Source organism: Impatiens glandulifera, chromosome 7, assembly GCF_907164915.1.
Source record: "Impatiens glandulifera chromosome 7, dImpGla2.1, whole genome shotgun sequence".
Lineage (NCBI taxonomy): Eukaryota > Viridiplantae > Streptophyta > Magnoliopsida > Ericales > Balsaminaceae > Impatiens > Impatiens glandulifera.
In genome coordinates, this window is record NC_061868.1 from 20,253,521 (window position 1) to 20,325,609 (window position 72,089).

Here is a 72,089-nt window from a genome sequence, read left to right on the forward strand (position 1 = left end):
TTGTGGAGTAAGAAAAACGTCTAACTACGTGCTGATTAGACTGATCAAGGACAACTGTCCCACGTTGAGAGCTATTTATTTTTCCCGCTCAAAATATCAAACAGTCATCTCTTACCAACATGAAGACACGTGTCTTTCAAGTTTAGAGAAAATGACTGATATACCCTCACTTTTTAATGATGACTCCTTGAAAAAGGACGTCTAACATTTATTGATGGGCCATACCCTTAAGAAGAGACAGTTATTCTGTATCTCTCTTTTCTGTCTATATAAGGACATTAGTGCATGAGTTTGAAAGTTTTCAATCTCTCAAAATCTCTAAGAACCCTAGTTTTCTTTGCATTTCTCTCTCTAAATCTCTCTGAAATCTTGTGTCGGTTCATATTCTTTCGAAAATAGTGAACAATAAAATCACTTTGGGTCATTGTACTTTGTAGGTGGATTTTCCATCGGTATAAACTTTCGATCAACCGGAGGTGGTGGAGATGTTTAGAACCCTAGAGTATTCTGGGCTGAGGAAGTATCTTGGTGGTCCGTTCATATTCTATGAGAAAGAAGTTCGCGAGTTCTTCAAATCTGCAACTATGGTGGGTGAATCCATCGTAGCAACCGTCAAGGCGTGGAGTTCTCCTTCGATGAAACTGTTTATGCGGAGTTCTTTGAACTACCAACGGAGGGGCACACTTCCGATCTGATTCTTTCATCGGAAGTCATGCAAAAGATGAAGAAGACTTTATCTGCTGATGATTCGTTGATCCATGTTAATGGAAACAAGAAGGCCCTTAAACCTCATTTCATTCTGCTGAACGACGTGGTGGCAAAAGCACTTCAAGGGAAGTCTGACTCTTTCCATCTCTATAGTTAAAATCGTTTTGACTATATGTGCGTTATTTCAAAGGGAATCTAGGTAAACTGGGCATCTACCCTTTTCTAGAACCTATGCTTTTCGATTTGTCAATCAAACAAGGAGAGCATAACGTATGCGGCTCAACTGAGTCGTCTGATGGAGCATTTGGGGGTTCCTGTTGGAGAACCAGAGCAGATCAACTTTCCAAGAGTATTAACTGCCCTTACAGTCGCTAGTACACTGATAAATATGAAGAACAACGTAGAATGTGCCTCTGGTGCATCTAGTTATCAGACAGGTGGAAAGCCTTCTACCCGATCCAAGCAACCGCCTGCTTCTGTCATGTCAACAGTGGCAAAAAGTTCAAAAACAATGAATGAATCTGAGGCCAGTTCCTCCAGTCTGAAAAGTTCAAACAAGAAGGACTTTGAATCAGTCGATTCAAGGTTAAGGCAAGGTCTAGGCGTACTTGATGCAACTCCGATGTCCTCTCTATCTACTCCGTCAACTATTTTGAGAAAGTCGTCGAGATCTAGTGTCTCAAAGTAAAAGAAGACGAAGGCGCCCCGCGCGTCTAAATCATTAATGGTAACCTCCTTTAAATCTTTGGCCGCTGTGCCTAAGTTTGATGTTCTTGTTGTGGAACAAGATGAATCCATTTTTTCTCCCTTAAGAGAATCTGCTGAAGGGCCTGCTGTTGAGTCAGCTGGTCCAAATGATGAAAATATTAACAGGAATGTGTCTCCTATTGTTCAACCTGATCTAGTAGCCGCCGGTGCTACAAAGTTATCTCAACTAGAACAAGGTGCTGTTCTTACCCTTGTTGCTGGTGAATCTACTGAACAAGAATCTTTTGTTCCCGCTCCTAAAGATTCTATGGCAGCCGGGAAGGTTATTCGTGTAGAGCTCCCTTGTGAGCTATGTAAGAAACCCCAATCTGTGTTCGAGTTGATGCGTTCTGCAAGAATGTCGAGTGGAATTGTGATCAATGAACCCAGACCTACTCCAAAACCCGTAAAGGTTGTTGGAAAAGGTAAAGATATTGTGACTCCAGTTCCTGAAGAAGTATCGGAGGCAACAAGCATTGTTGGCCTCATTTTAGATCAAGTTAAAGCCATTACGGCTGAAAAATTGAAGATTTTTGAATCATGGTTCCTGGAGAAACTGTCGTCCAAGTACAATGATACTTTGTCAAATTCTGTGATAACCCGAGAGTGGAAGAAGCGGGTAGCCAATGAGAACAAAGTTCTCAAGTGGGCTAAAACTTCAGAGGTAGCTGAGGCTCTGAAGAGAAAAGATCTCGTTGAAGCTTGCCTATATGGAAAAGCCCTTTTCCCAATTCTTGAAGCCAGAAAAGCTAACTTCAATCCTGTTGAGAGAGGATCTGAAATTGAAGTGAAAGTGCTAAAGAGGCTGAATGACATCATGGATAGTTACGTCTCAGTTGTTTCTCGATACGTCCATGGCACTAATTGCTCTGGTGCAAAGCCATTTGATGATGATGAACCGATGGACATTCTTGATGCTGACAACGATCTTGATGAGCTAGATGCTGCTCTTGATCGAATTCGGGAATCTTTCTGCTGAAGAGGGACACATTCTGGATCAACTTATTCAAGAGAATCCAAATGAAGAAGAAGTAATTATTCAAGAGCCTGAATAATCCCTTGAAACGAATGATTAAGAAGTTCATGTAGAAGATGTGATGGAGGAGGCTGATCAAGCTCCTCTTGAAGAAGATGTTGTGATATCCTCTGTTGTGAGAACAGAGGAAGCCCAAAAGAAAGTGGCCGAGGTAACTCAGCCAGAAATTATCAGATCTGAGGGGGAACCCTCCAAAGATAAGAATGTTGAAGAAGAAAACTCCTCATCTGAGGAGGAACAGGATCAACACGCAACCTATAAAAAGCCCCGTCTATTTCCCGACACCATTGTGGGAAATGTTCACAAAAATATCAACATTCCTCTTCACTACTCTGGAAATTTATATGAGAGATTTTAGAGAGCTGAAGATGAACTGTTAGAAGAAAAGCATAATGAAGCTGCTAAGAAAGCCGAGAAGAATCAACCGGAGCAATCCTTGCAGATTCATAGAAACTTTGAGCCAATTCAGAGCATAACAGTAGAGTCTAAAGAGATTTCATCAAATGAAGAATTCTCTGCCTAAGGAAATAAGATGTTAAAGTCTATGAAGTCTATGCTCTCATCTCTTTAGAAGAGCATGATAAAGGCCATGAACACGAAGGAAGAAGAAAGAAAGGGTTTTGGCGAGATTATCAAGGTCCTTACTGAATTGGATAACACCCTGAAAAAGAATACATATGAGACTCATGTCTCAAATTTAAACTTCTCCAAGTTTGAAAAGCAACTCTTCAATCGTCAAACTGAATTGTTGGACATTGAAAAGCAAATCAATGATGAACGTCATAAGAAGACTTTAGAAGAATTCAGTCTGGTGAAGAATCAGATGGTGGAAATTCAGGGTTGTTTGAGTAGAAATGATAGTGAACGACATGATTTTGCTGACTCCATTGCAAGGAAGTTTCAAGCAAATGAGAACGCAAAGGCTAAGGCTGAAAGAGTTCAACCTCGAATCACCCAAGGAGAATCAAGTAGAAGAAGTGACGGTGTGTCAACCGACACTAGATCTAGACGAGCTCCAAGCAACGATGAAATCCTAGGCCAACCAAGAGAGGTGGAGGTCGAAGCGATGGTGATCGTGGAGGCAGAAACAGCGGTGGTGGCCGTAGTAGGCTATCCAATGTTGATCAAGGAGGTCTTGCCAGTGGTGGTGATCGTGGTGGTAGATCAAGTGGAAGCGGTCGTGGTGGTCGTAATTATCCTCCTTTTCTCAACATGCTTACCGGCCAAGACATGAGCCCAACCGATCTTCGAGTTAAAAGGGAAGAACAATAATTTCTTTTCTTCTACTCTATCTAAGTCCTTCAAACAATGTTTCTTTGATGGTTTTCTGAATATTGGTTTTGGAAGTTTGATGTAAGTGAACAATGGTTTGTTTTATTTATATGATGAATGCATATTTTGGTATATGTATGCAGGTTTTAAATTTCTTCATCAAAAATGGGGAAATTGTTGGGTCAAATTATTTTGACTAAGTGTTGAAATAATTTAACTATTGAGATTTTGATGATGAAATGACTTATGAGTTTTGATGCAGGTGTATTGAATTCATATTTCATAAGACTTGGCTCTAATGAGGATCATTAGACCGATTTTGGCATTAGATGCATATAATTAGATGTGCAGTCTAACTCAACAGAGTTAGACGTGCAGTCTAATGAATGCATAGAATTAGACGTGCAGTCTAACTCAACGGAGTTAGACGTGCAGTCTAATGAATGCATAGAATTAGACGTGCAGTCTAACTCAACGAAGTTAGACGTGCGTCTAATGAATTCTCGAATTAGACATATGGTCTAATAGATATTCGGAATTAGATGTGCAGTCTAACTCAGCGGAGTTAGACATGTAGTCTAATATATTTGGAATTAGATGGACAGTCTAATATATTCGGAATTAGACGTGCAGTCTAACTCAGCGGAGTTAGACGTGTAGTATAATATATGTGCGGAATTTGACGTGCAGTATAACTCAGTGGAGTTAGATGTGCAGTCTAATAGATTTTGAAAGTTAGACGTGAGTCTAACTCCTTCAGACAAGTCTAAGGTAGAACCGGAATAAGAAGTGCAGTCTAACTCAGTGGAGTTAGACGTGCAATCTAATGGTTATTGGATAATTAGACGTCTAGTCTAATTAAGTGAAAGTTTGACGTGAGTCTAACTCCTTCAAACAAGTCTGAGGTAGAACCGGAATTAGACGTGCAGTCTTACTCAGTAGAGTTAGACGTGCTGTCTAATGGCTATTGGATAATTAGACGTGTAGTCTAATTAAGTGACAGTTAGACGTGAGTCTAACTCCTTCAGACAAGTCTGAGGTAGAACCGGAATTAGTCGTGCAGTCTAACTTAGTGGAATTAGACGTGCAGTCTAATGGTTATTGGATAATTAGACGTGCAGTCTTATTAAGTGAAAGTGAGACGTAAGTCTAACTCCTTCAAACAAGTCTGAGGTAGAACCGAAATTAGACGTGCAATCCAACTCAGTGGAGTTAGACGTGCAGTCTAATGGTTATTGTAATTAGACGTAAGTCTAATTCTATTAGACTAGGCAGTCTAATAGACTCTGTTATTAGAAGGGGATGTTTGATTTCATTAGACTGATTTTCACAATCCGTCTAACTGAAATACGTCTAATGCTCAGCTTAAGAAGTATGTTTGAAGCTAGCACCCGCCTACCCACGTGCTATAGCTGTACCCTACTCCTGCTCCACTTTCTAGTGAAGATCAGTACAACAACTATATGCAACCAACCAACGAATGCCACGTAAGAGAATTTTCCTCATATTACTTGTTTTGCAAGTACATCTCTGATGGAATATTCGGCGCACTACTAGTGGTGTACGACCACGATCCTTGTGCTCAGAATCTGTTGTGTACTATGAAGGCTTTCCAATGGAAGAGTGCCACATATCATTCTAAAAGATTCGACCATTAGGTCTTGTTCAGTATTTAACAAATCTCAAGGTTAACGGACAATCTGCTGAAACGAACTGCCTCATGAACTGCCAATCTCTCGATCATCTTGCTTACTGAAATTACAAAGAATTCAAGCCTTTGAATATTTATACTGTGAAGTTGCTTTCTGATTGTACTGTGTGTGAATCAAGAGAGAGCTAGAATCAAAAACACCTTTAGCTGAGTGATATTCTTCATCTTGTAATTGAACAGAAAGTGTTCTATTCAATAGTGAGTTAAGTGTGTGTAAACTGTATTTGATTCGAATCATATTATAGTGAATACTTCCGGTGGTTGGAAGAAGGGGTGATGTAGGAGAGTTTCTCCGAACATCCATAAACAAACTGTTGTGTTCTTTCATTTCTGTCATCTTTTCATATTTAATCTTGAGCTTCAAACCCAAGTAAACAATTCCGCATTGAATCTGTTTCAAGTGTTTACAAGTATTTGCGTAGAATAGAAAACAAATTAAATCTCTAACATGATTTCTTTCAAACCGTTTTTCATAAGCCTTCATCCATAGCCAGACCCCCGTCTCTATCGATTAAATCAATCCTTATATAGTCTTAATAGATCTACTTGTGCCAGGCTTGACATTTCTCTATCTGCCTTTGACTACCTCATTATGTCGCGGTGGTGATCTTTGATGAATCCTATTTGATTGCCTATCATATTCTTCTCTCAGGATGAAGCCATCTTGATGTGTCGGTTGGTCCTATATATGTTTTTTCCTTTGCCAGTTTTGAATCGTGACTTGCTTCAATGTCGGTTGATGTACTCTTGGCGGTTGGAAGACTTAGACTTATCTGGATTGCAGTTGTCATAGCCTAGACCAAATTTGCAGTTATATGGTCTTTGAATACACGTCATCTAGCTCACAACATCTTCAGATCTCTTCTATGAGGTCATCACGTATTTAGTTAATTCATTCTCTTCTGTCAACGATTGAATTGTCTCCTTGAGTTTCTTATTCTCAGAGGATTGTTCAATCGGTCCACCGGTCTAAATTTCACTCGGTTCACCGATTTGAAAATTTAGTCGGGTTGGTACGAGATTTGACAAGTTCTTATACTCAATGACCATGTCATTTAGTGTAGTAATCAAGTCTTCTCGGGTGAATTCCTCAGAGGCAAAGTCAAATATCTCTTCTTCATTTGCCATAGGACAGTTGATTCCTTCATCATCGCTGTCCGAATCGGTATGTGCCCACTGACTTCCACCATCATCGGCTATCAAGGCCTTTTGGATCTCCTTGCCTTGACTGTTTGACTGGTGTCCTTACCTTTAATTCCGATCATTCGGTTTTCTGTTGTCTCTTAGTGGTTTCTGGCACTCCGACCTGTAATGACCTAGAGCATCACAATTATAACAACGAACATTAACCTTATTACCATTAGAGTAGTTGTATGAGTTGGTTGGTTGGTTCTTCTTCATGAACTTTCCGAACTTCCTAGCTAGCATGACCATAGAAACTTCCTTGAACTATTCACCCGATTTGACAGGTATAGGAGCTGCCAGTTCCACTAATGTCACTAGAGACATGGTAGCGGTTGATGTTGAAGCTTCATCTTCATTTCTGGATTTTATTTCGAACTCATATGCTCTTAGTTCTTCAAAGACATCGTGAAACTTCATCTTATCAAGACTATTTGATTCTCTCATCACCATGGTTTAAATGTCCTAAGTTCTGGGGAGTGATCTTAAAGCCTTGACAATTGTTTCTTTATTGTCATATTTCTTTTCAAGGAGTGAGAGTTCATTCACCACACAAGTGAAACGGTCACCAAATTCCTTCATAGTCTTACCGGGACGCATCTTAATATTCTCAAACTTTTGAGTAGCCACCAGTATTTTATTTTCTTTGGTTCTCTCGTTCCTTTCGTGGAGTTGAATGATTGTCTCCCATACTTATTTTTCGGTAAAAAATTCTTCGATCTTAGCGAACGTGTTTCTATCCAATGTTTTGTAAATAAAACTCCTGTAGATATTATCCAGGTTGTTCTTCCTCCGGTCATCCGCTGTCCATTCGCTTTTTTCCTTGTCAATCTTTATTGGACCATCAAAGAGGATGAACATCATTTCATCATCCATGGTGGTTAGATGCAGGTACATACGAATCTTCCAATCAACAAATTCTTCTCTTTCGAGCATTAAAGGTTTTTCGCTGTAAGGCATGCTTGCATCGGGTTGCTTGAGTATAGAGACTAGCTTCTCTGATACCAATTGTTAGAATCGGGATCACCGAAGGAGACTGGGGGGTCTACCTAAGACGAATGCTTATACAACACGCCAATTGATATTAACTCGATTAGAAGTTAATATGCGTCTCAATACTATACAAGTTGTCACAAACTCTTGAACCGAGTTCAAGTGCGGAATAGTTCATTTCAACTTGAAGCAACACACACACGGATTGGACAGCAATAAAGATGTATGAGGTAGAGAAGGAACACAATACGAAATTTATGGATGTTCGGAGATAAAGCTCCTATGTCACCCCTTCTTCTCAAACATTGAGAAGGATATTCTCTAAGAATATTCAACACACTTTATAATACGTCGAATAACCGAGGCTTATTTACTGCTCATTATCGATTTACATCGCTCACTTCTTACACAAAATGAATGAGATTGTAATATACTTAACACTTTAGACAGTACATAAATAGGATAGTTTGAAGCTTTTTGGATTCGGTTGTATCTTTCTATCTATTGTGTTCTTTATATGTTGTATATTAGTTGTTATCAATCTTGTTCTTCAAGCTTCTTAAATAGTGAGATATGACAACGTTCATATATCTCATTCAACGGATACTTCGATGGTAGCCTTTTGATCTCATTCAACGGATACTTCTTTCTACATATTCCCAAAGTATTCTAAATTGCACAAAAATGGAAATTTCCATCCGTTTCTAGTTTAAATCTGTCTTAGCACAAAACTGGTTCCATATCTTAAATCTGATTGGTCAACCTACTGGTCGTTTTATGGATTCTCTGAATAGAAGCTTAGAATTATACCGGTTGCACCGTCTTTTCAATATTGGTCGACTGATCACACTGAGGAAGAATAGGAACCGATTTCTCTTCGAGGTATGGATTATAGGTTTACCAATCATACAATTGAGCAGTAAAGCCGTTTTTCACTTCCGAGTCGATCCTCTACTTGCTTAGTTATAAAGATAGCCGAATAGAGAGCTTGATCAAACGATCTCGGTTTGTGCCGCCTTTTTTATGTCGGTCGATTGGGCTAGAGTGATGAAGCTGATTTGAAGATATGACCGATCCCTGCATTCTCCTACACAAATGGTGGATTTGGTTAAGTTCTTTAGATAGTTAATTACTTACTAATTAACTATTTATATATCTAACATATTTTAATAATATTTTTTTTCTTTCAAATAATTTTGTTGATGTTCTTATTTTCTTCGGAAATTATATTCTCTGAGTTTTATTTTCAATTATTGATTTATCCTAGTAGTCAATTCCCATATTTGTATTGGTTTTAATCTAATAATATGTGGTTATTTAGTCAACACATTGCCATTCTTTCGTTAGGATGAGTTTTTCAAGTTTTGTTTCACCCCAGCATTCTATGTCCATGGGATTCTATCTTATTCACTAGTTTCTTTTATGCAACACACTGCAATTCCATCGTTGGATGCATCTTGAGACTCACGAGTAACTTCGGAGTTCATTCGATTGTTGTTTCACCCCAGTATTCAATGCCCATGGTATTCTATCTCTTCTCTAATTTATAAGTCAACACACTGTCATCTTATAACTGGATGGAGCTCATGAGAATTTGAAGTTTGAAGAATACATCATCAACATTTCAACATCTCGTTTTCAACCTTAAGTTGTTCAACAATTTTTCATCATGAGTTTTATGAGGGATGTTATAATATAAGATACTATATATGTAAGATATTATCACAGTATTATAAATTGTGATAATATCATTATTATATTATATTATTATATTAGTTTCTTTATAAGCTCAATCTAATATCTATATAATATACTTAAGTTATGTACCTTTACATATATCATTCTAATATAATATTCTCTTCATTCTAACACCAAAGATGTGGTGGCATCAAACGGTTTTGAGAATGGTGATCCCTTATAATTTATTGAAATAATCCTCTAACGACATGAATGGCTTGTTCGTTTATGTTGAAGAAGAAAGATGATGGAGGTGAGCCCGCACGATCCCTCCCTTCTCCTTTCATCCATCCTTCATCAACCCCTAATTAAATTCCAACATCAATAATTACATATTATTGTCCTTGGGTGGGGCCCTCCAATCACTTAAGTCTCGTTTAATTGTAGTTTTCCGCTTGGTTGACTAGGTCCTTGACCTGGTTCACTAGGTGCTTTAATATTTTTTTTAAGTTCTTGAAAAATAAATAAATCAATATTATTACGAAAATATATATTTTTAAATTTATTTATTTGGTTTGATTTATTTAATTTTTCCAATTATTTATCTCTTTTATATTTTATTTAAATAGTTCGTAATCTATTAATTTTAAAATTCGGTTGATAGACATTGTTTTCTAAATTAATTATTTATTTTAATCTTGTTCAATGAGCCCGTATAGAAATTTAAAAAATAATTTCAATGACTTGGGATTATTTAAAATTATAGATCGAGAATAAAAAATGAGTATCTACAATGGTATATATGGGTGCACATTTTAATGAAGTATATGTGTTTGAGTCAAAAATGTGATGATGGTACATGTAGGGTGTTGGTGCAAATTTGAGGGTGTTATTTGAGAAAAATATAAAGATTTAAATTTCTAGTTTTGTTGGTTTACATTTGACAAAAATTTTAACATATTAATAAAGAGAGAAATGTTAACTGTCAATTTTATAATTTTTTATTATATTTTATTAGCTTATAAAATATATATATATATATATATAATATATACAATAGTATAAATAAAATTCAACAATCATAAGTGGGTTAATGATTAAAATAACATTTTCTACACTCAAAATTAGAGTTTGAATCTTTGTAAATTCAAATTTGAGTTAATTATATGTTTGAGGGGATAGTATAATGGTGGTATATGTGTGTGCAAATTTAAATGAATTGTATGTGTTTGAGTAGATAATGTGATGATGGTATGTGTGGGTGAAAATTTGAATAAATTATTTGCGTTTGAGAGTTAGGATTATGATATTTGTAGGTGTAAATTTGAATTAATTATATGTGTTTGAGAAAATAGTGTAATGGTCGTACATGTAAGGTGTGGGTGCAAATTTGATGTGTTATTTGAGAAATTAAAAAAATTAAATTAGTACTGATGTTGGTTCGCATTTTGAGTGAACGTTTTTAATAAAGAGAAAAATGTTATCTATTAATTTTATAAAAAAAATCAAAATTTTGATATTTTATTAGTTTACAAAATATATATATGCATACTTAGAATTATAAATAAAATTAAACAATCACTAGTCTAATATTTAAAGTGATCATCTACTATATTAAGACTAGAGTTCGAATTATAGTGGTATATTTGTGTACATATTTGAATGAATTTTATGTATTACGGGATAGTGGATGGTGGTATATGCGTATAAAAATTTGAATGAATTATATGTACTTAAGGGAATAATGTGGGAGTGAATATGTGGGTTCAAATTTGAATATATATATATATATATATATATATTTAAGGGATAGTGTGATGGATACATGTAGGGTGTGAGCGCAAATTTTAGGGTGTTTGAGAAATTATAAAGTTTTAAATTAGTAGTGATGTTTATGCAAATTTGAGTGAACTTGTAACATAATAATAAAGAACGAAATATTATCTATAATTTTATAAAAACAAATTTTAAATTTTGATATTTTATTAGCTTACAAACTATACCATAAGTGATCTAATATTTAAATTGATCATATTTTACACTCGAGACTAGAGTTTGAATCTTTGCAAATACAAATTTTATCAAATTATATGTTTGAGGGGATAATATTATGGTGATATATATGGGTAGAAATTTGAATGAATTATATGTGTTTGAGTAGATATTAGGATGGTGGTATATGTGGATGCAAATTTGAAATGTGATAGGGGTATATATGTGAGTCAACATTTGAATAATTATATGTATTTAAGAGGATAGTGTGACAATGGTATATGTAGTGTGTGTGCAAATTTCAGAGTGTTGGTGTTCATTTTAAATCACACACGTTTTGTATGAATTAAATCAAATGGTCTATTATTGTTTCAACATTTGAAAATGAAGATCTGGTTAATTTCGCTTCAACACAAATTTTGCACTTGTGTTTCTTATTTATTTCGAATGTAGGTATAGTCTTCAATTTTATTAATCGATGCATCGAATCATAATTAAAATGGAAGAATCTAAAAAAAAAAAAAATTATTCTTTTCATTCATACTTGGCTTAACTGCCATTACATTAAGCTTAAAAAGCCCACCAGTAACATAAAGACCTACAAACCATGCTTACTTAAAAGAGAACCGAATATCAATTTTTTTCGGATCTCTAGAATATACAACACATTAGTCAAAGTTAAATATTTATTTGAAGACAATCTTAACACCACTTTTCTTTCATCTTGTATGTCGGAGGTGGCAAAATTTCCCATGAACACCTTTTTACCATTCATCACTTCTTTGAGTCTTGAAAATACTTTTTCGTTGGAGCAAACATGTCTTGTAGATCAAGTGTCAATCCACCATTCTCGTGGATTAGACCCCACTATGTTAACCTCATATCTCATCGCACATAGATCCATGCTCGACAATCCTTAAGTTAAGTTAGTCTCTCGAACGATTTTTGGCTTATTGCAATCGGAAGATCTATGGCCCATGCCATTGTAATTGAAACACTTTCCCATAAACTTCTTAGAAATTTCGCTTTAAGGATTAAGATTTCGGTTTTTGACAATAGATTAGTGTTTCTTGTTGTCTTTACCATGTTCCACTACATTTACTTTAGCCACATGTTGACTAAAGTACTTCTTTGAGGCAATTTTATTTTCCTCTTTATTGCGTAGATGGATAACCAATTCTTCTATGTTCATCTCCTTTATCTTGTGCTTAAGGTAGTTCTTGAAATCGTCCAAGACGATGACAACTTCCCAATAATAGTTTCCACTTGGAATGTTTCTCCCAAATTCATTCCCTCAGCATTAATTTCATGCAAAATAACTTGGATCTCTTGAACTTGTTTAATGACTGGTTATGAATCTACCATTTTGTAATCCAAAAATTGACCAGCCATAAACTTTTTTGTACCCTCATCTTCAGTTTTATATTTATGTTCAAGATATTGGCATAGTTCTTTGAGCGTATTCTTTTCACTATATACATTGTACAATGAATCTTACTATTAGAATCTTACCATGTAATTGAGTGCAGTAATCAAGTATTCTTGAGTGAACTCCTCAGAGGCAAAGTCGAATACCTCTTTCTCATTTTCCATAAGACATTTGATTCCTTCATCATCATTTTCTGAGTCGCTATGTGCTCACTGGAGTCCACCATCATCAGCTAATAATACCTTTTAGATCTCCTTCGCTTGACTATTTGACTAGTGATCTTCCCTTTGATTTTGTTTGGTTGGCTTTTGGTCGTCCCTTTTTGGCTTCCGGCATTCCGACCTTTAGTGACCCAATGCATCACAATTAAAATAGCGAACATTAACTTTGTTACCATTAGAATAGTTGTAGTTGTATGAGTTGGTGGGTTGGTTCTTCTTCATGAACTTTCTTAACTTCCTAACAAGCATGGTCATCGCATCATTGCTGAACAGTTCAACCGATTTGACAGGTATAGGAGTTGCCGGTTCCTCGGAGGTCACTAGAGCTCTTGTAGCTGTTGATGCTGAGGCTTCATTTTCATTTCATGAGTTCATCTCGAACTCATAAACTTTCAGATCCTCAAATACATTATGCAACTTCATCTTATGAAGACCTCTTGATTCCCTCATCACCATGGTTTTGACATCCCAGACGCTAGGAAGCGATCTTAGAGCTTTGACAATTGTTTCTTTGTTGTCGTATTTCTTTCCAAGAAGCGAGAGTTCATTCACAACACTTGTGAAACGGTCACCAAATTCCTTTATCGTTTCTCTAGGGCGCATCTTGATGTTTTCAAAATTTTGAGTAGCCACCATGCTCTTGTTTTCCTTGGTTCGCTCATTTTCTTCATGAAGCTGGATGACTGTCTCCCATACTTCTTTTGCAGTAGTACATCCTATGATTTTTGAGAACGTATACTTGTCCAATGTCTTGTGAATGATATCTCTACCAAGACTGTCAGGTTGTTCATTCTTCTGTCCTCAGTTGTCCATTCACTCCTTTCTTTGTCAATCGTTATTGGACCATCAGAGATGACAAACATCATTTCATCATCTATAGTGGTAAGGTGAACTTGCATGCGTAGCTTCTAGTCAATGAAGTCTTCGCTTTCAAGGAGTGGGGCCTTGATGATGTTCAACATGCTTATGTCTGGTTGCTTGAGTATAAAGACTAGCTACTTTGATATCACTTGTTATGATCGGGATTGCCTAAGGAGATTAGGGTCTCGCTAGGGTGAACGCTTACACACACGCCGATTAATACTAACCCTATTAGAGGTTAATATCGTTCTCTATTCTACGTAAGTTGTCACAAACCGAGTTCAAGCGCAGAAATATTTGTTTCAACTTTAAGCAACACAAACACAGTTTAGACAATAATAAGAAGACACAAAGTGGAAGAGAAACACAATACATGGTTTATGGATGTTCGGAGATAAAGCTCCTACGTCACCTCTTCCTCTCAAACTTTGAGAAGGATATTCACTCAGAATATTCAAAACAGTTTACAGTGTTTACGTCGAACACCCGAGGTTTATTTACTGCTCATTTTCGACTTCTTACTAAGCTCATTCTGTTGAATAAAAACAGATTCTATCAAATTACAACACTCACCACTCACACAGAATAGATGAACTTGTAATATACGTGAAATTCTAACACACACTGGTTTGAAAGCTTGAACAAAAGTTATTGCGAAGGTGGTTCGAAAGTTTTAGCAAAGTTGGCAGTGTAGAATGTATTCAAAGGTTCAGATAGGTAGTTCATCCGGTAGAGCATTCATCTCTTAAATAGAAAATATGACAACATTATATTTCTTCTTCTTCAATGGATATATTTCCTTGATAGTACTTCGTTCCTTGAATCTAATTGGTTGAGGATCGTTGAGGTACAACTTTGGGATATTCTCTAATCTTGTTTGATAATAAGTCAACATGACATTAATTGGATTAATGATTTCCAAGGAGCAAATCATCACGCGGATTTGTCTTCTAATGATTTGCCTATCTAGAATAGTGTGACAAATATCTGCTCCAAGTAGACTGTATTAGACTTATACCAAAATGGTAATCTGATCTTCTTTAGCAGACTTCTACTTCCTAAAAGGTTTCATCAGACTTGTATTAAAATGACAATAATATAGTCTGATCATGTGAATGCTCCCTTCTGTAATTACCGAAATTGTTCTGTTTTGCACTAAAAGGGAAACTGGCGGCTGCTCATAGTGTAAAATTGTCTTAGCATAAAACCGGTTCTGCTTCTTAATTCTGACCGGTCAAACTACCGATCATATTACCGAATTCTCCCTTTGTAAATAATCGGTCAGGTTACCGTTGCATGGATACTACCAGTTCTGCTTCTTGGGATAAAAGTCGGACAAATTACCGATTCCGTGTCATGTGTAAGAACCGAAGATTTTACCGAATAAACTACCGGACAGACTACCAGTTGCGCCGTCTTTATAAAACCGAAGATATTACTAGTCATACTGCTGGTCGGTTTACCGATTCTGCTTCTTAACACATAACTGATAAGTTTACCGATCATGTTGCTGAGCGGTAAATTGTTTTCCACTACCAAACCGATTCGCTACTAGTTCCGATTCTTTGACATATTACCGATAATTTTACCGAACAACTTGTTGAGCGGTAAAGCCGATTTCAATTATCAAAAATAAAACCGATCAGATAATACCGATTTACGCTGGCTTTATAACACCAGTCAATCAAGCTGAGCCATAAAACCGATTTGGAAATCCGAACCGAGCATATAACCGGTTACTCCTCTTTGGTAGATAACCGAATATAATTCTGATTTGTATAACCGAAGTAGTAAAGAACCGAAGGGGTAAGGTAGCTGTTGTGGTTTTACCGATTTCTGTATTTCCGGTTTTGATAGAGACCGAACTTCTTGGCTTTTCCGGTTTATTTTTATCCTGCACAAATGATGAATTTTGTTGAGTTCTTTAGATAATTAATTATTTACTAATTAATTATCTAATTTATCTAACACTTACAAACGATTCAATACATAATTTCTACACAATAAATTTGAATGGTGCAAAGCATTAACGTCTGAAGTCGCTTGCACATCAACTTTTAGATGCACGTTTGTATCCGATGATGAAGTCACTTTTGGCTCATCAATCTTAGAAGTGTGAGGATCGAGGAAACGTGCGAGACTCAAGGTCGTGAGATAGAAGAAAATTTTCAGCTGACATCTTTTAATGTTTAAGCCATCTAACTTTTCTGATTTTTCCAAATGGTTAACGGGAATAGGCATCCACATATTGGAAGTAGGTGTTTCAGTAGTCATTTTTGAAACAAAACCAAAAATGTGCAAAAATCCGAGATAAGTAATATTACGATTGCTTTAAGATTGTTGGAAATCTTATGTCGTAACAATTACACATACCTAGTATATGAATACATCAAAATGATAATAAAAGATATACAATAGATTGTTGAATAAAATAAAGAAAAATCTCCGAGTTTGCTCTATGGCCTGTGAAAATCACAATTCCCTTAAAATAATTTCACCATCTCCCATTAGTGTTTGAGAGTTTCGTCGGTGGCTACTTCATAGTGTACAACGAAACTTGCAATGATTTAGCACAGAAAACCCACTACAACAATGAACTAGAAAAAATATCTGAATCACAATCACCGAGTTTCAAGAGAACTAGTAGAGGTAAGAACTCAAAGAACGCTCACAAAGAACTCTCGCACAGATAAGGAAGAACTTTTTAAATTCTAGAGTGAGAAATAAGATGATGATGTGTTGAAAGGAATACAAGGTGAAGGGATATATACAGTTGAAAATTAAACCCTAAAACTATTAATCAATTCTTTAATCCAACAGCCACTAATCCATCATCCATCCATCCAATAGTTATCCTGCTTGTTTTTTCATTAATAAGTATTTTGTAGTTAGAATAGCAATTAACAACATTTGTTAATTGTCTCATTCAAAACATTAATGTTAATTGTAACAATTAAAAAATTCATTTTAATTTGGATTAAATTTTATTTTAATTCACATTGAATTTGGTGTGAATTTCATTTGGATTAACTTTACCTTAATTTATATTTGAATTTGGTGTGAATTTCATTTGTATTAATTTCACCTTAATTCCAATTTGAATTTGGTGCATTTCATTTGAATTAAATTTTACCATTAATTCACATTTGAATTTGGTATGAATTTTATTTAGATTAAATTTCACCACTTATTCACATTTGATTTTTTTTTGTAAATTTCATTTGTCCAAATATCATTTCTATTTAAATAGTGGAATTCATTTAATTCCAACAAACTTGACATTGATCGAGTCAGGGCATAAATGTATTTTGTAGTAATATATATTGTTCCAAATCTTATTGAAAGAATTCGTGTAGGGTTGACATTAAACTCCCAACTATCGACAAACTATTGTATATTATTAAGAATGACATTATTTATTACAAAGATGGAATATGGATATCGTGTATCGATTCCTTACGAAAAGAGTTATTGATTGCAGTTCATATAGTTCATACTCCATTCTGATAGGATCGACGTAATCGATAGAGACGGGGTCTGGCTATTGATGACGGCTTAGAAAAAACGATTTGATAGAAATTCTGTTAAGGATTTAAATCACTTTCTATTCTGCACAAACCCTTGCAAAATCTTGAACGATTCATGTGCGGAAACGTTTGCTTAGGTTTGAAGCTAAGAACCAAGAATGAAAAGATGATAGAGAGAAAACACACGGCAGTTTGTTTATGGATGTTCGGAGCTAACTCTCTTACGTCACCCCTTCTTCCAACCACCGGAAGGATTTACTATACTTTCGAATCAAATACAGTTGCACGAATAGCTTAATGTTTAATAGAACAGACTCTGTTCAACTTACAATATGATGAAGAATATCACACAGTTAAAACAATGCTTTGATTCTAACTCTCTCATGATTGAACACTCAGTAATAGCAAGAAAGCAGCTCGTTTATATGCGTAGATTGAATACCCTGTAATTCTAGCAGTGTTCAACAAATTCTCTATTGTGGCAATTCTTCCGTTGTCCTTCAGAATCTTTAAATAATGAGCAGGTACCAACGGTCGAATCTTTCATAATGACACGTGGTGAGCTTCCATTGGAGCGCCTCCATAGTACACAGCAGACATTGAGCACTAGGATCGTGGCCGTACCAAACTGGTAGTGCGTCAAATATTCTTCTAGGATATTCCTGCAAAAACGAGTAGTGGGAATAATATTTGTTTACGTGGCATTGATCAATTGGTTGCAACTGGCTGTCGTACTGATCTTCACTAGAAAGTGGAGCAGGAGTAGCGTACATCTAGTTGATCATGGGTAGACGGGTGCTAGCTTCAAGCAACTGCTTAAGCATAGCATTAGACGTATTTCACTTAGAGGACCTCGTCTAATGAAATTAAACGCCCCCGTCTAATAGCAGGATCCATTAGACCACCTTGTCTAATGGGATTAGACAACACGTCTAATAACACATCCCTTAAGACTAATCTGAAGGAGTTAGACTGCACGTCTAACTTCCATTAGTTATACTGCATGTCTAACTATACATCCCTTCAGACTAATCTGAAGGAGTTAGACTGCACGTCTAACTCTCATTAGTTAGATTGCATGTCTAACTCCGTGTGTTAGACTGTACGTCTAACTCCGTGTGTTAGACTGCACGTATAACTCCGTGTGTTAGACTACACATCTAACTACGTCTGTTAAACTGCACGTCTAACTCCGTGTGTTATACTGCACGTCTAACTACGTCTATTAGACTGCACGTCTAACTACGTCTGTTAGACTGCACGTTTAACTACGTCTGTTAGACTACACGTCTTACTCCGTGTGTTAAACTACACGTCTATCTACGTCTGTTAGACTGCACGTCTAAATCCGTGTGTTAGACTGCACATCTAACTACGTTTGTTAGACTGCACGTCTAACTATGTATATTAGAATGCACGTCTAACTCCGTGTGTTAGACTGCACGTATAACTACGTATATTAGAATGCACGTCTAACTACGTCTGTTAGACTGCACGTCTAACTACGTCTGTTAGACTGCACGACTAACTATGTCTGTTAGACTGCACGTCTAACTACGTTTGTTAGACTGCACGACTAACTACGTCTGTTAGACTACACGTCTAACTCCGTGTAACTCAATGCATCTAATGCCCAATCAGTCTAATGAACCTCAATAATACCAAGTCATATATCGCCTATTTTCAATATACATGCACCAAAAAGATTAGACGACATAAATTGAGTTTTATATAAATTCATCATCAAAATTTCAATAGTCAAACTACTTTGACAATCAGGAAAAATAATTTGACCCAACAATTTCACTCTTTTTGATGATGATGTTAAAAATTTGAATAGGTAACAAATTAAACACCCATCATATAAAATGCAGAGTTAAACTTGTTCATCCATCTTACATAAACACTTTCCAGAACTAATATTCAGAAACATAATTCAAGAAACAGAGTTCATAAACTAATAGGGGAGGAGAAAGGAGATTATAGTTCTTCCCTTTTTACGCGTGGATCAATTGGGAAACGAGATCCTTCATAGCTGAGTTCTTCACCACTCATCTCTTGACTAGTTAGCAGATTGCGAAATGGAGGAAGAGGGCGACTGCCACGACCAGTTTCGTCACTTCTGCCACCACGAGCGGCTCCATCACTTCGGCCACCACGAGTGCCGCTAGTGCTTCTGCCACTGCGATCACTACTGCAACCTCCGCCTCTTTTAGTCGGTCTGCCGCTATCATCACTGGTTTGCTTTCGCTTGGATCTGGTGCCGGTTGAAACACCATCACCTCTTCTAACTCTATCGCCTTGACCTTGAGAAATCAGATTCTTTTCTTTCTTAGCAACTGCCTTGGCGTCTTCTTCTGCCTGAAACTTCCTTGCAACAGAATCAACATACTCTAATCTTTCAGCATCTACTCTTCTCATGTTGCCTTGAACTTCAATCATCTGATTTTGAATCAAGTTTATTCCTTCCATAACCTCACGTTGAAGATCAACATTGACGACTCTTTCAACGTCATGCAAATCGGATTGTCGCTTAAAGAGGTTCTTTTCAAATTTGGAATATGTCTTGTTGATCATATGAACATTATACATGTTTTTCTTCAGAGTTATCTCCATTTCTTTGTGGGATTTAAGAAGATCAGTGAATTCCTTCTTGTCCTCTTTTTGAGTCTTCATGATTTTCACCATATTAGAATTCATTTCTTCCACATTCTTCTGAAGAGTTTGCATCAAAGCAATCATGAACTTTATGAGCTTTGTACTTTCAAACGAGGATCCTTCATTGGAAGATATTTCTTGCAAATTTGCTCGAATGGTCTGAATAGGATTGATTTGAGTATGAACTTGCATGGACTGCTCGGGTTCATTCTTCTCTGATTCACTCTCATGTTTTTCTTCTTCTTCTTCCAAAATGTCTTCACGGGCCTTGTGAACTATATCGGACAGTTTTCCTGAATCATGAAACGGATTGAGAATATTTTCATGAATGTTTGCAGCATTGATATTAGGAAACGATGTAGGCTTTGAAGATCTATCTTTAAATTTCCCCCCCTCAGATGAGGAACTCTTCTCCGATTCTTCATCTCTTGAGGGTTCCTCCTCAGATCTTGCAACATCAGGCTGACTAACTTCAGCCTCTTTCTCTTGCGATGCCTCTGTTTCAAGAACAGGGGACTTCAACACTTCTTCTTCTTTACGGGTAATGAGAGCTTGAACTGGCTCTTCAGTCACTTCCTTTTCTTGAGCAACAAGAGCTTGAACCGGCTCTTCAACTCTTTCTTCTTCGATATACGGATTTTTTTTGAATGAGTTCCACAGGTTTCTTCATTATAGGATGAGCCATTAGACGTTTTTCTCCTGCTGAAAAACTTCCCATTTCTATCAGAAGAGTAGCAGTTTGCTCATCTTCTCCAACATTGCAGTCATCTGACAGGTCCATGATCTCATCTTCATGTGAAAAGCTTTCAAAAGGACTAGCTCCTGAGCAATTTGCTCCATGAACATAATGGGTAACCACCGAAATGTAATTCTCCATGATCTCGTCCAACCTTTTCAAGGCTTTCTCTTCAACTTTGGCACTCTTTTCTAGAGGGTTGAAGTTAGCTCTTCTGGCCTGTATAATAGGAAAAATAGCTCTTCCTATCAGATTTGCTTCCACTAGCTCTTTTCTCTTAAGAGCTTCATACACCTCCGAAGTCTTGGACCACTTCAAGACTCTCTTATCATTTTTGACAAAATTTAACCATTGACTGGTTATGCCTTTGCCTTTGATGACCCCGATGTACTTGATAGACATTCTATTTAGAACCCAAGTATCGAAGATCTCTATCTTTTCAGCAGCAGCATCCTTGGCCTGATTCATCATAAGGTCAACAATACACGTTGCCTCAGAAACTTCCTCATCATGATTAATAACAACATCCTTCCCTTTTCCAATCACTTTGACGTACTTTGGAGAGGGTCTTGGTTCCCCCAAAATGATTCTAGTGGATTTTCTTGTGGAATGCATGATTTCATGGGATGACATGGGTTTGACGGAGAGTCCTAGAGTAGGTTCGACTGGAACAATCTTTCCAATCACCAAAGACACCGTTAGGAAATTTTTTGGAACGTGTGGCAGTTCTATTTACATATAAGTAGCCTTCTCAGATTCACCATCAGCAGTAGAGGTAAGAGTAGCACCTTGCTCTGGTTCAACAGACTTTGTAGCACCCGCTGCAACAAGATCAGGTTGTTGAACAAGAGACGCAACCCTGTCAAAATTTTCAGTGTTTGGATCAACTGGCTCAACAGTCGGCCCGGCAGCAGATTCCTCAACAAGAATAAAATAAGACATATCTTGTTCCATCTCAGGAACATTGAATTTGGGCACTTCGGCCAGGGGTTGGGGAGAGGTTACCTTCGATGACGCTTTCACCGATGTAGACGCGCGGGGCGGCTTTGATTTTTCTCCTCTCGAAACAAAGGACCTTGATGATTTTCGCAACTGACACGCAGCTGGAGACAGTGGAGACGTGGGAATGGTGGAAAGTTCGACGGGACCTTGCCTAACTTTGGAATCAACTATTCCAGAATCTTTCTTCGAGGAGCTCTTAAGGCTGGTAGAACGAGCCTCAGACTCGTTGATAGTTTTGGAATATTATGCTCCTGTAGACAGGACAGAAGCCGTTGGATGTTTGGACCGGGTCACAGAACTTCCTATTGTCTATTGGCTTGAGGCTTCCGAGAGCGACTCATTGTTGTTCTTTATTCTGACAAGGGTGTTAGCAACTGTGAAGACAGTATACACCCTAGTCGAGTTGATCGGTTCTGAATCCTCCATCGGGACCTCGAAATGCTCCAACAATCGACTTAGATGAGCAGCAAAGTTTATGCTCTCCTTGTTCTCCCGATTTAATGCAAAACATAGATTTTGGAACAACGTCGAAGCCTAGTTGACCTGAATCCCTGTTGAGATGGAAGACATGTAGTCAAATCGATCTTAATTATATAAGTGGAAGGATCCCGCCTTCCCCTGAAGAGATTTACCCACAATGTCATTTAACAGAATGAATTATGGTTTGAGAGCCTTCTTGCTCCCGTTGAGTCGAATCGCCAAACCGTCGGTTGAGAAGACCTTCTTCATTTCTTCCGTCACCTCCGATGGTAGATGCATATTGAAAGTGTGCCCTTCTGATGGAAGTTCAAAGAACTCCGCATAGACCACTTCGTTGAAGGAGATTTCGGTTCCAATCACCGTTTTTACAATAGATTCTCCCACCATTGTTGCAAATTATAAGAACTCCCTCACTTCTTTTTCGTGGAAGATGAACGGCCCACCAAGATACATTCCCAGACCGGAATATTCAAGGGATCTGAACATATTGACCACATCTTGCTGATGGAACGTGTAAACGAAAGAAAAATCAACCTACATAGTACAATGACCAAGCGTGATTCTCTTGTTTCCCATTTTTCAGAAGAATACAAATAGTCACACAAAGAACAAAGGTTTTTTAGAGAGGAGATCAATGAAATCTAGGGTTCTTAGAAAGCTTGAGTGAGAAAAAGCTTTCAATCTCATGCAAAACTGTCCTTATATAGACTACCAAGAGTCATATAGGATAACCGTCATTTTTCCTAGGGGTATGGCCCATCAATTAATATTAGACGTCCTTTCCAAAGAGCCATCATTATATTGAGGGTATACTAGTCAATCTCTCTTAACTTTGAAAGGAACGTGTCTTCATGTTATTCGGAGATGACTGTTTTTATGTTTGAGCGGGAAAATAGATATCTCCTCACGTGGGACAGTTGTCCTTGATCGTTCTAATACACACATAGTTAGACGTTTTTCTTACTGCACCCATCTATCAAATCTAAACATCTATTAGACGCATGGGTCTATTAGACGCATGGGTCTATTAGACGCAAGCGTCTAATCACGTGTTTTATATACGTCTAACGTCTATTAGGCGTGTACGTCTAATTACGCATGAACAACACGTATTGGACGTGTGTTTGGTTAGACGTGAGCATCCACTTGCTCTTGACGTAAAAACGTCTAATGTCTATTAGACGTGTACGTCTAACCGTAAAGGTTATAAACCAAGACACATAGACTTAGATGCATAGAGTGTGAGCAAAAATATGTCTAAGTACATGCTTTTTCTTTTAGACAACCTCGTCTAATAGACCGATTAAGGCCTTTCGTCTGAGTGTATCTTTATTTTTTAAATAATTTCTCCCTCTCATTTTGTGCATGTACAAAATGAATAAACAAATGTTTTGAGGTCCTTAGGACCAAAAACATTTTTAACACATAAAAAACATTTAGCCTTATGAAATGGAAAAGGCCATTGTTGATCTTCTAAGATGTATACTCAAAAGAGTATTCTCCTTGTTTCCTTCCTGCAGCCCTCCTGCATCACCTAAACAAAAACTATTTACAAACTTTGGTACCCATATTCAATTGGGTCCTCGATCAATTAGTCCTTTAGGAATCCATATCAGAGATAATCTAATGGATTTCGCATTTTTTGTTGTGATTAATGTGTATGATTTTGACTTAGCATACGCCTTCCTGCTAGCCATTGATCCCTTAGCTTTTGAAGAAGACTTTCTTTTAAAACACCTTGACTTTGAGTCAGGTTTTAGGTTGCCAGACCTGCTGGCTGCTTCTAACTTATTTTTCAGCCAGCTGACAGTCGGCGGAACATAAGTTATTTTATTTTTAAAAGCTACTTCCTCATGAATGGGATCACATTCAATATCAGTTAAACTCCCTTTAACAAAGTTTATTTGCTTAAGCTTGTTATTTAATGAGTTTGACTTTTTGCGAGACCGGTTTGGGTCATCACCATCAAATCCTAGACCGGATCTAGATCCAGTAGGTTTTAACACACTGATCTGATATTTGACAGCTTCTCCAGACCTTGTCCATGCACTAACTATATAGTTTAGCCTTTTGTTTTCAGCAGAAAGAGTTTGAATCTGTTCTTTGAGCATCTCATTCTCAGATGAAATCTCTACTACTTTCTTTTCAAAAACTTTTGAATCTTCAGTTTGAGATAAGATCGGTTGAGACACTTTAGGTGACGATTTTGTTTTATTTAGAGATTCCGCTAGCTTTCTGTAGCTACCATTTGTTCCCTTGAAAACTTTTCAGAAGAAAAGTCAAATACCTCAGTTTCCCGAGTCTCTTATTCATCTTCTCTTTCCATGAAGCAAGCCACTTCTTCTTCATCACTATCACTGGATGAGAAGTAAGAATCACGGTGGTTTCTTCTGTTCTTCCCGTCTCCTGCTATAAGAGACTTCAGCTCTTTTTTTCATCCTTCTTATCTTCACGCTTAGGCTTTCGGCATTCCGATTGGTAATGACCTGCAATGCCACAGTTATAACATTTAACATTAGCTTTGGATTTCTTATTATCATTGAAATTTTAAGAGCTTGAGTTAGAGTTTCTCTTCTTCATGAAGTCGCTAAACTTCTTTACGAAGAGAGACATGGCATCGTTGCTCAATTACTGAGCCGCCGTCTTCACATCAGTAGTGACTGGTGACTCTTCAGCAGTCACCAACGCTTTGGCAATGATAATAGATGTGGATTGATCTTCTTCAATCCTATAGTTCAGCTCGTACTCGTAGGCCATAATATCAACGAACAGGTCGAAGAGCGAGATCTTGTTGAGGTCTTTGGATTCCCTCATAGTCATCGTATTTATGTCCCATTCTCTCGGAAGAGCACGCATGACCTTAATAGCAAGCTCCCTGTTGTTATAGGTCTTGCCAAGGATAGATAAGGAGGAGACAATCTGGCTGAATCTATTGTCGAACTCATTCATTGTTTCACCGGGACGCATCTTGAAACTATCAAACTATTGAGTGGCAACCATGATCTTGTTTTCCTTGGTTTGCTCATTGCCCTCAACAGTTGGGTGAGTCTGTCCCAGACCTCTTTAGCAGTATCACACTCGATGATGTAGTTGAACATGTTGTCATCGAAAGATATGTAAAGAACATCTAGGGCCATATTGTTGAGGTTGTTCTTCCTCTTGTCTTCACTAGTCCATTCAGATTTCTCCTTATCGATCTTGATAGGACCCTTTGTGATGACACTCCACATGTCGTCATGAAGAGAAGAGAGATGAGCACGAACTCTCTTCTTCCACACGATATAGTTTTCTCTAGAGAATGTGGGGATTGCGGTTGCACTGGCATCTTTTGTTATGGTCGACATTCTTGGAAAAGGCTTGAGAATAAAAATAGAGCTCTGATACCAATTGATAGGATCGACGTAATCGATAGAGACGGGGGTCTGGCTATTGATGAGGGCTTAGGAAAAACGATTTAATAAAAATCTTGTTAAGGATTTAAATCACTTTCTATTCTACACAAACCCTTGCAAACTCTTGATTGATTTAAGTGTGGAAACGTTTACTTAGGTTTGAAGTTAAGAACCAAGAATGAGAAGATGACAAAAAAAGACACAGTAGTTTGTTTATGGATGTTAGGAGTTAACTCTCCTACATCACCCCTTCTTCCAACCACCGGAAGGATTCACTATACTTTCGAATCAAATATAATTGCACGAATAGCTCACTATTGAACAAAACAGACTTTGTTCAACTTACAATATGATGAAGAATATCACTCAGCTAAAATAGTATTTTGACTCTAACTCTCTCTTGATTGAACACTCAGCAAAAGCAAGAAAGCAACTCGTTTGTATGCGTAGACTGAATACTCTGTAATTCTAGCAGTGTTTAGAAAATTCTATGTTTGTGACAGTTCTTCCGTTGTCCTTCAGAATCTTTAAATAATGAGCAGGTACCAACGGTCGAATCTTTCATAATGACACGTGGCGAGCTTCCACTGGAGCGCCTCCATAGTACACAGTAGACTCTGAGCACTAGGATTATGTCCGTACTAAACTGGTAGTGCGACAAATATTCTTCTAGGATATTCCTGCAAAAACGAGTAGTGGGAATAATATTTGTTTACGTGGCATTGATCAATTGGTTGCAACTGGCTGTCGTATTGATTTTCACTAGAAAGTGGAGCAGGAGTAGTGTATAAATAGTTGATCGTGGGTAGACGGGTGCTAGCTTCAAGCAACTACTTAAGCATAGCATGAGACGTATTTCACTTAGACGACCTCGTCTAATGAAATTAGACGCCCCCGTCTAATAGAAGGATCCATTAGACCACCTGGTCTAATGGGATTAGACAACACGTCTAATAACACATTTATTCAGACTAATCTGAAGGAGTTAGACTGCACGTCTAACTATACATCCCTTTAGACTAATTTGAAGGAATTAGACTGCACGTTTAACTCTCATTAGTTACACTGCACGTCTAACTCCGTGTGTTAGACTACACGTCTAACTCCGTGTGTTAGACTATACGTCTAACTCCGTGTGTTAGACTGCACGTCTAACTACATGTGTTTGACTACACGTCTAACTATGTCTGTTAGACAACACGTCTAACTCCGTGTGTTAAACTACACGTCTAACTCCGTGTGTTAGACTGCACGTCTAACTCCGTCTGTTAGACTGCACGTCTAACTCCGTCTGTTAGATTGCACGTCTAACTCTGTGTGTTAGACTGCACGTCTGACTACGTTTGTTAGACTGCACGTCTAACTACGTCTGTTAGACTACATGTCTAACTCTGTGTGTTAGACTGCACGTCTAACTACGTCTGTTAGACTGCACGTCTAACTACGTTTGTTAGACTGCACGTCTAACTACGTCTGTTAGACTGTACGTTTAACTCCGTGTAACTCAATGTATCTAATGCCCAATCAGTCTAATGAACCTCATTAAGAATTAGTCTAATATAGCCTGTTTTCGATACACCTGCACCAAAATCGATTAGATGGTATAGATTGAGTTTTATATACATTCCTCATCAAAATTCCAATAGTCAAACTATTTTGACACTTAGTTAAAATAATTTGACCCAACACATTCATCTAGGGAGTACCAAGATGTTTAAGGATCTCCATATGTTGTACTGGTGGCCAAGAATTAAGAAGGATATTATTAAATTTATTGGCGAGTGTCTTATACAGTAACAAGTGAAGATTTAACACCAAAATCATTATGGACTTTTGTGTTCGCTACCCATACCCGCAGAGAAATGGGAGGATATTACTATGGATTTTGTAGTTGGTTATCCTTGACACATCGGAAGAATAATGTTGTTTGGGTCATTGTGGATCGACTAACTGAAACTGTTCATTTTCTACTATGTGAACAACATTTTCAATGATGTAATATGCTGAACTTTATATTCAGGATATTGTGAAATGACATGGCATACCAACAAGGATTGTGTCAAATAGATGCCCCTGTTTAACATAACATTTTTGGGAAAGCGTATATCCCTAATTGGGCACAAAATTATCATTTACCATTACATCTCATTAGCATACTAATGGACAGTCAGAGCATGTGATACAGATTCTTGAAGATCTTCTTAGAGCATGAATGATTGATTTATTAGGATGGCTACATTCGAAGCCTTATATAGAAGAAAATGTTCAACGCCATTAAAATGGGATGAGGTAGGCGAGCGAGTTATCATTGGGCCCGAATTGGTGACAAAGATGATGGATATTGTTGCAAAAATAAGAGAAAGATTATTAACAGCTTAGAGTAGACCGAAATATGATGTTGATTAAATACGTCGAGAGCTAGAGATCGAAAGAAGTGACCACATGTTCCTCAAAGTGTCAGCATGGAAAGGTATAATGCGATCTGACAAGAAAGGCAAATTGAGCCCTTGATATATTACACGTTCGAGATCTTAGAACAAATTAGAGATAGAGCTTTTAAAGTGGTATTACCACTAAATCTCTCTATAGTCCACAATGTCTTTCATGTATTAATGTTGCTGAAGTATACACCACAAACCCGACTCATATGTTTTATCATGAACTAATTGAGTTAACACCAGATCTATCAAATAAAGAGACACTCGTTCAATCATTGCTAGACAAACTCGAAAGTTGAAGAATAAGGAGATCAAGATGGTTAAAGTCTTGTTTCGTAATGAATCAAATGAAGAAGCGACATGGGAAATCGAACAAGACATGTATAAGAATCATCCAGAATTCTTTGGTACATCAAATTTCAGGAACCAATACACTAATTGGCAGGTATGATTTTAAACTGCCACCACACTAAGACACTTATCGATCTCCTAGCCCATCTTCACACTTAATACTAAACATTGTTCATTAATTCTTCATTCCATATTCCTTACCTCAAACAACCAAAAGCATATATATTTTCAAAGTAAGAAGTTCAATCATATATCATCAATTAGGAGCATACTAAGACAAATATTTTCAAAATCCTATTTTTAAACCCACAAAAGCTATATTTTCATGCATGTTTATTTCAAATATTATGTTATGTTATTTCTTTAAATCACGAGTTTCATTATGTAGTTACTTGGGATTTCTGTAAATCCTCTTATAAACTATTTACACAAAAAAAATTATGGGTACTATATTATGTACAAAATTATGAGTATAATATGTACTCATGGTGATAAATAACGATTACAAATAGAATTGACGGATGAAAAGGGCATAGGACATTTAGAGTTGAGATTCGATAATTTGATCCCAAAATATGTGCTTGATTATGTTATGTGATTAGGTTTTTAGAGTTGAGGTTCAGAAATATTTATCCAATGAATTAGGTGTCCAAACAGGTTGTGGACTTTAGGGTGAACTCCGAAAAGTGCCCAACCAAATATATGATCAAAACGTTCCTAGGATTTAGGGATAAGCTCCGAAGAGTTATTGATCATTATATGATCAACATTATTACTATACCATCACCACGAGATCATAATTTTATTATATAAAAAGAAATTTTTATCTTTGATTTTTTTTTAAAGTCAAGCATTAACTTTGTGCATAATTTCACTTTATACTATTATAACAGATAGTTTTGAGATTAAATATTTACTTGTTGAGTTACTAGACTCGCTATGCTTATATGATATAGTTACTCAAAAGTAAGACGACAATAAAATTCAGGTTGATGACAAGTAATGAGAAGGTAGTATAGGAAGACATGAGTATAGAAAATGGACTAAATGATATTTTGGAAATGTTTTTGGGATGACATAATATGTTTTTGGGTTTGTATAAATTATATGTGTCCTACTTTAAAATAAATAAAATCATAAATTTTATACTAGTTTAAATATTTTTTAAGTATGGATTTAAGTTTACGTTCCCTAGACTCGAAATGTGAAATCGATGAATGTCATGGTATATATAGGTGAAAATTTGAATGAATTGTGTGTTTGAAGGGAAAGTGTCATATGTGGATGTACATTTAAATGCATTATATGTGTTTGAGAGGATAATGTGATGGTGGTATATAGGATATGTGTAAAAATTTGAATTAATTATATATGTTTGAAGGGATAATGTGATGGTGCTATGTATAGGTGAAAATTTGAATGAGTTATGTGTTTGAAGTGATACTTTGATGTGTATACATGAGTGTACATTTGAATGAATTATATGTGTTTGAGTGGTATATGTATGATATGGGTAAAAATTTGAATTAATTATGTGTTTGAATGGATGATGTGATGGTGGTGTATGTGGTGAAAATTTGAATAAATTATGAGTTTGAAAGGATAGAGTGATAGTGTATATGTGGGTGCATATTTGATGAATTATATATGTTTGAGGGAAAGTATGATGGTGGTATATGTAGAGTGTGAATTTTATGACGTTATTTGAGTGAACTATATGTGAGGAATTTATTTTTAATTGTTATATATATTAATGTGAATTTAATACGAAAGGAATAAATATTATTTTTATAGTGAAAAATAATTTTAGCATATTAATAAAGAACTCAATATTATTTGTTAATTTTATCAAAAAAAAAAATCAAAATTTGAATATTTTACTAGAAATAAACATGGATTGAATTGAAAAGTCATGTTATCCGAATTTGAACTGTTTTTAAGTTGATCTAAAGAAAATATAAACTATGGCAAACTATTTTAGAGAAGTGGATGAATTATGAATAAGTAGTTGGTCACAAAAAAAAAAGGTGAAATTGTAGTTGTTAAAAAAAATAACTAGGTGAATTTTGATTGTAAACCTATTTTACACCCTAGATTTCATAATTTTAGTTTCTAAAATAATTAAAATCGGGATTAATTAAAAAAAAACTAAATATATAGATAAATAATTAAATAAACTAGATTGAAATAATATTTAAAATTTATCTTAAATTTTATTGCTAAATTATAAAATTTATCTTAATTTTTATTGTTACATTTATTATAAAAATTATCTTGATTTTATTTTCTACCTTATAATATTTAAAAAGAATCTTGTTAAGATTTGAGAAAAAAAACAGCAATGATGACATAAACAATACATATCCTTTCGCTAAAGAATTTGACCTAATGGGCCTATAGAATCTCCTTTAAGCGGTTGTTGTTATAAATAGAGGTCAAAAGAAAAAGGACACGGAAAGGATAAACAAAAAAACACAAACAAAGAGGAAAACGAAGGGGGGGAGAGAAACAATCGATTAGAAGGAGAGACTGTGGTGGGCGATCGAAGATTATGAACTAGGTTAACAATTTTTACCTTTTATGAGCTTTGTTCAAATGTTCATAAGTAGTTCTAGAAACTGCTTTTAAGATATCTTGGTCGGAACCACCATAAGTCTTGAGTTTATTTGTAACTCTGTATTGGTATGAAATTGGAAGTCCTTTATTTTTATTTTCTCTAAATTGTAGTCCTTACCTATCGGTTAACTTTTGAATGTTCATTAATATTTTTTTTATCTCATTTTATCGGTAGTTGTAAACACTAAAAATTTACACACAATTTAGAAAATTAAAATAATTATTTTGATTTATTTTTAAATAAATAAAATTAAAATAATTAACTCCAAAGCCAAAATCTAATTAAAAAACAATTAAATTAATTATTGTGATAATTAAAATCTAGTTAACTAAAGAAGATTGCCAAAATAAAAATAAAATTAATTGAGATAAATGTTGTACTAATTTATCTTAAAATAATTTTAAAAAAAATAAATTGATTAAAATTAATAATTTAGGACGAAATGAGGTACCCATTTCATCCCTAACAATTATATATTTAACAATAAAATATAAAAAAACACTTGACAAAATATTTGTCATATTGATTTAAATATTTTGTATATTTAAAAAAAATCAAAATTAAAGCTAAAAGAGCGAAAGAAAAATCAATTTAAAATAAATACTTATGGTTTTAAAATAAAAATAAAATCGTAATCGGGGTGTTGCCCAAATTCTGGAAAAAAGCTACAACTGCAACCGCACTCATTGAGTCAACGCTGAATTTTCATCCAATGCTCCAGATGCGCCCATATAGCCTGTTTTAACCGAAGGAATGCACGATCGCTCCTCAATAGATTGGTTAACGCATGTTATCCGAGACGCAGACAAAATGCCCTAACGCCAACGACGCTTGACGGACCGCTGACGGAACACCCCGCGATCTCCAAACACACTTGAAACAATGTCATTTTAGCCACCACCGTCTTCTTCTTCGCGACGCCGGAAGAATAAGGATGAAGTCACATCCTTTGATTTTACAAAAGTGGAACTTATCAGTTAGTCCACCATTTCGGATGATTCGAAGGCGGAAATGATCACCCTACCACAATGATCATTTCTCCTACATCAATAGGGATGATTCATCCCTATTCTAACAAGTGGGATGAAGAACATTGAAAATTCCATTAATGGCTTTTGGCTGTTTCGATCCACTCAAAGCCTCCACCGACGTAGGAAGGCTATAAAGAGCATCCCTGAATAAATTTGAAGCAAAGAGATTAACTCTCAAGCTTCAAATAAGAAAAAAATAGAAATCCTCCATTAACACTTAAAGCTTTCGAAAATTTTAAAATTTCTATATAAGGCCTTAAACTTGGATCTTAGTATTCCTAAAGATTCTATGTAGTCTAATGATTGTTCTCCAATCCTTGGTATGCTCCCAATCAATCCTTGGTATTCATCCCGATCATGTTTGATTCAAATCAAAATTTTCAAAATAATTGAAAATTTTGTGTTCTTAAATTGATCGAACAACTAATGTTTTTGTTTTGATATCAATCAAGTATATGGAATATAAGGAAGCTATTGGCTAGCTCTTAACACTTTAAAACAACTTTAAAACCAAAAACCTAATTTTTGGCTATAATTATTTTGAACAAATTGATCATCACCATTGTCGATTTATAGCTTGGATGATGTTCTAAATTTTCCTAGGAGCTTTGTGAAGCTACCTAGGCCCTCGAATCGAAGAATTTGAGCCTCCATCAAAATTACATCTGCAATTTTGATGTTCTTGAGAACCGGTAGTCTACTTCTTTTTTGGATAGTGCCTACTAACTTAAGTCATTTTCTAGCCTAGAACCAATAGGTCTGATCGAGAATTTGATAGGACAGATGTTCTTCAACTAGGACCGAGGGATCCAACCGGTGTTCTTCACCTATGACCGAAAGGTCCGACCGTGGATTTTTACATCTAGGACTGAGAATCTAACCAAGGACGGATAGATCTAACCTAAGACAGAGGGTTTTACACCCCCGACAAAGGATTTTAGCCAAGGACCGAGAGCCCTAGCACCTCGACCAAAGATTCCGAGCTCCGACCGAAAGGCTTCTCGATCCAAATCGAGGTTTTTTTTGACCTCGATCGAGAAAACAAACTCAGGGCCTAGGGCATCGGTCTTAAGTCCTGTTTGGTTCTCATTTTCAAAATTCAAAATTAATTTCATAATTTTGGGACTTAAACAATTTTCTAAAAATCCCAAAAATTTTGAAAATGTTTTCAAAATATTTTTGGGATATTTCCATAAATAAAAAAATAATTTATAATGGCTTGTTTGAGAGTTATGTTTAAACCCTAATTCCTTTAAATGACTGATATTCTTAAGGTATTTTCCTCCTTAAGTTATCATCAACAAGTACCAATATTTAAATAATTATTTTTAAAATTCTTTAAATAAAGTACAAACTCTATGCATGTTGACCAAAAGAATAATTTGTTAAAATAAAATGTTATAAAACCGATTTTTAAAAAGCCAAATTTATAAGTAAAAATTGTTTTTAAAACGAGTACGGAGAATGAGCGCGAAAGCCCTTTCTTGAGTATCACCAAACTACGAACTAAAAAAAACTCTAGCCAATACGTTAGTACACGTCCAGTACAAAGACATATTCTCCTGGTCATACAAGGTCATTCCAGGAATTGATCTAAGGATCACACGACATCATATTCCTTTCTATCCTAACGCTAAGCTAGTAAAGCAAAAGTTCAGACATGAAAGAAGAAGTCGTGAACAAAATCTGAAAAGAAGTCCGAAAGCAACTCGAAGTTGTATTTCTAGGTAGTAGAATATCCTATCTGGATAGCTAACGTAGTCCGCGTCCTAAAGAAAGACGGGAAGATTTGCGTGTGCGTAGATTATCAGGATCTGAATAAGGTCAGCCCTAAAGATCATTTCCCGCTACAACACATTGACATACTAGCCGATCATGCGGTCGGTCATGAACTATTATCATTCATGGACGGATTTTTTAGGATACAACCAAATCCTGACACCCCCACAAGACAAGGAAAAGTCCACGTTTATAACAGTAGTAGGAACCTTTTTTTTATAAGGTCATGCCTTTCGATTTTAAGAACGCGGAAGCCACCTTTCAAAGGGAAGCCACCTTGATTCTTCACAACATGATCCACAAGGAAGTGGAAGTATATGTAACAACATTATTATTAAATTGAAGGATCAAGAAGGACATTTTATAAACCTTGAGAAATTCCTGCAATGAATTAGGAAATATCAGCGACGACTCAACTCAAAGAAATGTACATTTAGAGCCACGACTGGTAAAATGTCCGGCTTCTTAATCACATAGAGGGGAATCAAAGTCGATCCCTCTAAGATATAAGCAATCACGGCTATGCCGGTCCCTCAAAATGAAAGGGAGGTCCGAGGATTTTTGGAAAAAAATCCAATAGATTAGTCAATTCATCAACAAGATTAGTATAACATGCGACCTACTATTTAAGTTGCTGAAGAAAGACCAAAATTTTGTATGGGATGAAAATTGTCAAAAAGAATTTGACAGAATCAAGGATTATATAAAAACCCCTCCCATACTCATGCCGCCCAGAGCCAACATTCCTTTAATCCTATACCTTACTCTAATAGACACATTCATGGGAACCCTGTTGGCTCAAGAAAATGAGGACAAACTTAAAAAGACTGTATACTATATTAGTAAAAGAATGACTAGGTGTGAACTTAATTACACACCAGTTGAGAAAATTTGTTGGGTGTTAACATTGATCACCAAAAGGTTGAGAAACTACATGCAAGCCCACCCCATCAAGTTGGTATCAAAACTAAACTCGATCAACTTCTTGTTCCAACGAACCCTTCTATCACCAAGGATAGCCAAATGGATGATGATGTTATCCGAATACGACATAACTTATATGGTACAAAAGTCTATCAAAGAAAGCATTGATGTAGACTTCCTTGCTGACCAACCCATCATTATTGAGTTAGAGGACAAACTCAATTTCTCCGACGAGGGAATTATGAGTATAAAATCATACACATGGAAATTGATGTTTGATAGAGCTCCAGAAAGTAGGGTTACAGAATTGGGATTTGGTTAATTGACCCGAAAGGGACGTTCAACCCAATATCTATAAAACTAGAATATATCTTCACCAATAATGAGGCCGAATTACGAGACATATATCTCGGGTCTCAAATTGATATATAAAAAAAGGGCAACTAAACTAGAAGTCATTGGTGACTCTAACTTGATTATATCCTAAGCCAATGGCACGTGGCAAGTGAAAGGGGAAAACTTGAAACCCTACTACACCCACCTAACCAAACTCATAAACAAATTTGATCAAATATCATTTGTTAACGCTCCAATAAGCCAAAACCTCTTTGTGGATGCCTTGGGTACTTTGGCGGTCATGGCTCAAATTCCGGAGGGAATTAAAGTCAAACTTTTGAAAATATGACAAAAGCAAAGACAAGCGTTTGAAAAAAGAGTAGTAAATTCCTAAGAGAATGCTGCTAAAACTTGGTACGATACTCTCCAAAAGTATATTGAGTATGGAGAATATCCTTCCCAGTTCCGAGCTAAAAAATGACGGGCGTTACGCTAGTATTCCACGAATTATGCTTGGATAGCCAACATGCTTTAACGTCATTCTTTTGATGGTCATTATATGTTCTACATAGATAATCCTGAATCCTAGAGGATCATGAAAAAAGTACAAGCGGCCCACACATGAATGGAATGTCTTTAGCCAAGAAAATACTTTGTGTTTATGATATTATTGGAAAAACCTCAAACAAGAATGTGTGAGCTATGTAAGAAGTTGTCCTCAGTGCTAAATTTATGCTTACCTGAAGCATACACCTACCTCGCTCCTTTACAATATGACGTCCCCTTGTCCTTTTTCTACATGGGGCATTGATGTCATCAAAAAAATCTATCCCCACTAACTAAATGAGCACGAGTTCATACTCGTTGCCATAGACAACTTCACAAAATGGATTGAAGTAACCTCTTATAAAGTCTTGAAATCATCTTAAGTGGCAAAGTTCATCCGAACTAGCATCATTGCTAGATATAAAGTTCCTCACACCCTGATTTCAGACAATGGTCGAGACTTCAAAAAAAAGTGTTATAATTGATCAATGAGTTCAAGATCGGGCATCACAAATCATCGCCCTATAAACCCCAAACTAATGGTGCGGTCGAAGCAAAAAAACGTGATTAGGATCATCAAGAAGATGTCAGCACGTATAAGGACTAGCATGAGAAACTATCATATGCCTTATGAGGATATCGTACGACCGCTCGAACTTCGACGGATGAAACTCCCTACTTTTTGATTTATGGCATGGTTGTTATAAAACCTATAGAAATTAAGATTCAAACCCTAAGAATACTCTTAGAGAGCCACGTTATCGAAGAAGACTAACTAAAATCTAGATGATCAACTAATGTTAATGGAGTACAAGAGGTTAAATGCATTATGTAAAATCTAAGCCTACAAAAAACGCATGTCAAAGACCTTCAATAGAAAGGTAAAACCTAGAAACCTCAAAGAAGGTGATCTAGTTCTCAAACAAACCTAGGAACTCCTAGACCTAGAGGCAAGTTTCGACCCCAATGGGAAGGATCCTTCCCAGTTAAAAAAATCATCTCTAGAGGAGATGTCCGCATATCTAATCTAGAAGGCGAATATATAATTGTACCATGCAATCTCGATGCGCTTAAAAGATATTTTGTATAATATCAAGTTATATGTAGAACGGTTTAAAGCTCAACGTTGAAAGAAGCTTATTTTAACATAATCCAATCCCAAGTTTTGTATAACTTACAGCATGGACAAATGACACATGTCGGAACTAAGGAGTTCTAATTATTCTAAATGCAAAAAATAAAGGAGAGAAGATATTAGGCAACCTGCATGTTTGCAGGCCCGATCTCACATAAATAAATAACATTCTTAGTCCCTTTCTCAAGAGAAAGAGAAAATCTTTTGAGAAAGGAAGAAAACCTTGATCTAATCCTAAAGCCGATGTGACGGATTTTAGGAAACAAGTGGGGAAAAGCTATGAACATCACTTCCATTAGACTACTATTCTCCAAAATAAAACCAAAGATTTCACAATGACCCCAATTCAAGAGATATCGGTCATAAGTTCTTTTTATTTTGTAGGCAATTATCATGAGAGTAACCCTCTATAGTATGTTTTTGAAGTAAAAAATTTGAATACACCTCATAAAAGCGAGGCCCTAAGCTGAGAAAGGACTCCTCATCGTTACATTTGTTAAAAAAAGAGAGGTTTGAAACTTGATGCTTTGGAAAGGAAAAAACCCAAAAAATCTCTAAAAAAAATTGAAAAATATTTTTGTGTTGGTTGCGGTATTGAAATCACCATTCGTGCTCACTTAAACTCTAGTCATGATTGTTACGGTAAGAGTATAATGTATCGATTCTACCAGATATACCTCGGAAAAGAAAAAATAAAATGACTCAAGTGTTTTAGGTTTTGAAATCACCACCTATTACTCACTCAGACTCTAGTCTTGATTTCTACGGCAAGGGTAGGGATGTAACGATTTTACCAGATATATCCGCTAGTCAACAAAAGAAAAAAAAATAGAAGAATGACAAATGAAAACCCAAAGAAGAAGGTTGATAGACCTCTCTAAAAGATGTTTTTACGATGAGTTAGACTTTCAAGAAATGTGGTTCAGGGCCGAGCAACCAAAAATAAGTTGCACTCTTTTATCAAAACATCGATGTTTTGACTATCTTCTTCGAGAGTTATAATTATGGATAGTCGTTTATACAATAGATCGAATTTAGAACTGATATCTCCAAAGTAGGGGAAAAAGAAATCTAATTCCTTGATGAAAGAAAAATCATCAAAAAGATATAGAATAGATGTTCAAAGCTTAGACCCGAATACGCCATGATTCATTTAAAAGGATAAGGTCTATACCAATCTCGAAGATAAAAGTGAAACAAGGATATGAACTGGGGGAACAAAAAATGCTTCTTTATCCAAAAACATGAGTCATGTGTCCATAAAAGAAGCTTGAAACCGCCAACTAACAAATTTCAACTAGTTTTGAAGGGAACTTTGAAAAAGAAAGGGAAATAATGATTCAGTTGATATATTCTCTTAATAGGCATGGAGACAAGACTAATACTGCAAAAACAAAATTATCAAATTAAGTCTCCTAAACTCTATATGTCGATAGGTACACGCTATCGTTCATAAAAAATCTCGTTTAACCCTTAATTATACTTAGGTATCCAAACTCTATATGTCGATAGGTACATGAGATCGTTCATACACGATCCCATTTAAGTCCTAATTGTAGTTAGGTATCCAAACCCAATATGTCGATAGCTACGTGAGATCGTTCGTACATAATCTCATTTCTAAACCCTAGTTGTTATTAGGTATCTAAAACCATATATGTTGATAGGTGCGATAAATCATTTGTATAAGATTTATCTAAAAATCCTAGTTATTAGGTATACAAAACCTTATCTGTCAATAAGTATGCTAGATTGTTCGTTCACGATCCCGTTTAAACCCTAATTGTAATTAGGTATCTAAACTATATTTGTAAATAAGTACATGAGATCATTCGTACATGATCCCGTTTAAACCTAATTGTAGCTAGATATTTAAACCTTATATGTCGATAGGTTTGTGAGATCGTTTGTACACAATCTCATTTAAACCCTAATTGTAGTTAGGTATCTAAACCATATCTATCGATAAGTGTGAGAAATCGTTCGTATAGAATTCCTCTATAAACCATAATTATAGTTAAGTATCTAAACCCAATCTATTGATAGGTGTGAGAAATCGTTTGTACACGATTCCTCTATAAAACCTAATTATAGTTAGGTATCCTAAACACTATCCGTTGATAGGTGCACTAATTGTTCATATACGATTTCGTTTGAAAACCCCATCTATCGATAAGTTGAGACATAATTTGTATGTGGTTCTATTAGAAACCTTATCTTGATAGGTGCACTAATCATTCATACACAATTCTGTCTGAAAACCTCGTTTGTCGATAAGTCGAAAAATCATTTATATATGGTTTCATGAGAAACCCTATCTATTGATACGTGCACTAATTGTTCGTACACGATTTTGTCTGAACACCCTACATGTCTATAGGTCGAGACAACATTAGTATATGGTTCCGTAAGAAATACTATTTTTTGATAAGTGTGCTAATCATTCGTACATGATTCCGTCTAAAAACCGTATATGTCGATAGGTCGAGACTTCATTTGTATATGGTTCCATTAAAAAACATTATTTGTTTATAGGTGCGCTAATCGTTTGTACACGTTTCCATTAAAAACCCTATCTATTCATAGGTTGAGACATCGTTTATATACGATTCCGTTAAAACCCTATCTCTCATAGGTATCCCTCTCTCAATTTCACTGAGACCAAATATCTCAAAAATAAAACTCTATCTGTCGATAGGTCGAGACATCGTTTATATATGATTATGCTAATACCCTATCTTTTGATAAGTACCTAACCCTTGTTTATCAACAAGAACAATAATTATTTGTACATGATCTTAGCAAAACCCTATTTTCCAAATAACTATCCAAACTCTATCTCCTGAATAGGTAATCCAAACCTTATCATTTGAATTGGTATGTCTCCAAAACCCTATCTCTCGATAGATACTCCAATTAGAAAACCTATTTTTTTCAATATGTACTTTCTTCAAATTTACGAACATGAAATTATATCTATTGATAGAATCACAATCATTTATGGATAGTACCATTTCACATGTGACATGCACGATAAGATTATTAGCTCCTACGATAAATCTTTTTATGGATAGTACCATGATAATATGTATATGATCATTCAATTCATTACTTGTTAGTAAGCCCCATAAGTAAGCTTGTTAGCTCTCACCAGGACTTATCTATTGATAGTCTCACGATCATACAGATATGATCACCCTAGTGTTACTTGTTAGTAACCTACATGAACGTTATTAAAGTTTTCATGTTCCCTTCATATCTCATGACATTAAACCTTATTCATTTATACATGACTAAATATTGAATAATTTTTTGATATTCATATTAGATAGGAATTGATGTTTCAATACCTATGATTATCTTTATCTCATAGATTTTACAAATACTATGTTAATATCTGAAAAATAGGATTCCCAAAAATTATCCTTGTTAGGATAATCATAAAAGAAAGATCCATAAAGAAACGCTTGGAAGCACATTGATGAACTGCTATATAAAGCATCACCGTGTTACTCCAATATCAGCACGCCATATTTTATCTTTTTAATCTCCTTATTATATATTGAACAAGTTAATTTAGTATTAGATATCATACTCTAATTAGTATTTTCAAAATCAATTTATTATTTTCAAACTTGATTCAAGAGGGGCACTCTGTAAACACTACAAATCAACACACCCGATTTATAAAATTAAAATACTTATCTTGATTTAATTTTGAATAATTAAAATCAAAATAATTAACCCAAAGGACAAAACCTAATTAAAAAATTAGTTAGATTAATTATTGTGATAATTAAAAATTAGTTAATTAAAGAAGATAACCAAATAAAAAATAAAATTATTTAAGATAAATGTTGTACTCATTTTATCCTAAAATAATTTAAGAAAAAATCAAAAGATTAAAATAAATAATTTGGGATGAAACGAGGTACCCATTTCACCCCCAAAATTATTTATTAAACCCTAAAATATAAACACACACAAAATTGGCAAAATATTTGTCATATTTGTTTTAATATTTTGTGTATTTAAAAGAAATCAAGATTAAAGCCAAAAGGGTGAAAGAAAAATCAAATTCAAACAAAACCCTTAAGGTTTTAAAATAAAAATAAAATTGTAATCGGGTGTAGCCAAAATGCCGGAGGAAAGCTAGCTACAACTGCGACCGTGCCCATTGGACCAGCGCTGAATTTTCATCCAATGCTCTAGACGCGCTCGTGTTGCCAGTTGTAACCGTAGGAACGTGCGCCTCCACCTCACCAGATCGGATAACGCATGTTAGCCGATACGCAGAAGGAACAACAAAAGTCCAATGGTGCTTGACGGACCGCTGACGGAATGCCCCGCAATCGCCAAACGCACTTGAAACGGTGTCGTTTGGACGTCACCGTCTTCTTTGTCGCGACACTAGAAAGATAAGGATGAAGTCACATACTTTAATTTTCTAAAAGTGAAACTCATCCATTAGTCCACCATTTCGGATGATTCAAAATTGGAAATGATCACCCTACCAAAATGATCATTTCTCCTACATCAATAGGGATGATTCATCCCTTTTCCGGCAAGTGGGATGAAGAACAACGAAAACACCATTAATGACTTTTGGATGAAGCCTTCACCTACGCAGGAAGGCTATAAATAGCCTCCCCAAATAAATCCAAAGCTAAGAGATCAGCTTTCAAGCTTCAAATTAGAAAAATCAGAAATCGGCCATTAAGACTTCAAATTTTCAGATTTTTAAAAATTTTGCATAAGACCTTAAAGCTTGGATCTAAGCATCCCCAAAAATTACATAAGTTCTAAAGAGTATTCTTCAATCCTTGGTATGTTTCCAATCACTATTTAATTAATACTTCTAGTTTGAATTTGAAATTTTCACATTTCAGTTTTCTTAAGTTTTTATAATGTCTGGTTGTTGGATTTTTTGATTGGAAATCGCTCATAGGATCATTTCTAATCTTTTTGTGAAAACTATAACCGATCAATTATTCGAGCCTCTATCAAAATTGAAAAATCTGCAATTTTGATGTTCTTGAGAACCGACAAGTCTAGTCCAAGTCCGAGAATTTTAATAGGATCGACAAGTCCGACTGATGTTCTTTAGCTAGGATTGAGGGGTACGACCGGTGTTCTCCACCTAAACCGAGAGGTCTGAACGAAGATTTTTACATTCAGGACCAAGATGTCTAACCCTAGACCAAGAGGTCTAACTTAGGACTGAGGAATCTCGACCCCCAACTGAGAATTCCCGAACCTATGACCAAGAGAGTTAGTCCCATTCTAACCCAAGACCGATGGTTTTTACACCGATTGAGGATTTCAGCCAAGGACCAAAAGCACGTAGCACCTTGACCGAGGGACTTCTGCACCCCTACTAAAGATTTTGAGCCCTAGCCGAGAGGCTCCTTGACCCAGATCTAGGGTTTTTCGACTCCGACCAATAAAAAAAACCCAAGACTTAGGACACTAGTCCTAAGGCCTATTTGTTTCTCATTTTTATAATCCAAAATTATTTTTGTAATTTTGGGACCTCAAACTTTTTTTCTAAAAGTTCCGAAAAATTAGAAAATGCTTTCAAAATATTTTTGGGATTTTTCCACAGAAAAATATTTGCACATCTTGTAAGGCTTGTTTAGGATTTATGTTTAATCCTAATGTCTTTAAATGACTGAGATTCTTTAAGAATTTTCCTCACTAAGTTATAATCAACAATATGTACCATCATTTAAATAATTATTTTTACAATTATTTAAATAATGCACAAACCTTATGCATGCTTAGGACTAAAAGAATAATATTAAAATAAAACGTTAGACAATCAATTTTTAAAAAGCCAAATTTATAAGTAGAGACCGGTTTTAAAACGGGTACGGAAGATAAAGAGTGAAGCCCTTTCCCGATTATCACTAAACTACGAACTAAAAGAAACTTTGGTCAATATGTTTGTACATGTATACCACTTTTTATTGATTTTAAAAAATCAATTGACGACTCTGTTTTCAAATAAATAATCTTCTTAAAATTAATTATTTTTAATTAATTTAAACAACGGATTTCTAAAAAATCAAATTGTCTTCCGGTTAAATTCAAATACCCGGATTATTCAAAATTTGAAAAAAATAATAATTATTTTCTTAAAAAATTTTAAAAGCTATTAGGAATTATCAAAATCTTTTAAAATAATGTTTTATTTTAAAAAGATTCTTGACATGCAAACCGATGTTGAAATTCTTGAATATCGAGTTTTTCCGCGGAATCAAAACATAAGAGATTTTCTGGGGTTACAATAACTTATAGATTTGAGTGGTTTAATTGATTGTGAAATATAAACATGCTTAATTTATTATTTTCTAAAATTTGTGCTATAGGAGATATGTCCTTGAGCGTCGACTCTAGAATTGCGAGCCCAAGGAAACTAGTGACAAATTATGGATTCCCGTTGATTAAAACATGGTTATGGAGTTTTTTCTCCTTATTTCAGTTTTTTTTGTTAGAGTTTGGTTGCTTCAATTGTTTTTGGCTAGTATATTTTAAATCGAAATAAGATAGGAAGGGAACTTTATGTTAAAGAGAATTTGCTTTTGGGTATAGCCATTGCATTCTCGTGTTTTTAGGCCACTCTTTTTATTTTATGATGAGTGCCCGTTGAGATCAATGTCGATTGAAGGAGGACCAACAAGTGGTGTCGAAACATTCCTCGTGTTATAGGGATTTATGTTGTTTGATTTGCGTCATAACTGAACAATCGTAGACAAAGTTCGACGAGAATCGCCCAATACTGCGTTGGTTGTCGTCTTTAGGTCTCCTAAAGAAGAATTTGTTGGAACCAACTCAATGTGGAGATCTGATGGCCACTTCATCAGTCACCTGTCCTAATTTGTTTTGAAAATTTTATTTTATTTTCTTATTTTGTGTACTTAATTTTAAAAATTCAAAAAAATATAGAACACTCAAAATAATATCTTCAAGAAAATCAAAATAATTTTTTTTTCTTATGATATTTGATTACAACTGAAATCGCTTTAAATGGAAGTGAGGAGTCATGACTGTGGGTGTCATTCTAATTATTCTTAATTAAAAAAAACATTTTTGTTTATGACTTGTTTAATTCATTACTTTATCTTTTTCTTACATTTTTTTATTACTTGCGTTTCAAAAATCCAAAATAAAATAAAATTTGTGTTTAATCATTTTAAAATAAATCCTATTATTTGGAAAACTAATTTTAATTTTTGGAAACTCTTCATATTTTTCTAGTCAAGTACTCCTTAGCGTTGGTTTTGCACCAGATAATTCCCTCATTCCCTTACTTTTTAGAATATGACTCATGACGTAGATACGTGCATTAGGAACATAATGATATAAAATCATACACATGTTTAGGTCTTGATTTACCTTTAGATGTATGTCCTATGATCGAATGAATAAATAAGGTGTAATTTTATTTTTTTTAAATAGCGAAAAGTTTAAAATAGAGACCGTTTTGTGACGGACACGTGAGACATATCGTCGGGTCTCTTTCTCACGTGTATCGAAGCACCGAACTTAAAACTGAACTTCTTTTAAAACAAAAGTGTTATTCAACGCAACTTTCTTTTCCTAATTTTAAATAAATTTGGTGACAACTCTCATAAGTCAAATCTAGTCAAATCGAATTTTTTTAAACACACAATTTTTCGCACCAACCATTTCGGTTACTCATTTCACTCGAAATTCAAGAAGAGATTAAGTTATTAGATGCGACTATCGAGTAAACAAAACGTTCTTTTAAAAAAATGATCGATTTTTAACATTACAACGTGATTTAAACCATAAATAAACAATATATGTATTTATCCATTTCAGCCTTATTTTATTTTTTGGAAAAACGACTTAGCGTTATTTCATTAAAAATTCTGAAAAATAAAAGAAAAAAAAACGAGTTTAAGAGATTATTCTAGACAGACTAGATATGCATTTATATATATATATATATATATATATATATATATATATATATATATATTATTTGAATTATTATGATATTTTTTATATTTAATATTAATGTTTTATAATAAATTAAAAATATTTTAAAGGATAAATTAATAATTTAATAATTAAAAAAATAAATATAAGATAGTTGAGTTTTAAATAAAAAATTTAACAAAATTAATTCAAACAAATATTCTTAGTTTTGTAAAAATTGAAAGATCAAAGTAAAGCTTTCATTTCAATGAGAAATTATTTCATATAAATTAAATACAAATAAATAAATAAATATATCTTAATGCACGGGTCTATTTTAAATAGTTTAGTTTATATCACATAATATAATATTATAAATAGTGTAAAAGTCTTGAAAAATATTTTCATTGTTGCACAATCCTTACCTGTTTTTTTTTTTTCATAATGGCACCTCTTTATTTATTTTTGGTAATGTTATTTTAATTTGTTTTTAATATTAAAAAATGTAATTCTTTGACCTTGATGACTCATTTATGGTGAAATTTTATGTGTTTTGGGTCCACGCTTAAAGCCCAATTCTTCTTCAAGTTTAACCTAAATTTTGAGAATGATTTTCTTAACAAGATAGCCGTAGCTCGCCGTCAAACAATTTCTAAGGCTTCATATCCATCATAAATACTCTCTTCCTAATCTCCATTGATACAGACGCTCAGGTTAATCTCTCTCCTTATCTTTTCTCATACTCGCAAGCACTGATAGATGATATTTCATCTTTACGTTATCAATATAAGTTTCTGATCTATTTGCTACGTACTTTCTGATTCTTTATCTGAAAACTTATTTTCGTCCATCTTTTTCTTCGTTTATTTTGTTTTCGTCAATTTCTTTGATTAAACAGATGATGAAATGATTAAATCTTAGGACACCTTCTGACACAGTCGCCAAACTGTGCATGAGAAATGATTTTTAGTTTCTGATGTTTTCATCTCGTATAATTTACATTCAATTTTATCACAATTAAGTTAAACCATCGACTGATAGTTGAAGAACATGATGAAAGAAACGATTGTGACAGTGATGAGATTCATCATTCTGTGATCAAGAAAGTTTCTGAACTAATTGCTACGTTCTTTCTGATTTCATCATTATTAATGTTATTTTTTTTATCATTTTTTTCATATTTGATTAAACAGATGATGAAACGAACAAATCTTAGGACACCTTCTGACACAGCGCCAAACTGTGTATGAGAAATGATTTTCGTTTCTGATGTTTCTTTATTATTCTTTAATTTATATTCAATATTTAGTTTTTAAGATTATTTTATTGTCATCAATACTTTAGATGAACTAAATGGTCCCTTTTTATAATCTTCCTATTAAGAATAATTTTTGGGATTTCTTTAATGATTGGTCTGCTCTTCAAGTTAGTTCACTTGTTTACTAGAGAAAGGGAACAATTATTTAACCATTGTGACAGTAAAATAAATGTTTTGTTCATTAAAAATATTTTATATATCTTGGCAGATAAAAATGGGGTAAAAATGATTGAAAAGAATCAATTTCAAACCAGTATAGAAAGTTATTTACAAAATGGTGTTGACCGATGACAATATTATCAATATGTTGACAAGGAAATCCTTCGGGCCAAATTGCAAGATTGGATTAACTTGGTGGGTGATTAAGGATTGAAACAATTCTAGTTAACACACATTATGAATGAAAGACCAAAAAGAAGAAGACTAATGAAAGACACTTATAAGTTGAGGTAGAGACATTTTGAGAGCAACTCTCAAACGAGCCAACAAGAAATTATTACATTATCTTCTAATGTGAGAATATTAATAAAACCTTGAGTGATATTCCTAGTCATGAAACAGTGGCTAGATGGGAGACTCAGTTAATTCAAAAGTAATGATTTTGTTAGTTCTTTTGTTCTATCTTAATTGTCTATACATTTTGGTTCATAGTTTAGAATGAGATGATTGATTTGTCATCTTATTGAGGAGATGATTGAGACCTTGAATGAGATTCATAGTCATGAAAAAGGGGTTAGATGAGAGGTTCAATCAATTCAAATGTAAGAATATTCACAAATTCTTTCGGAGAAACTATAGATGATCGTTTGAAGTATTGGTAAAGACAATTGAAGAAAGATAGTGAATCTTAAAAGTATATTCTTGGATTGCTAGTTGTTTTTGGATTCAAGAAACTAGTAGATATCAAGTTAATTTGTTCAAGGAAAAGTATGAGGTTCAAGTCGGTTGAGTAAGCAACGTTCAAGGCAAGATGGGTGACAAATGCTTTGTCAGATCTTTAACTTGAGAAAAAAGATGTCGTGATAACCTAATTTATTTATTATGAGGTAGACGATAAATGTTCATCTAGGGTCTTATTGTTTTTCAATCGATATTTTATTTTGAGGAAGTAGACGATGGACGTTCGTTTTGGGTGTCCTCAGATTTTAATAGATATCTGATTTTGAAAAAGTAGACGATGAAAGTTCGTCTTGGGTCTAATCGGTATTTTGGTTTTAGTCTATTGATGGACTTGAAAAATAAGACACTCAGTTTGTGGTAAACAAAGGTAAAGATTATTTTGACATAATTAAAAATTGTTAATTCTAGTTTTCGCATATGTCAACTAGTATGAACAAAGATTGAGAAAAGTTGTTGAATGTCTCTTGTTGTTGAAATAATGTGGTTACCCAAATTTACTTGGTGTTATAGAATCTATGATTTTATCTTCTAAGGGGCTTTTGAGAGGTATAATAATTAATCTCGTGAATGGCGCGGGCAGTGAAGATTGATGTGTGGCTTATAACCTTTTAATGACGCGACATACGTATTGGTGGAGATTGTTATTCTTATAAGTCTCTTGAGTAGAAGTGGAGGTACAAAAAATTATCTCATGAATTTCTCGAGCAAAGGTGAAGATTGAAGTGTTGAACCCACTTATTTCTTGATGACTTGATTTTTGTCAAGGTGAATATTGATGGGTACGACTCATGTATTTTACTAAGGGATGTGAAATTCGTCAAGGTGGAGATTGTTGAATTTATAATTTATTCATCACATCTCAATATGCGCGGTATTCACCCAATGTGGAGATTGTTGGATTTTAGGCTCATATTTTATTAGAGTTTATATATTGTAATATGTTTTAAGCCTTAATTGGGCTTATGAGTATTAGTTTAGTCTTTTAGCTTTTTATTTACTCCTATAAATAGAGACATTGTAACCTAGGGTTACTTGGATCGTTATTAAATGAAAAATCAATAGAATGGACGACTCTCAGAGGATGTAGGCATTGTTGGCCGAACCTCGTTATATCTTTTGTTCTTTATTATTCTTTATCACTTTATCTTTATATCTTATTTTATCGTGTGTTTAGATTAGCTATTTTCTCAACAGGACCGAAGCACCCCGACGAGATGATATTACATGATAAAATACCTTAAATATATTAAGTATGATAAAACCCTTAAGATATCATTATTCAATTCACAATTGAATATCTACCAAGTTGTGACAAAAATTAACACATTCCTTATTCAAGAATCTCATAGTATTGTCTTTATATGACTTGCATAAAGTTAGAATTGACACAAAAAATTTCCAAAAAAACTTATAGATATACGGGTCATTTAGTTTGTGTGAAAATTTCAAATCAATTGGTATTAAAATGTATTCTTAGTTGAATCTTCCAAGAAGTTTTAACAAATCTATATAAATATAATGATGCTTAAGTATTTTCTTTCAAGGTGACATACACGCGCTCACCTGAGTGACCGGGTAAATAAGAGAAATCTTGCGGGTTTCGAGCATAAACAAAATCTCGCAGATCTTTCTCCCACAATCTTAAGGATGAGCGATCCTATTGTTTAACCCTAAAAGGCACCCGCTTGTAATGGGTAAGCGTCTGTAACATGCGCTTTAGACCTAATCGAAGGCTGTATCAGTTGTTCGACGCTGATTTTCATTTGTGTAGCCAGATATGTTTGAGGTGAGAGTTTTAATTAGTTTCTTTCAGATTTAAAATTTAGAGCAGAGTTGAGCTGGATATTTGACTATTGCAGCAAATGGAGGAAATCTCAACAGCGCCCGACTCTTCCGTTGATTCATCACAAGCCATAACACCGGAGAATAGGAGTGCAGAAGTTTCGAAAAGTTATGACACCAAAGTACCTCATCCTGTCATTGTCAGTCCTCTTCAAAAGTAAGTTGAAGAAATTAGGGTTTTTGATTTTTTTCATTGATGGAACAGTTCTATTAGGTTTATGATTGTGTTTCATCTCTAGAATTCTGTATGATCACAGATCTTTCTCCCACAATCTTAAGGATGAGCGATCATATTGCTTAACCCTAAAAGGCGCCCGCTTGTAATGGGTAAGCGTCTGAAACATGTACTTTAGACCAAATCGAATGTTTTATCAGTTGTTCGACGATGATCTTGATCTGTGTAGCCATATATGTTTGAAGTGAGAGTTTTGATTAGTTACTTTCAGATTTTAACTTTAGAGTAGAGTTCAACTAAATTTGTGAGTATTGCAGAAAATGGCGAAAATTTCAGCAGCGTCCGAATGTGGCCTTTGATAGACCCCTTTAAGTTCTGAATTTCGATGTATGTCGATTGATGCAAATTTGTAGATAAGAAAGAATGCATATCCAAATTTCAGAATCATTGGAGATATGGTTGCATCACAATCATTTGTCAAAGTGTGTCAAAGTTTATAAATATTAAGTTTTCAAAATTATCAAAAACTAATTTGATTTACATTGAAACATCAAACAATGACCATAGATGACTCATACAAGAGTCCATACATTATGTACACCATTTGAACATTCATCAAATAATATCCTAATACTAACCTTAAAAACCTAAAATTTTCATGATGAAAATCCCCAAATTGAAGATTTTCCTTGCTTTTGCAGAATTTTTTCCTTCCAATGTGATAAAAATACATATGCCACATATTCATTTTAGAATTCTCTTTTTTGTCCCCATTTTTTCTTCGAGAAATGATTGAGAGAGGAAATTTTAAAAGAAATGACGTGGCACAATCTGATTCGCTAAAAAATTAACAAATTTTCTCTCTCCTCACACTTTATCCTTTTTCCAACCAATGATGTTGTGACACGTCATTTTCTCCCCCATTTCCTATCCCAAATTCCCTTCCCCTGTCACTCATATTTTTCTTCTAATATAATTCTCTCTTTCCCCCCTATTTTTTTCCTTATAGGAATCTAATTTTGAAAATATCTAAATTCCTCCCAAAACTTTCTACACGTATGTTCCGCTAGTGTCGTTCGTGTTGTCCGAGCCATTCGTGTCGTTCGAGCCATTCATGCCACGTGTTTTATTTTTCAATTTCTTACAAACACTTACTATATATATTTTATAATGGTTTGGTTTATTATTTTATTTTTTCATTTTGGTTTTATTTAAAATGTTTAGATTTTTAATTAATTTGGAATCTGATGAATTCAATTATTTATTTTAAATCACACACAATGAACCCTTATAAAATATTTGAAAATTTTATATTGTCTCAGAATTTTTAAAAGTTATAAATTCCAGTGTAAAAATCGAGTGACTATAATCGTATTAAGGAAATCCTCGTTATAATTAGAAAAATGTCAAAGTAAAAGTAAACTAAATTGTCAATGCTTGAAATATAGATGTACTATAGATCATGAATACAAGGTCTAGATGCCCTCAGAAACAACCCACTATCCGCTAGCTGACTTATCCCCCCGCCGTCTAAAGAAGCTACCCTATTTGCTCCTAAGCCACCTAGGACAATTTCAAAATCTGGGCATGACACTATCTTAGGCTCTAGAGGTTCTACAACAAAAGAACCTAGTCATTGTCTTAGCTCCGAAGCTAGAACAACCTATCATTAGGACATTCCTAAATGAGTGGTATTGTATGCGTCTAAAAAGAGATTGACCCGTATAATGTCGATCAAGGATATGTCTGGAATTTTTCCCAAAAAATGATATGTCTGGAAATCGGCTCATTGAGCAAATATTTCCATGTCTAACATTACGCTGGGATAAGTGATCAAAATGGTAAACTATGCTCTAGTTCCTTTCTAAGACTACCTAGTAGGCCGACAATTCAAAAATTGTCGAACTATATCGGTTTACAACTTTTAAGAATTACCACATAATTCACTCTATAGAAATCAGGAAAGAAAGAATTTCAGAAATTTGTTTGAGGGTTCAATACTAGGTGACGTGAGGGTCACACGCCCATCCAAAAGGACAATATCACTCTTAAACAGTTAACCTTTTAAAACATGAAAAATCATTACACTTTTGAATATATTAAAATATAAGCATGCGTATAAAGTTTTAGCATACATCTAAGGGATTATGCCTATTACATTCTTAAATATACGTCTAGGGTGTACATGGTATTAGATGAGATTGAAAAAAAATGTTAGACGCATTACCTATAGCGAGAAAGCAAAAATGAGGTACAAATATGCAATTATGAAAAATTGAAAGTTAATGCATGATAATGTTGTAGAAATTATAAGAATCATTTAGGATTTTTCTCATAATTTTTTTTAGTTATAAAACTAAAGTTATGAGCTCCCGAAGATTTTAAAATTTGAAATAATATTCTAAATTTGTCTTAAAATCATGAAATTATTTTTGTAAGTAAAGAAAATTATTCTAAACAATTATATATATATATTTTTTAGATTTTTAGAAATCGTGAAATATTATTTAAATAAACTAAAGGTAACAAGCCTTAGTAGTGTTTAAATAAACCCATGAGGTTGCGAACAAAAAGATAACCTGAAATGGACTTATGCATCAACTAGACCAAATAAAAAGAATGCCCAAGCCAATTTCCACATAGATCATTTGTATTAAAAAATGGGCCATTGTTACAAACAAATTAACACATAGACTAACTAAATTAGGCATTCCATTCATAACAAAATTAAATATTTATGCATTTCTCTATTTCAATCTTCATTCATTTTGATTTAATAACATAATATTTGATTGAACTGAATGAAATTCTTTGTCAATCGTTGATCGACATAAATGAGAGTTTACTTGACTTTGGAAGAGTTACATGTACGATAACACAATCAACATTTCTCAGTATTATATAAATTCTGATCACGGCTTCACAATGTTACGATTTATGTTCCGTCAATAGCACAAGGATTCACATGAGCAACTAACAATTTAAACTACAGGTTGATAGAAGTTACCTAACGCATAACACAATACGCGTAATCTTTAAACGAACAGAACTTCAACTGAAAGAAATAATCAAACATAATTCAAATTTAATTTGGTTAAATTCACACAATCAATGAATAATTTCTCCTAACGTCTTATAATCAATTAGGAATGCGTTTACATCATGTTAGAAACATTTTTCTTGAGCCGAAGTTCAAGGACAGTAACAGAATTCCGATCAAATCGTTGACCAAATTTAAACAATCGAATTATGCATCAATAATTTAGTTAAATATCACCAAACAATCAGAAAGCAATGAGAAGGTAATATCAATAATGACCAACTAATTGTCGGATCAAATCAAAAAATGCTTAAAATAAGTAGATTTCTATTCTTATTCAAAATCGATGTCACAAGAGTTTAGGAGGATGTTGATAAGGCCTTAAAACAACTTATGATCGCTTTAAATAAATTTTCTAAGGATCTTAGAGCGTCGAAAATATATTCTACGTGGATATAAGATCTCCAGTGAATGCTTTGGTCGGAAATGAAAGATTCTTCTAGAGCAAGTTATGAGTTGTCCTTTCTCTTTCTAAGCTCTTCTCATTCTTTGCTAGAAATGATCTACAATCCTATTTATTTCAAGTTTATGACCTAAAATCTTCTTAAAATTAAAATTATATATTCCCTCCTTTTATGTTTTTTCTCTACAATTTTCTAGCTCATTTGCGGCTCATTTGTGTCGTTAGTGCCTTTCGTGCCGTCTGTGTAATTAGTGTCTTTGTGTTTTCTGTGTCGAGTTGTTTCTTCTTACAAAATAAAAATCATATAAACTAATTCTATTTGTTCTATTTATTTATTTGATATTTTTGTTTTATTTGGCTAACGCCAAAAAATGAATTAATCCGAAAGTCGGTTGAGTGTTACCGTTTTAATATTAAAGTTTTATTATAATCTCGGTTCAAAAGCCGTTGTATAAAACTATATTGACTTAGAATTATTTAAATTCGTATATTTTGGTATAAAAATCAAGTGTCATAAAATGTCTCTTTTAAACAAAATTTGGAGAAGACATTATGTTTTAATAAAGCGCATGTCCGGTTGAATAAACTTAAATTAAGAAGTTTTGTTTCTGATGTTTAGTTTTTCTAAAATAATATTAATAATTATAGAGTTGAGTAGGATAATCAAGAGTTTTGGATGGGAGACCTATTTAATATGCATAATAATTTATTTTAATATTTGAAGAGGCAAGCATCTGAAGAGTTAAATACTCTCCCTATAAATATTTGTAACAATCCATTTGAGATGAATAAGAAAAATCTTTTTCCATCTTGTTACCAACAAATTGATATCAGAGTCAGTATGGGTGAGGTGAGCGTGAGACCTGTCATCCTCAAAAGTGAACGTCGTAGTGTGCGCTGCCTAAGAGAGAAAAATGAGCGATCAAGAGATTTGTGACGTATTTGTGTTGAGTGTAAATACTTGAGAGAAATGACAGGTCTAAACAATGACATACCGCTACCCAAGTTAATAAAATGCGCCAACTATGACAACTGGAAGGTGCAAATAAAGGGCCTTTTCGGCTCCCAAGATAACTGGGATGTGGTCGAGACTGGATATGAGGAACCAACGAACATAGATGAGTATTCAAATGCCCAATTGAACGTGTTAAAGGTTGTTCGAGCTAATGACAAGGCGACTCTATATCTACAATACCGACCCGTCGATGAATATAGTTTTGAGAAGATTGCCAACGCAAAATCTTCCAAAGTAGAATGGGATACACTCGAAATAGAAAACAAAGGAGACAAGCGTGTGAAGTAAGTCCGACTTCAAACCCTTAGGGGTGACTTGGAAAATATGAAGATGAAAGAGTCTAAAAGCGTATATGAGTTTATTACTCAGGTGGAGATCGTGGTGAACAAGCTAAATTAGAATGGTGAGATTCTTTCATCAAACCTAGTTATTGATAAGATTTTGAGGCCATTGATAAATAATTTTGAAAATATCGCGTGCGTAATAGAGGAATCCAATTATATATCAACACTCATAATTGAATAGCTTGTTGGGTCTTTAGAAGCGTAAGAGTAGAGAAGGAAAAACAAGAAGAGAATGTTTCTTGAACAAACTCTCAAGTAGAAGATGACTATAAAAGAGAAGGTGATCTATGCTTAGAGTACTAGGGGAGATGACGAGGTAGAGGCCTAAGCGGTAGAGGAAGAGGAAAAGGAAGTGAGCAAGTCAGCCAATCGAACTGGCATGACCGAGGTCAAGCTCGGGGTGGTCAGTTAAACACAAACAACAATATTGAATTTTATAACTATGGGAAGTATGGACATGTTGCCAAGGATTGTTACTCGCTAAAATACTACAACTTAGGAAAATTGGGTCATATTTCCAAAGATTGTAGGTCCGAGAAGAAAAAGGGGAAACCAACAAACTTCTTTGCTGAGAAAGAAGATAAATGATTATTTTTTGTGACAAAAATTCTAGAAACTGATATCAAACCGATTTATTCTGATAACTCGTTTTGGTACTTGGACATCGACGCAAGTAACCACATGTGTGGTGATGAGAAGTTATTCAAAAAATACTTTCAAAGGTGGAGTCCATATCCATTTCTTTAGGCGATGCTTCAAAAGTAGTTATCAAAGGTCGATGAATGATCTGTTATCAATAGAGAAATGGGGGAATTGGAGAGATTAAAGATGTTTATTACGTACCTAATCTCAAAAGAAACATACTAAGCATGGAACAATTGATGGTGAAATGTTATTCATCTCTGATGAAGGACGTAGAACTACAACTGAAGGATAAAATCAGGAGGCTCATTACCTAGGTAGAAATGAAGAAAAATTGCATGTACAAATTTGAGTTTAAAATAGTTTAAGATAAATGTATGCAACTTGATCTAGATGATGAGGCCATAAAGTGGCATTACCAGTTCAGTCATCTTCACTTTAGGGTGTTGACCAAGCTGGTTAAAAAGGAAATGGTGCTTGTACTGCCTAATATTAAATTTAAAAAGAGGTTTTGTGAAGAATGTATGACCGGGAAGATAATGAGGATTTCTTTCCCAAGAAGTTCTGAATACCGAGCAAAGGAGCAACTTAGACTAATCCATACAAATTTGTGTGGGCCGATAACTACAGAATCATTTAATGGTAAGAGATACTCTGTCTTTTTAATTGATGATTTCTTGAGGAAGACGTTAGTTTATTTTCTAAAGGAGAAGTGAGAAGAAGTGTTTGAAACCTTTAAGAAATTCAAAGTGGCAGTGGAGAAAGAAACACAAAATATCATCAGAGTAGTCTGATTTGATAGAGAATGTGAGTTCACTTCTTCTAAGTTCAACAAATAATGCGAAGAACATGGGATCAAGCGTTTCATGACTACACCGTAATCTCTACAGAAAATGGTGTAACAGAACGAAAGAACCGAACTATTCTCGATATGGTTATATCTATGTTGAAAGGAAAGAATATGTCAGAAAAGTTTTGGACAGAGGCGGTACATTACACAATCTATGTGCAAAATAGATATCCACATGCAAATCTAGGATAAAATACGCCTCAAGAGATTTTTAGTGGTATGAAGCTGAGTGTGTTTCATCTCAATGTGTTTGGTTGTGTGGTCTATGGGAAAGTACAAAGTTTGCATATGACAAAATTAGAAGATCGGCGCAAGAAGTACATATTTATCAGGTATAATGAAAAATAAAAGGCATATAAATTGTTTGATTATGTTAACAAGAAAGTGATGGTGAGTCAAGATGTTCACATGGAGGAATCAATGACATGGAATTGGAGTAACCTGATTGAGGAGGAAACACGTTCGTAGGTTGTTATACCTTCGATATCAATAACCACCAAACTTTTAGAAGATGAATCCGAGCATCAATAGTCCATAATAAGAAGTCCGCGGGAGATATATGACACGACAAATGAAATCCACGTTGTATGTCTCTTGGCCGACTCAGAAGATTTGAATTTTGAGAAAGTTATACAAGACGAAAAATGGAGATTATCTATGGATGAAAAAATTGGAGGCAATTGAATGCAACAAAACCTAGGAGCTGATTGACATTCCTGAAGGAGCTCAACCAATTGGAGTAAAATGGGTGTACAAAAAAATATGAATGATGGAGAGAGGTTGAACATTATAAGGCTCGACTTATGGTGAAGGGCTATATACAAAAAGAGGGAATCAATTATGATGAAGTCTTTGCTCCTATCACAAGGATGGAGTCAATCCGACTTCTAATCTCGTTAGCTCTTCAGAACCATACCGATTCTACAGATGGATATGAAGTCAGCCTTTCTAAATGGAGTGTTGAAAAAGGAGGTGTATGTCGAGCAACCACTTGGGTATATGAATAGAGAGGATGAGATTGTAAAAACCCTCTAAGGGCTAAAGTAATTTCCTCGTGCCTGGAATGAAAGAATTGATTAGTATTTCAATAAAAAAAGGGTACAAGCAATGTCCATATGAGCATGCCTTATACACAAAGAAATTAGAAAAGGATATGATGGTAGTCGCTCTCTATGTCGACGACCTAATATTCACTAGAAGTAACACAAAACCGAATAAGGAGTTCAAGGAGGTAATGAAGAAAGTGTTTGAGCTGATAGACTTAGGTCTGATGACATATTTTCTTGGCCTAGAAGTGAAACAATCAGAGGAAGGAATTTTTATATCCCAAGAGATGTACGTTCTTGAATTTTGAAAGAAGTTTAAAATGGATGTGGTTCTACTCCAATGGAACCAAACACTAAACTCTCAAAGTTTAATGAAGGAGAACAAGATGATTCTAGAAGATATCGAAGCTTAATCGGATGCTAAGGTATCTTACAAAGAAAAGACCCAACCTAATGTTGAGTGTTGGGATAACAAATAGATTCATGGAGGATCCAAGAAAACCAAGCTATACACATTGTAAGGCCTTAAAGAGAATTCTGAGATATGTTCGAGGAACCCTTTCACTTAGTCTTTTCTATTCAAAATTAGATGACTACCGATTAATTGGTTACTTGGATAGTGATTGTTGTGGTGATGTTGATGACCGGAAAAATACTTCAGGTTATGTATTCCTACTCGGGAATATATATTTTACATGGATGTCAAAGAAACAACCTATTGTAACTCTGTCGACCTACGAGGAAGAGTATGTGGCGGCCTCTTAGAGCGTGTGTCATGTAGTTTGACTTTCAAAGTTACTAAAGCATTTGAGAGTGACCCAAGACGAAGGGATAGTAATCCGAGTTGATAACAAGTCATCGATCGAGTTGGTATAGAACTCATTTAATCACGGAAGGAGTTGGATAACAAGCACAACGACCCCCAATTTTATTTCATTCGAGAACAAGTTAGAGAAGTAAAGGTCGAGCTAGAGCATGTTGAAAGTCAAGCTCAAGCCGCTAACATATTCACCAAGCCACTACTGACCATACTACTGAAGAGTTATAAAAGGCTAATTAGAATGAGAGATGGGAAGATTATTTAAGTTTAAGGGGGCATTCGTAGAATAAACTTAAATTAAAAAGTTTTGTTTTTGATGTTTAGTATTCCTAGAATAATATTAATGGTTTTAGGGGTGAGTGAGATAACCAAGAGATTTCAGTGGGAGTCTTATTTAATACGCATCATAATTTATTTTAGCATTTGAAGAGGCAATCATTTGAAGAGTTAAATGGGCTACCTATAAAGATTTGTAACAATCCATTTGAGATGAATAAGAAGAAATATTTTGTTCTCTTGTTAAAAACATGTCCAAGCTTGACAAATACACACTACTTTATAACAAAAATATACAGATTTCCAGAATAGAAAGACACAACCTGATGGTATTTGTCTTTGTTAGAATCTTTCTTTGGCACATGCACAAAGACACTTGTTATGATCGATGTTAACTATAGAGATGGGGTTTTGAATATAGGTAAAAACTTTCAATTTTCAATTCGATATTAATCATGTGAGGGATTAAGATATGTTTCTATTCTTCACAAATCTTTGCAAGCTCTTGAATGGATTCCAGTGCGGAACTGCTTTCTAGATTTGAAGCATTAGGAAGTTGAATGCAAGGAGCGAAAAGGAACTAACACACGAAGTTTTATGCATGTTCGGAGATAACACACTAGAAAACTTTAATTAGTATAGAGCACTACACAACTCCGGTCAGATATACAAGACTTAACAACTACCTATTTTTGAACTCCTAGCTAACTCTCTATTGAACAGAACAACCTTTGTTCAACTTACAATATTAAGATTTCTCACTGAAAGGACAATATATTGATTTACAGAATAATCACACAGTAAGCAATTTGCGCTTGAGCTAGATAGTCAGAGAGTATATTCGAGCAAGCGAGTGAGAAAAAGAGAGAGCAGAGAGATTCTCCGTTGTCATTTAATTTCTATTTATACTGAAATTGCACCAACGGCCGAATCATCCTTTCGGAAACGTGTTAGTTGTTCGTTGGATGGACGCCAAGAGTACGAGATTGTGAAATAGAGTAAATGAGTTTGATCATGGCAAATCAGATCATATTTCAAAATATTTGCAAGAACGTGGTGTACGGGACAATACAAAACTTGGGTTGGTGGAATATTTGAATACGTAACAAATAGGCAATTAAAGCGTGTTCAGTTGTCTGAACAAATAGCTGATAACGAATATTGTTGATTTCCAAGATGATGAGATAAGTAGATAATTGAATGCTTCTTCAGAGGACAGTTAAAGCAAGACATCAGACGCTTCTTCATACGACTCGTCTGTAGAAGTTTAGACAACGTCTGCTCGTGTACATCTTCATACTACTTATGATGTAGTTAGACGACGTCTGCTTGCACACTTCTTCAGTCCGCGTCTAATGAAGTTCAAACTTCGTCTTCTCGCGCACTTCTTTATACCACATCTGATTAAGTTAGATGACGTTTACTCACGCACTTCTTAAAACCACGTCTGATGAAGTTCAGACTTCGTATGCTCATGTACTTCTTCAGACCACGTCTGATGAAGTTAGACAATGTATGCTCACGCACTTCTTCAGACCACGTCTGATGACTTTAGACGACGTCTGCTCGCGCACTGCTTCAGACTACAAGTCTGATGAAGTTAGACGTTGTCTACTCGCACTTACGTTAGACCGTATATAAAAACATACTTCTTTTGAGTTGTACCTGCGCAAAGTCATTTTTCACAACTTAGTTTTGTTCAAACCACATCATTAAAAATATGTCATACTTATTCTTTTAAGTTTATTAATTAATTATTTCTCTTTTAATTAATTTTTTCTTTTCATTATTTAACTTAATCTAACAATTTCCCCCTTTTTGATGATGTTAAAACTAAGTTAAAAAAATCAAGTAAGAACACAAGCTTAAAAATTAACCCAAAAATTAATCAATATGTTTATAATTATAAAGATATATAAGGTAGTTTAAGATCCCTCCCTTTTAGTTCTTGAATATTCAGCATTGGGGAGCTCTGTCGCTGAGTACACGATCTATCAGTCCTCGACCATCACTACCTCGACCACCACCGCGCCCACCTCCACGACCACCTCCTCGATATCCACCGTGATCTGCTTGGTAACTACCTCAGCCACCTTGGACAAGCTTTCTTTTGGAGTGAGTACCACAAGTACTAGTTCCCTCTCGATTGCTACCTTCTCCCATTTTAACATAATCAGGGTCAGCAACAACAAGAGCTTTGGCTTTAGCAGCTTCATCATTCGCATCTTCTTTAGCCTTGAAACACCGAGCGACCGCATCAGCATCTTCTATGCGCTCTGAGGGATTTAGAGATTTCTATCATCTGGAGGGTGAGAGATTCAATTAAAGACTTCGTCTCATTGTGAAGCTCAAGACTGAAAGACTTGATCTTGTCATGAATCTCATTGCTCTACGTGATTAGGAACTGTTGCATCCATCTCGCTTGAGTATGGAGGATCGCTACATCGTGAGTGGTTTTCAACAGATCTTTATTTGTGCACCTTGAGCAGCGACTAAGTCGGTATTAGCTTTGGAGGTCGCGGAAGATTGCTTCTCATGGTTCTCCATCCTCGAAGAGATAGAATGGATGCTCTGCTGCAAAGGAGCAAGAGCTTCTAAGATAATCTTGCGGAGGTCCACAAATCCTGGAGAATCCTCCTTAGAAAGGAGGAGTAGAGGATACGATATGGGAGCCTACTGGAACGAAGAGAATTGTATAAGGATGAAGGCTCACTATGATAGATCGCTCAGGATTCAACGCCCTAGGTTCACCTCCATCACCTTGGATTTCATCGCACAGCTCCTTGACTAGGTCAGAAATATCCTCAGTTGGTAGAGATATACCAGAATGAGACTTAGGGGGAGACGACTGTCTTTCTTCAGACACCTTTTCTTTAGATGCCTCCCCGTCTGATAAGATCTCTATAACATTTACACCAGACGCCCTCTTAGAGACAGAGTCTAATGTCCATTCAGATGAGGAAGAAGAGCACTTAGTAATTTCGGCTTTAAAATCCCTCTTGGAACAAATGGGTTCCCCCTCAGCAGACGGGGTCTGCCTCTGTTTAGACGGCTTGGAAGGTTCCCCTTTAGCAGACGGGGTTTGCTCTTGCTAAGACATGGGGGGAGTAGCCTCAGATGCTTTCTTCTGAGTAGACGGAGGCTGTTGCTCAGACGTTGGAGCAATTTCCTTCTCAAATTGATGAGTTATCTGCCGCTCTTCATGAGGGATGAGCATCTGATTAGTCGAGTAATGAGCCAAGAACTGCCTTTCTTCAAAATACGGACTAATGAGCCAAGAACCGCTCTTCATGAGGGATGCTCAATGATGTGAAGAGCCTCCTTCTCTTCAACCACCAAGAGAAGTTTATTAGCCATAGAGATAGGATTCGACTCACTTTCATCGAATGACATCTCCTCAATATAGGACATCTGTTCAGACCCGTCTGAACAGTTCAGATCTTCTCGAGGCACCCTACTTTGAAGAGCATCATAATGAGATGACTCGGTCCCATGGACGTATTTGAGCGCCATGGAAGAGAACAAATCCAAGAGAAGATTAAGACTTTGAAGAACTTGCGCATCAATTTGAGTTGTTCTGTCCAAAGGATTAAAGTTTTCTTTCCTTTGATAGATGATGTAGAAAAGCGTGCGCGCACTTGAGGTGTTTGTCTTTATCGACATCTTTGTATAGAACCTACAAAATAGATAACATAATCACACTTCAACTTAGTGATATTCTTAATTAACGTTGATCCATTTATTTAGAAGTGATAGAAAAAACAACGTGGGACGCTTGTCCTCGCTTCGAGTCTTCTTTTGGTGAGATGATATACAAAATATGTAAAAGGCATAACATAATCATATTTCAGTTTATTGATTATCAAAGATGATAAGAAATGAGATTAATAACTTTCACTTGTTGATCAAGTGAATGTTTGAGCTAGACAAGTTCAATCACTAGTTGTAAGTGCGACATCAATATGACATAATTGTAGGTTTCATTAACGGTTATCTTTGACATGATGTGCTCAAGACGAAGGAGGTGTCTATCGCTTGTTTATCAAACAAACGATTGAACCAGATATGTCAAAATTTGAAGTCATAAGTACCATCACAATTATATGATGTACTCAAATCGAAGTAGGTTATCATCGCTCGATGACCAAAGGATGGTCAAACTAGACAGCCCTAATGTCGTAAGAGTAAAATCATCATTAAATGACTTACTCAAACTAAAGTAGATATTTATTGATCATCGAATTAACAAATACTTAAACCAGATGTTTTAAATTTAAAGTCATAAGAGTGATATCATAGTTATATGATGTATCCAAATCGAAATAGGTCATCCTTGCTCACAGGCCGACAAATGATCAAATTAGACGATCCTAATTTATAAGAATAAAATCATCAATAAATTATTTTACTCAAATCAAAGTAGACATCTATCGCTCGTCGATCAAACAAATGATCAAACTAGATAGGTTTCAATTTGAAGTCATAAAAATGAAATCTTAGTTATATGATGTACTCAAATTGAAGAATGTCATCGTCGCTCGTTCGCCAAAAAGTAGCCAAACCAGATAGACGTAATGTCGTAAGAATAAAATTATCATTAAATGACTTACTCAAACCAAAGTAGACATTTATCGCTTGCTGATCAAATAAATGAGTGAACTAGACGTTTCTAAATTTAAAATCATAAAAGTGACATCACAATTATATGTTGTACGCAAATAAAAGTAGGTCATGGTCTTTCGTTGACCAACAAATGTTTAAACTAGATAACATAATGTCGTAAGAGTAAAATCATCGTCAAATGACTTATTTAAACTCAAGTAGATCCATGTCATTTGTCAATTAAATGAATGATCAAACTAGATGAGTCCAATACAAATGTCGTAAGAATAACATCATTATTACGTGATGTTCTCATACCGAAGTGGATCCTTGTCGTTGTTGATAAAATAAATGATCAAATTAGATGAGTCCAACCAAAATATCATAAGAACAACATCATTATTACGGGATGCACTTAACCAAAGTAGATCTATGTCCCATGTCACCCGTTGATCAAATGAATGATCAAACTAGATGGGTTCAACCTAAATATTGTAAGAACAATATCACTATTACGTGACGTGTTCAAACCAATGTAGATCCATGTCGCTCGTTGATAAAATAATAATGATAAAATTAGATGAGTCTAACCTAAGTTGTGTACAAACAAAATCACTATAACTTAACATGTTCAAACCGAAGTGGATCCCTATTGATTGTCAATCCAATTTATGCTCGAACTAGATGGGTCTAACCCAAATTTTGTAAGAAAAACATCACTATTACATGATGTGCTCGAACCAAAATGAATCCATATCGTTTGTTGATAAAATAAATGGCCAAAGTAGATGGGTCTAATACAAATGTCGTAAGAACATTATCATTATTACGTGATGTGTTCAAACCGAAAGTGGATCCCTATAAATCATCGATTAAATAAACTATCAACGAGACAAGTCCAACAAATATTATAAGAACAACATCACTATTGCGTGATGTGCTCATACTGAAGTGGATTCCTATCACTCGTTCATTAAATGAATGATCAAACTAGATGGGTTTAATCTAAATATCGCAAGAACAACATCACTATTAGATGATGTGCTCCAACCGAATTGGATCCCTATCGCTCATTGATCAAATTAACGATCAAACTAGGCATTTCCAATATAAATGTCGTAAGAACAACATCAAAGTTACGTGATGCGCTCAAACTAAAATAGACACATTGATTAAATGAATGATCAAACTAGACAAGTCTAAATTTAAAGTTGTAAGAACAACATCATTATTACGTGATGTGCTCAGAACGAAGTAGACATATGTCACACACTGATTAAATAAATGATCAAACCAGACGAGTCTAAATTTAAAGTCATAAGAACAACATCACTGTTATGTGATGTTCTAAAACTGAAGTAGACATATTCGTTCGTCATTTGATCATTGAACAAAAAAAAGAGTCTAAATTAGAATTTGTAAGAGTGACATCACCATTACATGATGTACTCCAACTAAAATGATTTGAACAATGACCAGTCTTTGCTTGATGATCGTCCTTGACAAGGTTTCCATTTGTTGTTTGATATTTGTTGAGGTTGTTAGATATATGATCAATTACTATTCAGGAGATGAATGTTCATCTTCAGTTTTATCCATTGTGTATCAAGAGAGCTGCATCATAAATATTTTGTATCTATCAATTTAGTTTGTCGTTTAATTTTGTCATTCGGGGGAATGAGCTCATATAGCATTTGACTCGTGCTTGGGAAGTATCTCACTCATACTAGGGTAACATTCAACTCTTTCTAGGTTTTGGAGAATGCATTACTAACTAATCCCTTGTTAACCAATCGTGAAATATTTCCCTGATGTTATAGAATTCCATGCTTTGTAGTCATGCTCATTTGTGTCTTCTATTTCATCTTTGTTGGGTCAAATTATTTCGACTAAGTGTTGAAATAATTTATTCCCTGATATTTTGATGATGAAATAATTTATAAGTTTCAATACAGGTGTATTGAGACAACATGTCTCTAGATTTGAATCTAATGAGGGCCATTAGATCGATCTTGACTTTCATTCTCATAGAATTAGACTCACAGTCTAACTCATCGGAGTTAGACGTGTAGTCTAATAGACGTGTAAATTAGACGCAAGTCTAATAGAATTAGACGTACAGTCTAACTCAACGGAGTTAGACGTGTAAGTCTAATTGATGTGTAAAGAATTAGACGGGTAGTCTAATGAATACACGGAATTAGACGTGAGTCTAATAGAATTAGACGTACAGTCTAACTCATCGGAGTTAGACGTGTAAGTCTAATAAACGTAAAGAATTAGACGGGTAGTCTAATGAATACGCGGAATTAGACGTGAGTCTAATGGAATTAGACGTGAGTCTAATGGAATTAGACGTGAGTCTAATAGAATTAGACGTACAGTCTAACTCATCGGAGTTAGACGTGTAAGTCTAATAGACGTAAAGAATTAGACGGGTAGTCTAATGAATACACGGAATTAGACGCAAGTCTAATAGAATTAGACGTACAGTATAACTCATCGGAGTTAGACGTGTAAGTCTAATAGATGTAATAATTAGACGGGTTGTCTAATTAGTGAAAGTTAGACGTGAGTCTAACTCCTTCAGATTAGTCTGAGGTAGAACCGGAATTAGACGTGGCAGTCTAACTTAGTGGAGTTAGACGTGCCGGTCTAATGGTTATGTAATAATTAGAAGGGTTGTCTAATTAGTGAAAGTTAGACATGAGTCTAAGTCCTTCAGATTAGTCTGAGGTAGAACCGGAATTAGACGTGGCAATCTAACTCAGTGGAGTTAGACGTGCCGGTCTAATGGTTATGTAATAATTAGACAGGTTGTCTAATTAGTGAAAGTTAGACGTGAGTCTAACTCCTTCAGATTAGTCTGAGGTAGAACCGGAATTAGACGTGGCAGTCTAACTCAGTGGAGTTAGACGTGCCGTTCTAATGGTTATGTAATAATTAGACGGGTTGTCTTATTAGTGAAAGTTAGACGTGAGTCTAACTCCTTCAGATTAGTCTGAGGTAGAACCGGAATTAGACGTGGCAGTCTAACTCAGTGGAGTTAGACGTACCCGTCTAATGGTTTTGTAAATTAGACGCGAATCTAATTATATTAGACTAGGCGGTCTAATAGACGTTTTTCATTAAAAGTAGTTGACTTATTTCATTAGACTGATTTTCCCAAATCCGTCTAACTGAAATACGTCTAATGCTCTATTTAAGCAGTACGCTTGAATCTAGCATTTCTCCTACCCACGTGCTATAGCTGTACCCTACTCCTGCTCCACTTTTCTAGTGAAGATTAGTACAACATCTATATGCATCCAATCAAGGAATGCCACGTAAGAGAATTTTCCTCACATTACCCGTTTTGCAGGTACATCCCTAATGGAATATTCGGCGCACTACCAGTTCGGTACGGCCACGATCCTTGTGCTCAGAACCTGCTGTATACAATGGAGGCTTTCCTATTGAAGAGCGCCACGTATCATTCTTGAAGATTCGACCGTTAGCTCCTGCTCAGTATTTAATCAACCCTTAGAGCAACGGACGAACAACCTGATTTTGCCTCAACCAATCTTACGAACAAGCATTCTGATTTTGCAGAGAGAGACTACTCAATCATCTTGCTTACTGAACTTATTCTGTGAAGCTTCTTTCTGATTGTACTGTGTGTGAATCGAGAGAGAGAGCTATAATCAAAACACCATTAGCCGAGTGATATTCTTCATCTTCTTGTAATTGAACAGAAAGTGTTCTATTCAATAGTGAGCTAAGTGTGTGTGTAAACTGTATTTGATTCTCATCATATAGTGAATCATTCCGGTGGTTGGAAGAAGGGGTGACGTAGGAGAGTTTCTTCGAACATCCATAAACAAACTATTGTGTTCTTCATTTTCTGTCATCTTTTCATATTTCATCTTGTGCTTTAAACCCAAGTAAACAATTCTGCCTTGAATCTATTTCAAGTGTTTACACAAGTTTGCGTAGAATAGAAAGAGATATTAATCCCTAACAGGATTTCTATCAAACCGTTTTTCATAAGCCTTCATCATTAGCTAGACCCCCGTCTCTATTGATAAAGCCGATCCTATCAATCTTTGTCGTTCGTACCATGATAATTTAAAAGAGCCTATAAGCCCATTAAGTTGGATTAAGATTTTATAGATTCTTTAGCAATATGATATGTGTCGTCCATGTAGTCCGTACCATTCTTGTCATTGGTGTCGTCCTTGCCGTGATTTTTAAAATCATACACCAAATAAAAATAAGTTAAATTCTAGATATATTTCCAATTTAGTTTATTTATTTAATTATTTATTTATTTAAGTTTTATTAAAAATTAGTATGAATTTTAATTATTTTGGAAATCGATGTATACAATATTGTTTTCAATCTAATTATTTATTTGAATCCTTTACAATGGTCCATATAGGAGTTTTTAGAAAATTAGTAGACTCATGACTATTTTAAAATTATAATTAAGGTGAAAAAAATGAGTGCCTACAATAATGTTTTAGTTTGTTGATTGAGACATGTTCTTTGATTGATATAAAGTTTTTTATTGAATAATATTTTATTTATTTATGGAGAATAAAAAACACTTAAATCGGTTGAAATTTTTAAAAGTGTAATTAATTTTTTTGAGCTTCTAATAAAGAACAATGATTCATAAATATTATTTGGTGTATTTATAACGAGTTAGAATTTTCGAGGGATCAATTTCATCATCTAAATGATTTCTCAAAGAAATTTACAACAATTTTAAATAAGACTTGACAAGTTTTTAATTTCCTGTATGAGTGGAGTTATGCCTTCTAGTTTGTTCCAATATGTTTATATGGTGATTTAGCATGTTGTATCATTATTTTTGAAGTTTGGTTTAGCTGTTTGAGATCTAGGTGGCCGACTTGTTGATTTCCCAAAATTCCGAATATTTATTATTGGTTCTATTGTAAAAAAGAAAAGCATCCCATGGATTGAATCATGGAACTCCCTTCCGTCTCATGCCATTACCAACACGTGTTATCATTCATCATTCGTCTCACCTCCTACTTGAACATGCCAACTAAGTCAAGGCCACACACGTGTCTATACCCATATACCTACCCACAATTATCCTTGCCCATGTACCCATGCTCTAATTTGCTTACCCGGGAACAGTTTGACCCACTCGAGGCATAATGGCTTGTTTAATTCACCTTTTTTTATATTTATTTAATTTTCTATTTTTAAACACTTTACTTCATAAAAATATAAAACTTCAAAACATAATATTTAAAAAAAATAAAAAAAAATAGATTTTGTTAAGGTCCTACTTGATTTTAATTTCATTTGTAAGCTAACATTCAATTGTTTCTTATGTACCTTTTGAGTAACACATATCGATCGATCACAAGTACTTTTCTTTTTTCAAACTTTTAGATTTAAGATTTATGACAATAACATAGATGCATTTTATATGAATAGATTGATACTAACCTAGATGCATGTTTATGCTCGGATTATACTTAGACGCATTTGTTAGGACGTAATACATAAAAAAAGGTGTAAAATACTTTTTTAAGGCCAAGGGTTTAAAATAGAGATCGTCGTTTAACGGTCAGATGAGACATATAATCTAGTTTCTTTCTTACGTGTAACTAAATACTAAATCAAGAACACAGCCTCTATAATACATTTGTCCACGCAAAATATTTTTTATCCTAATTTCTCAAGAAGTAAATTATGTGGTGAGTATAAAAAAGTCAAAGCTAATATAAAATAAAATCATTACACAAGCTCTAATCGCGCCTACCATTTGGATCCTAGTCTCACTCAAAACTTGAGAGAAATGTGAGTTATGGGGAAACTCAAAGCTCTAATCTTCGGAAGTCATCTCGTATAAAAGAGGTGAAGAATCGAAATAGAATTTAATGATATCGATTAGACTAACTTTGACTTTTTAGAGTCGCCACCCAATTTTCTTTTTAAGAAATCAGGAAAATAAAATATTATGCGTTCTCGAACACGAATAAAAAAGATTCTGATCAAGGTTTGGGGCTTGATTACACGTGAGAAAGGACACCATCGTTATGTCTCTTATGCCCATCAATTTATGGTCTCTATTATAAAATCTTGGCAATTTTATACAAAATATTTCTTTTAAACTTCATTTATTTAATCCACCTTAGTACATGCGTTTAATGATAAATCCAAACATAATCATGCGACTAAAAATTTGTATCAATCTGTTCCTAGGAAATGTGTCTATATTAATGTAATTGTACAAGAAAATAAATAGGTAAAGTCCAGATGAATACCTGTAGATGAAGTCTGATCTCGATAGTACCTGAAAAGAAGGAGATAGATCGAAGTTAGGAAAAATAAATAGATTCCAAACTATGCCTTAAAAGCATTATTCTTTTATATTTTTGTTGGAAAATATTTATTCAACATTTTATATTTATTTATTATTTTTTTAGAATTTATTAAAGAGTAAAAAAAATTGACAAGAAAATGAAATTAATATGTAAACAAAGTGTATGTAATACTTATTGACGGAGTCAATCAGGTGCTGAGAGAATGATATACCGGATACGGTAAAAAATAATACAATTGGTGTGCTGGTGTAGTGGCATTGGACATGGATGCAAGGGCTTATGAGCAGAGGCCGACCTTGAGTTCGATCTATAATGTTATTTCAATAATTTCTTTTTTACTTGTGATGAATACCAATATTGCCTGCAACAATCATCAACAAAAGAATAACGACAAGCTGATGAACCAAATACAAATTGTGTATACCCAAATTTTGTTTATCCAATATCACTTTAACCCATTATCATAGGAAACATTTATTAAATATCATCTTCAATCATAAGTCTAAAACAATGAAACTATATTTGAAAAATGAGCTTTGGCATATTTGGGTATTTCTATTTAACAAGAGCGATAGAATTTCAATCAGTAAAAAAGTTTATAAACATAACATACAACACATCTAAAATTAAATCTAAACATAACAATGTTTAAAACATAATATTAACGTCTATTCTCTATTTTCCTTAAGCTATTCCACTACTACACCGAATCTATTTTTAGGGTATTTATAACTAATGGAAGTGGAACAGTAATTAAATAATATCACCAGCCAAGATCAATTTAAATTCCAAAACCCTAAATCTCCCTTAGTTTTAGTCGAGCTTCAATGACTTATCTCCACAACCATTATCTTCTCTCTAACTTCTCCTCCATCCATTTTTCTATCCCACCCCTCAATAGTTAAAGGAAATCTCCTCTTTCATTCAGTGAAAGTCTAATTTCTCATTTTCACTTTCTCCTTCTAAACATTGCAGGGCAAATCCATGAAATCTAGTTGATGACAATGGAAAAGGACGTTGCTAAAATTTTCCCTTTAATTCACAAATGTTAGAATATAAGATAATATATATGTAAGATATTATCACAATATTATAAATTGTTATCATTATTATATTGTATTATATTATTATATTAGTTTCCTTGTAAGCTCAATGTAATGTTTATATAATAAACATAACCTATGTAATTTTACATATATCATTCTAATACAATATTCTCTCTTTATTCTAACATGGTATCCGAACCAATCTTTTGTTCTTGAGCTACAAAATCTAGTCTTATGCTGCCTCTATCAATGATTACTTTTATCATTGATGGAGGACTCCAATGGTGCTATATTAATTATTATTATATTTTGTTAGGATCGGGATCGCCGAAGGAGACTGGGGGCCTACATAGAACGAACGCTTACACAACACACTGGTTGATATTAACTCGGTTAAAAGTTAAAATTGATCTCAATACTACACAAGTTGTCACAAACTCTTGACCGAGTTCAAGTGCAGAATAGTTCGTTTCAACTTGAAACAACACACTTACGAATTATACAACAATAAAGATGTATGAGGTAGAGAAGGAACACAACATGAGATTTATGGATGTTCGGAGATAAAGTTCCTACGTCACCCATTCTTCTCAAACGTTGAGAAGGATATTCACTAAGAATATTCAACACACTTTACAATACATCGAATAACCGAGACTTATTTACTGCTCGTTATCGACTTACAATGCTCACTTCTTACACAGAATGAATGAGATTATAATATACTTAACACTTTAGTTAGTATGTAAACATGATAGTTTAAAGCGAATAAGTTATAATATCATTATTGCGAACATAGGACAATCAATTTTAAAGATGCAAAAACCGGTTGTGGTGAAAAATAACCGACTTTTCATCACCGAAAATAAGAACATAGAAAAGATAACTTAATTCCTAACATCTACCCCGTGCATCCACCTTTTCGCCTTCTCCTTAGTCAGAATGTTGGATTGGCTTATAGGTGCCCGAGTCCGAAATTGAGATTAAGGGAAAGAAGGAAGCTGCTGATTCGGGGAACATAACTGATCCTTCCATGAGGAGATGAAATCATATGTTTCAGGTTATCAAAAATTATCGAAGAACAGTTGATCGAATGACCGCAACTTATGGCGGTCATCATGTCGAAAATTTTCCTAGTGTAGAAATGTGTCGATTCCTTATCCAGAATGGATCTGCTGACTTTGTCAGTAAAAATTTCGATGTGACCGCATAGTCTGAACTTGACCCCATGAGTTTCAACCGGAGTCGTTGAGTTTGAAAAGAAAAAGGCCATTTCTTGATTAAAGTTGTTTGATGATGGAGAGAAATCGGTGAAACCTTCAAAGGGAAAATCAAAGAACTGAGAGAATAGTTCTTCGACAATCGTGATGGGTTCACCTTTCACTTGGGTTACGATTGAACCGTCTATGATTTCTCCATTAGAAAAGAACTCTATAATCTCTTCTTCAAGGATCACTTGGGATCCTTCAAGAAATTTACGCAGACCAGAGCTCTCCAGATTTTCAAAAACAAGCTCTATAGCTTCATTATCAAGAATGGTTAGGACATAATCGAAGTCCTCGATAAGTGTAAGCATGAAAATTTGACTTACCCTATTTGTAAAATAATATTATTATGTTTAATAATATTAAAATAATATTTAAAATTTTTATATTCAAAATAACTTGAAAGAAGGAATTAAAACCTAATTAAGGATTAATTATTGTGATAATTAAACCTTAATTAAGGAAACTTTCCAAAATTCTAAAAATAATTGGAGGATAAAATATTTGTATATATTTTACCCAAATTAGACCAAGGAAGGGGTTAAAAATATTTAATTAGGATTTATTCATGATTTATGTTTAATTCATGACTTAAACCAATTAAATAAAATACCCCAAATTCCCAAAAAATAAAACATGATCATAATTGTTATTATGAATCTAGAAATATTTTTAGTGAAATTTTTGGTGAAAAAATGGATTTAAAGGAATTAAATTCGATTTTTAATAACATTTTAAATAAAATTAAAATTGCATAATCCCGTGTGGTTGATTTTATGTTTAAACTTTGCAGCAGGATCCTAGACCATCAGATGAGCGCCCAGATCTCATCCGACATCTCAGAGCGCGTCAGAAATCCAACTATAGTAGAACCACACGCGCGCGCCCACACCAGATCAACTAACGGGCAGACTGACCCCGTTAGTCAAATAGGTTGACCGCTAACGGAACTAGACGGAACTCGGCATTCCGTTACTCAAAATGACGCCGTTTTGTTCATATTCTTCGTTGGGATGTAGGGTCGCCGGATTCGCGATCATCGTTGATTTTTTCGCCCACGTGATCCCCTCGTCAGCTCCTACGTTTCTCCCTTATCTAGAAGCCTTATCTTTCTCGGGATAAGGCTGCCAGCTACCGGATAAGATTTTAGGGATAAGAATGTCGGCGATCAAAATCAAGTCGATTTGGCCTTCTACAACCGACCTTTCCACCCTATAAATACTCCCCTACCATCCTAATACCAATCCATCAAACAATAACCAAAAATTACACATCAATTCAATCCGATTGAAGACCTGCAGAATCTGGCGAAGAACAATTTTTTTCAAAACTTTCTCCAGTGAGCCAATCTTCGATCCAGGCTTCTAGAT

At 34.8% G+C, this 72,089-nt stretch overlaps 2 non-coding genes across 2 annotated transcripts; both read left to right on the forward strand.

Annotated features, from left to right (window-relative positions):
- Nucleotides 1-45,618: 45,618 nt before the first annotated feature.
- On the forward strand, nt 45,619-45,712 carry LOC124910872. The gene has a single exon (XR_007096489.1). It is a non-coding gene; the product is annotated as a small nucleolar RNA snoR31/Z110/Z27 (small nucleolar RNA).
- A 201-nt stretch (nt 45,713-45,913) lies between these two features.
- Nucleotides 45,914-46,005, forward strand: LOC124910870. The gene has a single exon (XR_007096487.1). It is a non-coding gene; the product is annotated as a small nucleolar RNA snoR31/Z110/Z27 (small nucleolar RNA).
- The last annotated feature ends 26,084 nt before the right edge of the window (nt 46,006-72,089 follow it).